The sequence below is a fragment of the Clytia hemisphaerica genome, unplaced genomic scaffold (genome assembly GCF_902728285.1).
Source record: "Clytia hemisphaerica strain Z4C2 unplaced genomic scaffold, Clytia hemisphaerica genome assembly, whole genome shotgun sequence".
NCBI classification, from domain to species: Eukaryota; Metazoa; Cnidaria; class Hydrozoa; order Leptothecata; family Clytiidae; genus Clytia; species Clytia hemisphaerica.
The window spans coordinates 128,229-200,317 of NW_027103684.1; the positions used below are offsets into that span (position 1 = coordinate 128,229).

At 35.9% G+C, this 72,089-nt stretch overlaps 2 protein-coding genes across 2 annotated transcripts; one reads left to right on the top strand and one right to left on the bottom strand.

The window, feature by feature from the left end:
• Nucleotides 1-3,468: 3,468 nt before the first annotated feature.
• Nucleotides 3,469-56,394, bottom strand: LOC136803825 (hemicentin-1-like). Its single transcript, XM_067060551.1, has 42 exons — nucleotides 56,075-56,394; nucleotides 52,051-52,169; nucleotides 51,488-51,823; nucleotides 49,787-50,113; nucleotides 49,267-49,440; nucleotides 48,583-48,750; nucleotides 47,714-48,040; nucleotides 46,720-47,049; nucleotides 45,084-45,413; nucleotides 43,864-44,028; nucleotides 43,107-43,292; nucleotides 41,121-41,450; nucleotides 40,174-40,503; nucleotides 39,333-39,487; nucleotides 38,016-38,184; nucleotides 37,322-37,493; nucleotides 23,992-24,152; nucleotides 23,413-23,610; nucleotides 22,921-23,055; nucleotides 21,924-22,057; nucleotides 21,575-21,806; nucleotides 20,928-21,069; nucleotides 19,970-20,031; nucleotides 19,515-19,661; nucleotides 18,297-18,638; nucleotides 17,724-17,838; nucleotides 16,373-16,593; nucleotides 15,641-15,795; nucleotides 14,826-14,991; nucleotides 14,030-14,176; nucleotides 12,844-13,038; nucleotides 12,008-12,337; nucleotides 11,451-11,599; nucleotides 10,635-11,012; nucleotides 10,183-10,303; nucleotides 9,428-9,523; nucleotides 8,836-9,000; nucleotides 8,253-8,477; nucleotides 7,530-7,744; nucleotides 7,093-7,243; nucleotides 4,559-4,900; nucleotides 3,469-3,724 (listed from the first exon to the last, which is right to left on the bottom strand). The coding sequence occupies exons 1-41, from the start codon at nucleotides 56,077-56,079 to the stop codon at nucleotides 4,773-4,775; spliced, it is 8,133 nt and encodes a 2,710-aa protein (XP_066916652.1). The 5' UTR covers nucleotides 56,080-56,394; the 3' UTR covers nucleotides 3,469-3,724; nucleotides 4,559-4,772.
• Nucleotides 28,584-31,906, top strand: LOC136803824 (uncharacterized). The gene is made up of 3 exons (XM_067060550.1): nucleotides 28,584-29,060; nucleotides 29,715-29,832; nucleotides 30,885-31,906. The coding sequence occupies exons 1-3, from the start codon at nucleotides 28,716-28,718 to the stop codon at nucleotides 31,385-31,387; spliced, it is 966 nt and encodes a 321-aa protein (XP_066916651.1). The 5' UTR covers nucleotides 28,584-28,715; the 3' UTR covers nucleotides 31,388-31,906.
• Nucleotides 56,395-72,089: the final 15,695 nt, after the last annotated feature.

The following is a 72,089-nucleotide window of genomic DNA, read 5'->3' on the forward strand; positions in this document are numbered from 1 at the left end:
ACAAGTTGAATATTGAATTTTGATAACAGTATTTGGTAAAGTTGGGATTTTAAGGTTTTGAAAAAGAGGGGAAGTCTCAGCATTAAAATCTGAAAAAGTTAGAATACGCAAACATCTTTTTTGTAATTTTCCTATTCGAGAGTTTTGAGTAAGGCCTTGTCCCCAGATAATTGTTGCGTAAGACATATGAGAGTGGAACATAGCATAGTATAAAGTTTTGAGAACTAGTTGTGGAACAAAGTGGCGTAGTTTGGACAAAATACCATTAGATCTTCTAAGCTTTGTGGATAAATGATCAAAGTGAAAATTCCAGGCTAGAAATTCATCTAGAATGAGACCAAGATATTTGACATGCTTTGTGAATTTTAAGGCGTGTCCTTCAAGGTAAAGATTCATAGAGTAAGGTACAGATTTATGTTTGCTTCTGAACAAAATGACCTCTGTTTTCGCAGTGTTAAGAGAAATTTTATTCGCACGAAGCCAAGAAGAAAGTTTAACTAGAGATGTCGATCTTGAATAACGCACCAAGTTGGATGCTCGACCAACCAATAAAAAACGGTGCACGAACAGCTACAGTTATGAAAATAGTGACACAACAATATTTGAAAATACGACTCCGTGTGACCAGCTTCTTATATTTGAATGGTTTAAAGAATGCAATGAACCTATCCGTGGTCATTGCTACTAAGCTAAATACAAACATTTGATAAAGTCCTGTACACACGATAAATAAAAGTCGATTAATTTGTCGCCGTGTGTGTGGGTCTTCAAACATGTAATAATTTCCCCACAGGAAAATGAAACAGAGATTCTCCACAAAACAAATGGTAACCAAAATAGTGATAATCAGATTCTTTTTTGCATTATGACCAGTTCGTATTATCACCAAGACAACGGTACATAGTACTAAACCAAAAAATGATACCGAGCTAGCAACTATACTAAAAATTAAAGCATCCATTGTTGGTGTATTTTGGTTTATAGGTAACACATGAGTTGGATATACAGACGCTTTCATTAGTTTGACTAACGGTTGTGTATGGTTCGAATTTAACCCCATCTTTTCAGCTCTTATTTGTTTGTGTCTATATATGAAAAAAAAACGTGAATTTTCGCGTTTTCAAGATTTTACTGTTAATTCCTTTTGGTATGTTTGGATTTCATCTAAGATTTTTCTTCTGTTGCATTTGTTCTTTTGGATTAGATTGTCAGCCTGAATTATTTCAGCTCTTGTTAGAATGACGTAATGCTTAAGAAGTAAATTCGTTTGGTAATTGAACAGGTGTGGCGTATTACGTTCCGGTGTAAATCACAAGGATACTATACGCATCGGTTCTGCTCTGATTTTCAATGGTGTGAAGAATCTAAAAAGTGAAGATTTAAAGAAATCAAATTTTTATTGGAAAGAGAAAGTGTGACAAAATCTTTTACTTGGTGAAACAAAAAGGGTGTGTGTTTCTTTAGACAGCGTGCCTACCTCAATAATTCGCATGTAGGGTCATAGGAACAGTCTGTGGGTGGTATGTAATTTTTTAGGATATTTCGAAATAAGGAGTAAGTATTACAACAGGGTCACTTTAATTCGAACCTTTTAAACTCAATATCACTTTAACTCGAACAAATATGTGTTCCTCGTGAGTGTTCGAGTTATGGAAACTCCACCAGCATTGACCACATATAATTGATGGATTTGTTGGAACCTGATATCCGCTTACTTTCCCCACCATTTTTACTCAATATACAAAAATAATGTACACTTACCAGTTAGAACTCGTCAGATCTTCTTGTAGCTCTGGTTGTTTTGGTTAGCTTCTTCCGTCAGATTTAGACAGAAAATTGTTTTGCTTCATCAGCTTAAAAACTTTTGCTTTTGAATTTCTTCAAACAAACTTTGGCCTTAACAATGATTTCCACATTGGGTAATTCCAATTTGTTCAAACTTGCTCGATCAATCTTTGCAATACACTACTATATGTCACTAGTATCCAATGTCCAACGGAAGAATTTCTTGCAAATATTCTTACAATCTTATCATTTTAATCTTGTTGCATGCAATAGATACTTTGTCCTGCGAAAGTAAGTATTTTGAATCATATAAATGGTCTTCTGTTGACTTTAAGATTGTCAACTTTTTTCTCTTTGCTGACCAAAATCCTGCTTATCTTTTAATTGTGTTGACTTAGGGTAAGAAACACTTTTCAGTTGAAATATTTCGTCTCCGATTTTGGAATTTGATCCTGTTTTTTAAAAACAGAAGGTTTTTTAGAGATATGATCTGCTCAAGCAAAATAATGTTAAAGCAAACAACTTTTGTGGCTTTCTGAAAAAAAAGTTCGTGAATTTCTTTATCTTTGACTTTTTTGCCCTAGCTTCGTTTATCCTGTCTTCTTAAGCAAACCATTACGTGAACTGGACAAAAAAAGTGGTCTCAGGTGAGTTAAGGCAAGTTCCAAACATATTTTGCGTGACGCGCACCGCTTCCCATTGTTCCTTAACTTTCGTATATAGCTCAAAAGAAGCGTATTAAGGAGAGGATTTCGGAAAGTGCTGGGCCAAAAATTTAAATTAAGCCATTCTCAAGATATCGGCTAAAAACTGATTTTTACGTTAGGAAATACGTCGAAAAAACACGTCAAAAAGACAAGTTAAATGACGTCATATTTAAAAACAGTGATAACTTCGATTACATTACTACAATTTACACTAAATTTTAACTGGAGACGTTGATTGTTAATTCTGAAATATTGCATGAAAAAAATTTGAAAATTTTTGATGACATCATCATTATTTGACGTATTTTAATTTTTACCGACAGTAAATGACGTCATCTAAAAATTTTGAAAATTTCTCTACAAATATTTTAGAATCGTTAATCTACGTCTCCAGTCAAAATTTGGTGTTATTTGTAGCAATGTAATCGAAGTTATCGCTGTTTTTAAACATGACGTCATTTAACTTGTCTTTTTGACGTGTTTTTTCGACATATTTCCTAACGTAAAAATCAGTTTTTGGCCGATATCTTAAGATTGACTTAATTTAAATTTTCGGCCCAGCACTTTCCGAAATCCTCTCCTTAATACGCTTCTTTTGAGCTATATACGAAAGTTAAGGAACAATGGGAAGCGGTGTGCGACACGCAAAATATGTTTGGAACTTGCCTTCACTCACCTAAGGTTTCAACCCATGTGGATTTCTAACCTGGACTTGAGGAGAGAAATGAGAATTTCCAAATTTAAGTTCAAGGGATATAACTAGGTTTTTGAGGTGATAAAATTGGGTGAAATTGTGACAGTTAGAGAGACTTTGGGAAAACTAAACTGAAACTGTTTTCAAAATTTAAGGCACTCGAGCCCCGGCAGAAGTTTTCCCACTTATGGACAAAAGACTCAGCGAACATTTAGGAGGTTACCTTTAAGGGAATAAACTGCAAATTTCTTCTCTTAAGGTATAATTCAACACGCAGAGAAGTTTAGTTATAAAAATTGCATATTTTCAAAAAATTATTCTCACAAAAAATAATTGATTTATCATTCATATTTATATCTCTAATTTTCTATAAAAACAAAATAAATATTTCTTTGGTAAACCTGAATGCTTTTCGTCAAAGTTTTTCAAATTGCACAGGTAACAGTCTGTATATTGTCAGCGTTCTTTTAAGGGTCTGCTTTTCGGGGAAATGAGAACACATTAACTCACTCCTAAACGCCAAAGACAGATCTAAAGTCTATTCATGATAAGTGTGCACTCTTTTTTCTTTTACCTATAACTTTTGAAGGAATTCTTCAATCTTTATAAATTTGGTATCATTGGAAAGATATTAGTGAGTGGAACAATTTGAACTAAAAAAATCTTTAAAGAAACTTTAAAAATGAAGATGAAAATGAAGAAGAAAAAAATGAAGATCTTGTAGAAAAGTGCTATAACTATCATTTTCACTGAGGTGAATCCTTGAGCATCGAACACTGTGAAAAAAATTCTCAAAAATAATCATTCAGTCAAAAGATATTAAACAAAGTTATAAGCTGATTGACGTCTAAAAACGATGTTTTCTGCAGTTTTTTGCTGTTTTTTGGGGTCAATCACTTATTAACTTTGTATCATAACTTTATATTTAATAAATATTTTAATGAAATTTCTTCACAGTGATGATCTCCTAAGATCAAAGAATCTCTCCAGTGAAAATGAAAGTTATAGCACTTTTCTAGAAGATCTTTTTTTTTTTCTTCTTCATTTTCATCTTCATTTTTAGAATTTTTTAAAGATTTTTTTATTTCAAATTGTTCCACTCGCTAATATCTTTCCAATGATACCAAATTTATAAAGATTGAAGAATTCCTTCAAAAGTTATAGGTAAATGAAAAAAGAGTGCACACTTATCGTGAATAGACTTTAAAAAGGTTTAATGAATTGACAATAGACGATTTCGGCTTAACGTGAAAACTCAGATTTGATCCCCGAATATTGCCCACAATGCTTTGCGCGGAAAAAAGTTCACGGTGAAATTTTTTCCGCACAAAGCATTGTGGGCAATATTCGGGGATCAAATCTGAGTTTTCACGTTAAGCCGATATCGTCTATTCTTCAACAGTATTCGCTGTTTTGGCAAAAAGATTCCAATCCTCAGCTGACACACGACGTTGTTTCAACGTCCATTTAATGTTCACAACGTCCATGTAACGTCCATATGCCAGCTGGATTACATGTCGAAAATCATTTTCCCCAAAAACAATGTATTTTAATTCTGAAAAGTATATCACCATGGCAATGTTTGATTAATGTTTACCCCATCTCCCTCTGTCACGAACACAACTTTGACAACAATGTGATTTGTACATCTCTACTTCGCAAAAACCCATCCCAGAAACCAATTTACAGTATTGATACTTATCCACGCATTGAACTGAAAATAAAAAAAAAGGTTTTCGTAAAATATTGCTCCACATCCGTGTCAATCCAATGTAAACAAGTAATACTTTAATGGACCTACCTATTTATAAAACGAATAATTAGAATTTAATGGAAGTAATGTATAATTTTAAATTTCGATTTATATATCTATTGGAACGGAGAAAGCAATTAAGAAACGCATCGATGTTTAACGGTGAAAGAAAAATAATATCGACACTTTAATCAATCATTCAGAGAAAATTAAAACTGAAGTAAAAAAAACATTTAGTTTTCAGTTTTCATTATTTCATCACAGATTGATTATATTTCCGCCCGGAAAATTCCGTTTTAAAGGAATCAGACTCGGCTCCGTCACATTTTGGGCATTGCCATTTTACATCATTGTGCGAAAAATCATGAAAATTTGTCGAGTATAAGTTGAAAAAATTAAGGAAACCGTTTTACGCCGGTTTTCGCCTATTCCGGCGATTTTTAAGGAGTTCCGGATTCAAAGGATGATTTTTTTGGAAATCAAACAATGCTAAGTTTTGGGCATCATCATAAAGAACATTTTTCTGTAAAGAAACAATTAAATAACTTGAAAAATGTGACGGAAATGTGAAAAAAACGACGATTTCCGGCACATTTCCGGTTCTACAGACCGGAAAAAAATTTTTTTCGGCAAACGGTTTTCGACACCTTTTCGGCAGTACTAATGTGCATCTATGTGCAAAAAATCGCAAAAAACTAATGATAAAATCTCGAGAAAATCTCAAAAAACCGCTTTTTTCGGGACATTTCCGGTTCTAGCGGCCGGAAAAATTTCTTTTTCGAAAATTGGGCTCTGTCACATTTTGGGCATTGCCATTTTACATCATCGTGCAAAAAATCATGAAAATCTGTCGAGTATAAGTTGTAAAAATGAAGGAAAACCGTTTTACGCCGGTTTTCGGCTGTTCCGGCGATTTTTAAGGAGTTCCGGATTTAAAGGATGATTTTTTTGGAAATCAAACGATGCTAAGTTTTGGCATCATCATAAAAGAACATTTTCTGTAAAGAAACAATTAAATAAGTTGAAAAAATGTGACGGAAATGTGAAAAAACGACGATTTCCGGCACATTTCCGGTTCTACAGACCGGAAAAAAATTTTTTTCGGCAAACGGTTTTCGACACCTTTTCGGCAGTACTAATGTGCATCTATGTGCAAAAAATCGCAAAAAACTAATGATAAAATCTCGAGAAAATCTCAAAAAACCGCTTTTTTCGGGACATTTCCGGTTCTACCGGCCGGAAAATTTTTTTTTTCGAAAATCGGGCTCCGTCACATTCGAGGGTTTATAGTAATGCACCTTTGTGCAAAAAATCAGAAAAATTGAATGAGCCAATCTCGAGAAAAGTTGGTAACTAACGAACGAACGAACGAACTAACTAACTAACGAACACGGGTTAATTTATAGGACCTCCACCCCACCGGGGTAGGTCCAAAAAGCTTGTAAATTAAAATTGATGAGTAAGCAAAGGCCGGTAAATGGGAGTAAGCCCGAGGCGAGGTTTTATTAACCCCTTGACGTGGGTGTAAAATAGTTGGAAAAATAGACCCTATTGTTGAAACCTCTCTCAGAGAAAGATTGTCCTTGACATAATTGGTCCCTCTTAAGGTACACGCTTTCTTTTATTTCCAACCCCCTTTATTTGGAACCTACTCTTGTCTCCCGAATAGACGGGGGGGGGGGGGGTCCGAATAAGCAGGGGGGTAGGAAAATTTTCCAAATACTAATATCCGGGGGGGATGGAATAAGAAGGGGGTAATTTGTAGACAGAATTTTTTTTAACTGATATCAATTTCAACAACAAAAAAGAAACTTTAACAAATAAACACGTAAAATAAGAACCAATACTAACAAAAAAGACAATTTTAACGAGTTTAAGGTCCATCTACACTGTAATGAAATATTGAATTATTCGAATTTGATTAGCGGGGGGGGGGGTCTTTTAAAAGAGCGGGGGGGGACGGATTTTTTCTCTCTTAGCAATTAGCGGGGGGACGTCTATTCGGGAGACAAGAGTAAGAGTAGATGCGTGTAATTTTTCAAAATTTATTGAATTTGCGACCTTTTTTCAGAAATTTCCAGAGTTCTTTTGGGGTTTATGGAAATCTCTCTGGGACCAAAAGTAAGGACTTTGAAATATAAACGTTAACATACTTTCATTGCATGGGAAGTTATTGCATTCTCTTCTCGATTCAGGTTTCGTTTCATGTGGACAATTCTGTGAAGACACTGTCTTGCCTGTCTTACTGTATATACATCGTGGTGATCGGTACTGTTTCCCATTGTGTCCGCACGTCCTCGAACACTTAAAGAAGTGGAAAGTGAATTTTTGACTTTACATTTATTTGGACAAGACTACGATTATCTTAGACTCATAACGCATCCCTGGAAAGCAAAGTTTATCCTAAATAAACAAACACTTAAAGGACTAGAAAAACATTGGTCGCAACAAGATTTATGTTTCAAATTTCGAATAGTCGAATATGTAACACAACCGCGAAACTCTACCATACCAAAATAGAGTAAAAAAAAGCCAGCAACGTTGTTTGGCACTTTTGGTAAAACCAACACTAGAAATGAAATTAACTGACCTCGGACCACGGTTCAATTGCCCATTCAGTGATGCATTCTTTCGATGAGCATTCTTTTGTCAACGGAGGTTTTTTCTCAGGATTGCATTTTATATTACTAATCACGTGACCACCGGGCGACATACAATACACGTTACGCCCTTGTGTGGCGTAATTAGCACGTGCACACGGCCCTTTGCATTCTCCGTAATTGAGCGCCACCCAAACTCCACCGACTAAAGTGAGAAAGTGAAAATCAAAATATTGATTGAAATTGAGTTACAGTCTAAACATACTAATTTTAGCGTTTTAGCGTTTATCATAATTTTTCAGAATATTCTTGACAGTCGTTTGAATCTTCGTAACAGATTCACAGCTGGGGAGTGAGGGAAATACGTTTGATAACGCCCGGAATGATCGAAGATCTTTAACAAGAGAAATACGGCGAGTCTATACATCTTTTCGACTGTAGTCGTGCGGTCAGGCGCGTTCCACTTTATTATTATTATCATCTCCCTAAACTCGATCTAATCCTTTTTACACCTTTTTCTATTGTCTATAGGTGAGAAAAAAAGGCTGGGACGGTTTTAAGGTGGTAAAACGGACAAACAAATTTCCGCGCGGCATTTGGCGGCTACGGTCAAAAAGGTGTATTCTATCTCCGCAATTGACCTGTTAGAGATGTTCACTGAATTTCAGAAAAACAAATAAGGGAATCAATAAAAGAATTATTAAAAGAATTACATCTGCGCTCTTGTTTTGGGTGCACATAAAGATGCATGCTTTTCGATGCTGATCCAGCTTTGTTTTTGCTTCGACACGTGTACAAACCGCTACTTTGAACTTCGATCTTTGAAGCGAAAAGTTGACCCACCGTCACAAGTCGTTGTTGCTGTCCGTGGACGCGTATTTTGAGAAGACGTCGCATTTGTCGGAAATTGTCGCCGACCGGAATAACACCTTCAGTAGCTTATAAAAGAAATTTAAGTCGATTATTATTATTATTAACTTAAACTACATGTTTTTTTATAAGCAAGTGCCTGCCCCTATGGTTTTCCAAGGCTTTCCAAGCGTCCAAACCCATGTTTATTACATGCTTATGAAAGGGTTATTTTGCTATGTGGTATATGCTTCTATGCTCAATTACTGTATAACTTAATCGTGCTTAGGAAATCTATAAGTCTGAGCATTCATATGGGCCATGCATATATGATAAATATAAGAGAGGGTTCATCATGACATATGTACATTATGTTGGATTTTTTCCCGGACACACCGTCTGAGTATATGTATATGTTGATTTTCGATCAATAAACAATTCACATACCATTCTTTTGTATGAGTTCAAATTCTTTCCTCAACACTTCTCGATTGAAAGGAGCAAGTTGTTCTACGAAGTCTTCATAGTCAGTCAGGCTCTGTGGCGCCCGATAAAAACTGACAGACGGCGTCGGGTAGCCGATACCAGCACAAACCAATCGAACAGCCTCACCTGTAAAGAAGAAAAAGTATATAAAAAGTAGAAAATTTCATTTCCTCTGCCTGGAAAAGTTCTTCAATTCTTAGATCTCTCCAAAAAATATGAAAACAGGCTTAAATGGCCAAAATCATAAAAACATGTTAAGAATATCTTAAAACAAACCATTTGCAAAGTCACACAAAATGGTGAAAATACGAACATCTTAAGAAAATTTTAGGCCAAAATCTCAAAAAGCTAAGAACATCCGTATGATTCGAAAAATCCGGATGTTCTTATAAAAAGCATATGGATATGTGTATTTGCTTTCTGGTGAGAATGACCAGACCCCTATATAAATATATCCCATGTTTATAAGAAACTTTTCTGTTGGAGGATTAGCAAAAAGCATGAAATTTTAGGCCAAAATCTTAGATTAGCAAAAAGCATGAAATTTTCTTACCCTCAATGACGTGACCTTTGTTCGTATCACTAAACATGAACAAACGTTCGTTTTGCCATCTCTTCAATGCAATGTATTTTGTGATGCTGGCAGCGTCTGAAAAATTGTAATATAAATGGTAGCCACTATATGCTTTTCATTAAAAAAAAAACAAAAAACTAAAATCCCATAAAGAGACAGTTGTATTAACGAAAGTTTCGTATTCATTCATATTCACCCATTCAACAATTTGCGTATAACAACACCCATCTCTATACTTTGAAACTTTCTACATGAGAAATGAAATACATATCAGAAGTTAAGTTTTAGCTATTTGTCACCTTAGATTCACCTTGATTACTTTGTTTTAGAATCAAAGCCGAGGTAACCATGCCTGTAGATCAAACAAAGGCTACACGTACCCTGGTCGTCATCGCGACGAGTTAGCCTTTGGACACTAAGGTGTTAAGAACCCCCGGAAAAGGAAATCTTGCTGTAAAAAGGGATGGAAAAAGGATTTGCCAGTTTAAGTAGGGAGAACCCTTTATTTCTGATGGTTACCATCTGTATACGAGAGATAAAATTATCCCAACCTCGTTCCCTGTGTATTATCAGCTTTTTTATGCTTACTGACAGCCCCTACATCAGAAAATTCTTTTGCGTCTATCAGTAACGTGAAGAAAGCCTGGGATACACGGAGACGAGGTTGAAAGTATCCATCAGGTGTTATGTTTGGCTTTTTGTCGCCAGCGATGTCATTGATGTACGTCACTTACCAAGCAATGCGAGCGTGGATCGAGCACGATCATTACCGATATAATTTCTCACTTGACATTCGTATGTTCCTTCATCTCGTTTTGAGAAATCTCGGATGGTGATAATGTCTGGAAGGTCGCTCTAAATGAATATGTGAAATAAGTTTGTAGTAGGGGGATTCAAAATCCATGTTTAAAAGATTAATTTAAAAGAGATTTTCTAGTATTTCACTTCTTCAGGGGAAATGATATTTTCAAGAATAATTGCTTACTAAATAAAGGGCTGTAGCCCTATATGTATGACAATGAATCTCTGATGTTAATTAATTGAGTCGATGCGAATATTACGATTTATCCATTTTAAATCAAATATCTACGTCATTTTTGTCCATAGGGCTCCATAACATTCGGATTGTTCAAATTGTTAGATATTTATTATAGGCTGTTAAATCTAATGAACTATAAAATCTTACCTGAATTCTAGTTCTTGTTTTCTTTCTTCCACCACCTTTCTCTGATATCCATGAAATGCTTGGCTTCGGAAGTCCCGTTGAATTGCAATAAATACGGACAGTCGCACCGACCGGGATAGTTCGAGATGTACCGATATTGAACGACACATGTTTACGCCCATCCACCACTGTTGAGTTGCGCCGGGTTGTCCGATCGATCCTGGGCGGTATTCCGATAGTGATTTCTGTAAATGCGGTCGTAGCGCCCATTACGTTTTCCGCCATACATAAGTACGCCCCAACGTCTTCGACTTTAGCACCCTTGATTTCGAGTTGTTTTCCAACTACTTTATGGCGATCCGATTCCCGGATTATATCGTGTCCTTTCAGCCACGTTACCTAGAAACCGAATGGAAACATATCTAATGATGCTATAAAGTAAAACGTTTACGATGACTCGATGAAGAAGTCGAAATTATTCAGAATTCAACATTTGTCTTTTTTTCCTCTAATGTCGACATCGGAAAGATGGGCTGCGCATTTAAGAAAGTGAAGTTCATTTTTTTCACTTTCTTGAACGAATTTTGAAAAACTGGAAAAATATGCGCATTTAAAAAATATCTTTCCAACGATAGCAGACTTTTTTATTATACGACAAATGCTTAGAAAGTTATGAAAAAAGTAAAAAGTAAAAACACTGCTCATACTTCAATCGGGGAATCGTTTCGGGGTAGTGGCTAAAATCCTCTCAAACAATTTTACTTATCCTTAAGGTCCGCTGATGACAGAATTTATGGGTCAGCAATGACCAACAAATGATTTTTCAAATATGGATACCTTTGGTTCTGGACTGCCTGTCACGTGACATTTCAATCGAATGAGTTTTCCCGTTGGAATGACCAAATTTTGACGTGCAATTGAAACTAATGACGTTCGCCCGTCTTTATCGTTTCGGAAATCTGGATATACGACAGCAGTCGGTTTGTCTGTAAAAAAATGAAAATAAAAGTTCATGAACACTACGAATGTGGCAGAGGTTAACTAATATAATATAATAGCGGAAACGAAACGCAAGATGTTATAGGCTAGTGAAAATACACAAGACGTGTTTGGCGGAAACTCGCAACCTTACTAAATTTTCAGTCGGTGTAGTGTTTATTTTACCGTACCACGTCACTACTGGAAGCATTGATTTTTTTAGATCCGAAACTGCTGGATGGGAAATGAAGCCACTTATTTCCCATCCAAAACACGTGACCCGCCTGTTTTTCAAACATAACTTCTAAATGCGGGGCAAACTTTAAGGCTTCACTTTTTCTTGGTTTTGATTCCTCTCTAGCCCCCTCTAGCCGGTTCGGGGTTTCGAACTCAATGACTGGAAGTCCACTGTTTACCTGCTACAGCGATGACTGACTGGCCAAGCGCTTCTCCAACTTTGTTCTTGGCACGACACTGCCATACACCGCTATCGGACACGCGGCCGCTCGTAATCATCAAATCGTTATCGTGTGTGACGTAAATACGTGAATCTAACGGTGTCGTCCGGTTTACTTTATTCCACGTGATTTTGGGTTCGGGTATACCTATCGCCGGACACCTGATAATGATGTTCATTCCTTTCATCACGATAAGCGAACCGCCGATTGTGATACGGACACGCTTTCGTACGGTTGCAGCGTCGGTGATGGAAATATTGGTGCGGTCGTAGGAAATGCTTGGTGGTTCTACAAAGAAAGTATTGGAAATATTCCGATCGATATTAATGAAAAACTAATCATTCGTAAGACACTTCATGAAGAAATATTGTCAGCTCTTTGTGCAAATCCCATTGTTATGAAAAAAAGAACGTAATAATAAAAAAATGAAAATCATATTATTTTCTAAAATCCTAGTATTCATCATATTGTGAAATGATATGCTGCATGACATTGTATTTTATTAAGAACAACCATGAAGGTAACATTTTAAGGTTTTGCAGACCCTAAAACACTCAATCGTTTAAAAATACTCACGAAATAGTGAAAATGGGAACTGGTTATGATGACTTTAGGCTTCAAAATATTAAGGCTTTAAAAAATTTGAATGTTCTAATAAAAAAACGTATATCTAGCATACATCAATGTACTACTATGTGTTGTGTGATTTACAAAGTTTCATTCGATATATCAGTAATATCGATTAGGTACCACTTGTCCCCCCCCTGAGGCGTATTGATTAAGAAATGCCTTACCCATAGCTGCGAGTTTCGATTCTCTCCAATACCATCCATAAATATTGCGTACTTCACACCGATAAACACCTTGATCTTCCGCTGACACTTTTTTGACCGAAAGAACGGAAGGAATGAGAGATTCGTATCTCTCCGTTTCAACAATGTTGATTGGTTCTTTGTTGAGTTTCCATATGATGTTAGCTGTTGGGAAAGCTGTGGAAAAGAGAATGTGATGTTAGCTGTTGGGAAAGCTGTGGAAAACAGAATGTGATGTTCTTCAGGGTGGCCAGCGATTTCGGGAATCCAATTTCCAGTATAATCAAGTACATTTTTACACATTTTTTCCATTTTTCAAGTATATTTTCAAAATTTTCAAGTATCTTGGACTAAGAAAAATAAGTATATTTAAGTACATACTCGACTAAAATTTCACAAACAATATAAAGAAAAAGGGTGGTGAGCTATCCGCGCTGGACACCAATCCAGGATTTGACCTCAGCGGCATCATGAATGATAAAATCAAGTATATTCCAGTACTAGAGATTTTCATTTCCAGTATATACTTGAAAAATATCACTTTTATCAAAATTTCAAGTATAATCAAGTATCAATTCTTTTTTCCAGTATATTCAAGTATTTCCAGTATCGCTGGCCACCCTGTCTTTAAGAGGAGACCAAGGCCATTTCTTCCCGGTATACAGGACGGTTGTGAAAGAAGACAAAAACGAACGTTATGTAATTGCTTGTGGACGGTAGAGTGAATGAAACGACTTGGAATAGCACGCAGTTTTGACCCGCAAAATCCAGTAAAAGTGCTAATCTACCGTCGCCGTCAATCATGATCTACAGGTTAGAAATTAACCGTATCCGTCGCAAAAAAACACTGATACATAAACTTGGTAAGAGTCTTCCCATTGCGAAAAAGGAGGGACAGAAAAGATGCATGTAAAAGTGAGAGGTCGCAGGCGTAGGCGTAGTGGTATAGTGGTTATCATCCTTGAATCCCGCCTGGAGGCCCGAGTTCGATACCCATCGTGTCTCTGCTACGATTCACTTGGCAAGTGAACACGTCTTCGTCCGGATGAACCCATGCCATGTGAAAGGAATTGGGTACCACTATTCTGATACAAGAGTGTGGGTAGATTAGACAACAAAAAGATAAGAAATGAAACGTATAAATTCTTAAAAAGGCATGACAACTTACAGTCGATATTGCAATGGAATGTAGCAGTGCTTCCTAACCGAATGTAGATCTCTTTGACTCCGATCGGTATTTTCACCTCCGAGTGGGCGGCCGATGAAATGATGGGCGAAAGACCGGCTTTCGGGCGGTAAATGTACGGTGAATAGCCTAAAGCAGGAAAGAAGACATTCAAACGTTAATAGACCCGTTTTTGTCATTTTTAGCCTACTTTGGAGAGCTGTATATTTTGATCCAAGATAGATCTGAAAAATATAAATTCAAGATTTTTGGTCCAAAGATGTATTTCCAAAATCGCAAATATTTGGATAAGTGCTGCAGTACAGCCACTTTTTGTCATCTTAGCTCGTTTTAATGTTAAGGGATTGTAAGTACGGTTCTTTTTGGACTGGAGTCGTTTATAATGCGTTTAATACAGTAGTATAGGCGTTATATGATAGTACGATTATTGTTACGGGATTTAGTTTGTATAAAATTGCTCCCTCGATTACTTTGTGCTTTATTTCTACTATGTCTGAATTAGTCGTCTAGCTTACTAGACTAGGTTCTTTTCGAATAAAATGGTTTTAAAAAGTACAGACTGTTAATTTTTAGGAACATATCTTACTGATCATTTAAAGTGAGGCCGCTGCAAATACAGATTAATATGGATGAATTCTTTCTTCCATAATTTCCCCTACCATAATTTTCGAACTTTAGACTTTTCAACTTTTCAACGTTTTAAAAAAATGGCCAAAAAGAACTAAATTCCTCGGGGGAGTATGAAATCATTGATAAAAAAATGAAAATATTGTCTTACCAACAGAAATTTTACTTTCAGCGGATACGGTATTCAAGAAGTTCTCGGCTTGACATCGGAAGACGCCTTTGTTACGTAACCGGACCTTCTTAATGCGTAAACGGTGCGTTCGTGCGTCGTAGTCGACGTTCTTTATAAGAGGTTCTTCGTCCTTGAACCATTTCACCTGGTTGGTTGAGATGAAATATACAATTTCTTATATTATGGACAAACGTCGAGTCTCCACAAGTCAGACAATAAGGGGTGACAAAATGGAGACAACTACATACTCGAGTAGAGATTTTGAAGTTTACGTAATTTTCAAATAATTATTATTATTAGGGGTTTTTGCCAGTCAGCTTACATAGTTGAGTTCACGTCAAGAAACCAGTTCCCGAAAACCGAGGTGGAGTAAAGTATGGTTCTACTTATTGAGAGTTCGATTTGCAGACATACAATAGCAAAATATTTGCCAAAGTCTCTAACAAAACTGTTCCAATTAATATGGGATTTGAACAGTAGAGGTTCAAGTTGAAAAGTCGTTTATAATAATTTTATACGAAATTTTGACTGTACAAGTCAAGTTGTTCGAATTTAAAAGACATTCGATTTTTAGAATTCCGAGTTGGACGTCCGATCAATGGTAAAAATGAAACTTTTGTTTGTCTGTGGACGAACAATCCAGTACCTTAGGTGGAGGGTAACCTTTAACAAGGCAATCAATGACGACTTTTGTATGTCTGTGAACGAAAAAACTCGTACCTTAGGTGGAGGATAGCCTTTAACAGGGCAATCAATGACGACTTTTGTATGTCTGTGAATGAAAAAACCCGTACCTTAGGTGGAGGATAACCTTTGACAGGGCAATCAATGACGACTTTTGTATGTCTGTGAACGAACAGTTGACCACCAACAGTGACAGTGAGTCGTTGAGTTCCTCTTCTACTGACCACAGTCCTGTTGTTCGCCATGATTTCAGGAGCGAAAGAATCTAGATCAAAGTAACGAAAATGTATATATAAGCCTTTTTCGTTGTTAGAACCCTTAGAAGGGTCCAAGCTTCATGGGAAAGAACCAATCTGGGATTAAATCTCCAAAATTAAGGCCAATTACTGTAAAAAGTTAGTTTTCACAGACATATTTGGAGATTGGGCTTTTGTGCCTCCTTTACACATTACCTAACCCTACCTGTTGGTGCATATTATTTTTCTGCAAAGTTTTGTAAAATTGAGGAGATTCCAATGTATCAACATTTCTCATGATACTCGAGCACACTAACCACACTGGACAAAATGTCTTGGTATTTTTGCAACCATAAATCGGTGCCAAATTATAACACTGGTAAAAACTCTCGAAAGATTTTGACAGCCAAACGTCCCAAGATTCTGAATTTTGGCAAAGTGCTAGAAGTTATATGTATAGCTCTTTGTGACTGAACTGGGCATCTTTATAGTATTCGAGACGTTCGAGACGGATACACTTCCTAAAACAAATTGCATAGACGACGTAATAATAACGAAAAAGAAAATTAGTAAAATGAATTTTCATTAATCAGGACAAATTCTCACCTGCAACTTTGACAATACTTTTCTTCACGTCCGCACCAAACGCGTTATCCGCGGTGCATTTATAAACACCAGCTAGACTGCTCGGAATGTTCCGAATGGTCATCTCCAAACCGCCGGCACCGAAAGACACCAATGGATTCGTTTCCAGATCACCTGGTTGGCTTCCTTTACGTGACCACGTGACCTTCGCTTTCGGTTCACCCAGTGTTGGGCATAATATCCTAACATAAATAGTTGTTAAGCTTTAGAGCACACGTTCTTGTCTCAATATTGAAAACGAATCAATTATTATAGAAATGAAATATGTCGAACCTTATGTATCTAGGCCATTCACGGACGAACGGGATCATGGATAATCAGGACCACTGTGCTTCGAAAACGACTTTCTGTTGGTCCAAAGTTTTGAACCTTTTTTAACCACAGGTATCATATCCTTTTACACACTACATAGGCTAACTGCCTATAGATTTCTAATAAAAGTGTGTCCAGTTTTGCGGTCCAGTAGTCTGCCATGTTGTTTTTAGGCTTCTGCTCATCCTTTAGCGAAAAGAGTTTCTTATAACTTCAATCTATAGAGGTCCGCGATGTTGTTTTCTATTTTACCTTTAGATTTTCAAAACATTCGAATCGCGCTGTTGACGACCAGAGTTGAAAACAAAATGGCGGACTAGTCAGCTCTAAAAAACTGGACACGCTTCGAGTACCTTATTGGTATATATTTTCGCGTGTTACAAATTTTCGCGAATCGCGAAATTTTTTCGAAAAAGCGTGTTTCGCGTGTATTAAATTTCGCGATTGCCGACTTCTGGAAAATTTTCGCGTGTATTAAATTTCGCGATTCACTAAACTAGGTATTTTCAGAAAGTGGGAATATAAAGCAAGAATAAGACTAATTTTGCTTGAAACAAAACGTTTTTGATGTAAAAATACTAACAAAATACTAAGAAAACATTTTTCGCGTGTATTTAATTTCAATTCAGCATTGCGGACGAAGTAAAACTCAGAATAAAAACATACTGGTTTAAAATATTTCGCTCTCTCTTAGAGCATCTTCAGTTTTTTTGAATGACAAAGACGTGTATTTAATTTCGCGATTTTGTAATTTTGAAAAATTTAAACAGTATTAAATTTCGCGAAAATTGACCAAAAAACTCGCGAAATTAAGTACCCGCGAAAATTTGCAACACGCGAAAATATATACCAATAAGGTAGTTAAAGATCAGTGGTTTCACGTCTAGCCGATGGGAAGCCATTATAGAGGAATCGAAATTTTTAACAAAATACCGAACGCTTGAGTACTAGAACATTGATGAGTAGGCGAACAGACAGTTCCCGAGCATCAAAAACAAACCTAAGAGTTGAATCTGCCATGATATTTGCATTTTGGCCAATGGTTATGTTTGCTTCCAAGTTCCACGCTGTAACGACATTCGGTTTGGTAGTCAAAATGCGCGCTGCTAATGGCTCTGAAAGAAAAAAAAGATACAGAAGTAGAGTCACCGTAACTCGAACCTCGATAACTCAAATGTCTCCTAATGACGAGAACAAGTCCCTTCAACTCAGATTTTCCTTTACGAAATAGATACCGTGGAATATTCATAACTCGAACTTCTATAACTATGACCAAACTATGTATTTTCAGCGTAAAAATGACTTAAAATCTCCCCATAAATGATCATAAGCATAAAAGGTCCTAAATTAAACATATTACACTTTACCCTTCTTTATAAGAACGAGTAAAACTTGGCTCAGCCTCATCGACTATATTCCTTAATTTTATTGAAATTGTAGTTTCTATACTTAAGGCCTAAAATCAGAATCTTAACGAGTCTCAGATTGTTCTTAAGTTGTTCTTATGTTATGAAATATTTTACTTTGTATCAAAAAAAGTAAAGCAGTACTTTTCAGTAAAGTATCCACATACCTGCAATATTGACGATGGATTCTTTGCGTACAGTTCCAGCGCTGTTAGCCGCTACACATACAAAAACACCATAATCATCCAGGCTAGACAATCGATACGCGAGTGTCGTTGCATTGTCTTTCAATACTGCAATATCACCAGAAGTCACCGCTTTTCCGTCTTTCTCCCAAATGACGACCGGAAAAGGGAATCCTGCTACCGGGCAACTGATGACCAGGATAGTGTCCGGGTATGCCCGGGTGTTTTGACCAACGGTCATGTAGAGAATGCCTTCTTTCTTTTGACGGTCATACCGGAATCGTGGCTTGGTGACCGGACGTAGGAATTCAGGTTTGGCAGGCTCTACAAGGAAGAAATAGAAGTATATTGATGATCTGACGGTGATAGAATGATGTTACAATTATTTAAGTGTACATTGTGTCCCAAAAAAAAAACGGGCAAATTCTTACATAAAGTAGCATCTTCAAATGGGCCAAGAATAATTGAAATAAGAATACAATTCTCTAATTAATCCATCGGCCAGGGGGGGCATGCCCCCCCAATATTATGCAAAGTAATTTATATAAATTTAAATATTTTATATACCGTTTAGAGGTAAGGGGTGAAATAAGGGTGAAAAGTCAAAAATTTTCTTTGTCGCCCAACCATGGTGGGCGACATATTTTTTTGACCCCTCAATTCGATTAGCACGCCGGGGGCTATGTAATCAATAGATATTTAATTCCCAAAATGATTGAATAGGTTTTTTTGTTATTGAGATATTTGGTATAGAAGTCATAAAATTTGGAACAAAGTTTCAGGATTTTAATGTGTCCGTTTTTTTCGGGACACACTGTGGAACATACAATAACAATGTCTTTAAAATACAAACCGGTCATTTTCTTTAGCAGAATCAGCTCATAACGAGATAAACAAAGCATTATCTTCAAATTAAAAATGGGCATCTCCAGAAAAAAACCGTACACCCTCTGTTGAGGAGCTCCAACCTTTTATGAAAGTCCAGGCAATTTTAGGATCATAACCCTCTGGAATTCCGAATTTTTACAGATTTTCAAGCATTACCCCCATGGAATTCCACTTACTTTTGACGGGTTTTTGTCTACTGATATGGAATTCCACTGCATTTCAAACCATACCCCCTTGGAATAGAAATGGACTCCTCAACAGGGGGTGCACGGTTTTTTTCTGGAAAAGCCCAATGTTGACAAATGTTCTTACCGTACAGCTTGAGTGTTGTGTTCAATTCATGCGATCCACCGTTATTTTCCGCGCGACAAGTGTAAACACCATCGGAAGAAAGAGTCTTGGATGCAGGTGAGAGAAGTAGAGATCCCAAGTTGTCAATCATAATGTTTTGGGAGATTCCTAGGGAATAAAAAGTATAAAATTATGTATGCATTGTTATAAAAAACGTTAAAATCTAATCTAATATTTTGTAAATATTTTAGGGTTATTTATAGTCAACGAATCAAATGTTCTACAGAACATAAAGCCTTAAACTAAAGAGTAATTCTTTTGTAAAATAGCCCATGTGAAGTGTAATAATAATTTTCGTTGTCGTCCCCATCCATTTTCGTCAGTTCTCCCAATTTCTTTTCCCGATAGGCGATGTGGTGTGATAATTTTCCATTATTGAAATACAGGGTTGGTTGTTATGGGAACAAAGTACCTACCTAGCAACTGGCCATCTTTGTAGAAGGTAATGGTGGGTCTTGGGATACCAATGGCTGGACATCTATGAAAAAAAGAATAGTTGCATGGAGAAAAAGAAGTGTTCCAGAGAAGAAATCATCATACTACTGCTTTGAATGGAACTTTTGCTAGTTAGGATGCCATCTTGAATAATTAAAAACTCCAGCATCAAAACCATAACACATTAATGCATGATTATTTTAAGTGTGCTTTAATTTTTTCTTATCATTGTTTTGAACACTGGAGTTTTTAATTATTCAACATGACATCCTAACTAGCAAAAGTTCCATTCTTTTTTAACCTATCTAAAAATCCACATTGTATGTTTGTATATCTAAACACGCTTAATAACATAAATTACATGGAAAGTGTTAACGTGTGATCTGGCTGCCCCACGCTTTTAGAATCTAGAAGAAAAGCGGGTCAAAGTGAGGTCCTAGCTAAAAGCGACCATAGTGCAGTGGCAGAGCACCCGGCTACGGTTCGCAAGGTTGTTCGTTCAACCCCCAGACGGGTTATACCAAAGATTTCCGAAATGGTATTGATGCCTCTCTGCTTGATGCTCAGCAATAAGAGAAGGATAAAGGGTAAGTGGAGCAATCTAGGGAAAAAGAGTGACGCCCTTCCCTACCTTCGGGTCTCCTCTAACTGCATTCACTACCCGAAGACAATAATAGCAATAAGAGAAGGATAAAGGGTAAGTGGAGCAATCTAGGGAAAAAGAGTGACGCCCTTCCCTACCTTCGGGTCTCCTCTAACTGCATTCACTACCCGAAGACAATAATAGCAATAAGAGAAGGATAAAGGGTAAGTGGAGCAATCCAGGGAAAAAGAGTGACGCCCTTCCCTACCTTCGGGTCTCCTCTAACTGCAGTCACTACCCGAAGACGTGGCTTATTGAATAATTGGCTTATTTTCTAGATCCAACACCTGACCTACCTAATATAGACGTTGGTTTCAGTGAGTGTTTTCAAATCATCACCGATGAGCACTTCCACACGTGTTTGGCCGCTCGTTTCGCTCAACACTTCTGTTCTGTTCACGTGATTTGGATCGCGCTGTATGATTGGTTTACTCGGTGCTGAATGGAAAAGATTCGAAGAGAGATTAATTGATGTCATTTTGTTTAGTGAGCAAATTAACGCAGAAGGTGCTCAATACAATGAAAAAAATATTGAAATATTAACTGATTTCAAATGGGTCCTATTTCGATATTCATGGTTGTAAAAAATTGTAGGGAGTAATCATGTACAGTCCGTCTATTTTTGAAAAACAGGAATAACATAACAAGTAACATTATTCACTGTTCACTAATTACTGTTTTTAACCATAACCTAGATCTAATAGTGTATTTTTACCAAGATTAACTATAAGGAGCGTTGACCAAGATGTCCAAGACGTAAGGGGTATCGCGGTTCGAGTTCCTGCTTCTTCTAATGTTTCGTTCAGTTCATAGATATCTGAAACGACTGGCCGTTGACCCCATGTTATCAGTCGGATGACTGTCTAAAAGTCTTAAGTTACTGGGCTATCCACTTAAGATATCGACTCAACAGGTTTGTACAACAAAAAATAGATTAATTCACCTAAAATATCCACATTGGAGCTACTGGTCAAAGAACCAAAGGCGTTTGCTGCAACGCAGGTATAATAACCACTGCCATTGATGTCCTTTGTATCAATTTTATAGACCGTGGACCGTGCATTGGGGATCAGTTTCCCGTCACGACGCCACTTGATGACTGGCCTCGGCTCTCCGTCCACGTCGCAAGTGAGACTGAAGACGGGTCCAGTCAATATTTTATAGTCTTGACCAATCTAATGAAAAAATAATGCCATTATATTATTTGCAGAAAGAAAATTTCATACATTTCTCCATGGTTCTTACAACAAATTCTTTTTTGACCGTCTAAGATATTAAAAATCTTTGCTCACCTTGTCAGCGTATGTTTCCTTAGCTGTATAAATGAAGCGTTCAGTTTGCCATCCGCTCTCATCGCCGATGTGTATGGTATTGGGCCCTCCTACTGGACCCTCGATTTTTGACCGAAATCGTGGTCGCCTTGGTACTTGAAAAGAAAAGAAAACAGATTATATTAGACAATAACAAGTGATACTTTTATGGACCTACCTGGTTATGCATTTAACACATTTATAATTGATATCTACGTGACGTGACCATTAAACAATCATTAAGAACACAAATAGTGACGATCTATTAAAATTAGTCGTTTGTTTCTTATAAAAAAAACGTTGAGAAACCAAAATTTCATGCTCTTGAAATATTCTTTCATATTAAAGACTTTGTGAGCAAAAAAAAACATCTATCTCATAAAAGAAATTGAGTTATTTGACTAAGAACATTGATGTATGCTTATTAATTGATTCTTATAGATAAACATGTGTTTTTTTTTCGAAAATCGGGCTCCGTCACATTTTGGCCACTACCATTTTGCACCTTTGTACCAAAAATCAAAAAATTCCTATTATCTAATCCCGAGAATAGTTGGTAACAGACGAACGAACGAACACCAGGTTAATTTATAGGACCTCCACCCCACCGGGGTAGGTCCAAAAATGACGAATATTCACTCCATACTTCTTTACCAGACCAAATCTGACTCAATAAAGCTTGATTTGCGCTGATTGCTTTTACGTAAACACTACACATTTTTTCCACGCGAAAAATTTGAATTCATGATTTTTCCTAAAACCCAGAGGGAAATAGGCTGCTTGCATCCTCTAACGAATTCGTGCTTTTTTTAGATCTGCCGTTTTGTCTGGTCTGCAATTCAGACTAAGAGGGGAATTAATGAAATTAGATGAAAAAGAGGATGTTCGGAAAAATCTAGTCCGCACGAAATTTATCCACCCTAATGCAAAAATGATGTTAATGAATAAGATCCAAGTGAGCTGGTCTTCTCTAACTTACCATAAACGCTGACTTGAAGGGATGCCTTGACTTCTCCTCCAAATTGATTGGTTGCTACGCATGTATAGATACCAGCACTTCGGCGCCGTACAAACGGAATGGTGAGTGTAGTTCCCATCTTCTTCATGTACGCTCCTGAAAGAGAAACGCGAGAAAAATTTTGACAGCCGATGAAATTTTGACAGTTTAGTTTAGTTTAGTGTAAGACATTTTGTCTAATACTTGAGCGTATTCAATAGTGGAAAGTATCACTAATTCAATAAACGCGTGGTAATTATCGAATTATAGAGCTGTGGTAGAAAGCTTTACGTGAGACCCAAGGAATCTAATTTCGAAGTTCTAATGTGAACGCTTAAAATTCGAGGATTAGAATCACAAATGCCGTTCCACAGACCCGTGGACCTCTTCAAGGACACTTTTTAAATCAAGTCTGGAAAAACCGACGAAGGTTTTCTGATGTAATAACACCACTAAACGGAAATTTCTCCTAACCTGAATCCGTTCCTTCGTCCAGTTCCGCTTTATTGCGTTGCCACCGGATGGTTGGTGGTGGAATGGATGATACCGGACACGTCATCTCAATGCTGCTCCCGTCCAAAACATGAACCTTCCCTCCAACATCCACTTTCGTTTTCGATTTGGTAGAAACAATGTCTTGGTTGACTTCAAGTAAATTGATTGGTGTAGGTGCTGTAAAGAGAGAATGTTTTGTCCAAATCCAACTTTTGATTGATACGAACCGTATACCTTATCGAAAGAAATCTCGTCGGTGAAAAGCCTCGTCACTTATGTCAAGACTTTTGTTAATTTTTACCGACGAATTTTCTAACGTTCAACTTGTCATTTCGCGAATAAGCCTGAAAAAAGTTGAAATATAGTCATTTTTTGCAACAAATGGAGACTTTGGACTGGTTTTTCCGCCGAAATGTGATTTTTAAAATTTTGTGATAGATTTAATTTCGCGAAAATGGTAAAAATTCGCGAAATCGCGAAATTTAATCTCGCGAAAGTTAATCCGATTACAGTATCCATAATTGGAATTACTAAAAATGTTGAAAGAAAATATATTACCAACAACGTAAAGATCAGATGTAACAGTGGTGCTTCCTAGTGGTCCGCTTATACGACAAGTGATTCGGTGTTTTCCAGTTTCTGTGTTCTTGATGGTGAGCGTGCTTCCAATGACTTGGTATTCATCTTTCATCGTTTTGATTGGCTGTTTGTTTTTCATCCTGTAAAGTTTGATAGACGTTTTTTTTATTAGAACATCCAAAATTCTTAAAGCCTTTGGATGTTCTTAAAATTTTGAAATATAAGCCTAAAAATGTTCTCTAACATGTTCTTATTTTCACCTTTTAGTAAGTATTTTTGTCCATTTTCTTAAGAAATTGGCTGTTTTAGAGTCCACAAAGCATTAAGATGTTCTTAATTTGTTCGCTTAACATTTTGGCCATCGAAGCCTTATGTTGTTATATAGTTTGTTCTTATGAAAAACATGTAATACAGTAGAACCCTAAACACGAACAACAATCCTTCAAGAAATATTTGAGACAAAGGGGAGTTCCCGGTGTAATTTTGAACACCACAATTGATTTTTAAGCGCTTTAAACTACAGTTGGAAAGTAGAGTTTTAACTCTGAATCTTAGGAGCTTAGGATCTCAGGATTTAAAAGCTCAAATTTGCTCGAATGAGGCTTGGAATATAGCCTAGAAGCCACCAAACCCCTCTAAAATCGAAATATTCAATGGAAGAAAGTGGAAGTGCTAAAATAGCAATTCTCGCCCGAACTTTAAATTCTGAAAAACGTTAAAATACACTAAAATCTCAATATATTTCGAGGGAGATTGAAGTTTTCAGTTAACTCGATTAATATGTAAAAAGGTCTGGAGCGAGTTGATCAGGGTGTAAGATGTCAACAATAATTATTTAGTAACTGCAGGTAAACCATTCAATTTGGGCTATAACGCTAACAGTAAACACACCCTGTGAGATACGTTTCAAAATTGACAGTTGAAATTCCTTATAAACAGCAGGGGACTTGACACAAATTCAGATTCATACAAATGTCAGGAAAAAATGAAAACGTTGATTGTGTGACGAAGGGAAGTTAGGCGATTTGGGCTCACCCTTTAGTTATTGAGGGGACCTCTCAGATCACTTATCTGCTCCTTCGATCAGGGTATCCCTTATTGGGGATAAGTCAATAGACACGTAGTAAAGGTACGCTAATAGATTTCAATCAACATCAATTCTGTTTCTCCAATTAAACAATAAATATCAAATAAGCGTAACATAAATAATATCAAATAAATTAGTAGACTAGCAAACTAGTCTGTAAATTAATCATGTCAGAGGGCGGGAACATAAAGGCGGCGGGCGTTTGCTAGAATAGGAGCTGCGTAGGAGAGCGAGCAAAAGTTGGTGAGAGGCTGCTGATATACAGACTAGAACATTCTGCCACGGCTTCATTTTGGAGGTTGTGAGAACGGAGGAGTGCTTTCCTAAATTTTTGAGGGAGAAAAGCCGACAGACCACTTTGTTTTGAATTTTGGGTGGTGAAGGAGCCACCTTTCAAGTTTTGAAACTTTTACATCTTTAGTTGTTTTTGTTATTCATACATTCTTAGAAAGGTAAGTATTTGCAATTTAGCTTCAGTTTTCTACAATCATCAAAAGTGTACAAGGATTATTCAGTTTCCCTTATGTAGGTTTGTGGTATTACGTGCTTTTGGGGCTTTTTGCTAGCCTCTTTCATTCAAGGTAAGAAATATTTTTTCTAACAGTCTAATTTGGTTCCACCTAAATACTTTTTGCTTTTTATTTTAGTACTTACAGACTACTTGTTAAGGAACTTGATTACTCTAGTCTCATTGTGGCTAAGTGAACCCCTCCGACACTCTTTTCTATGGGAATACAACAGTAACACTAACCAGGCAGGAACTCTGCTCAAAAGTACCCAACAAAATAACCTTTTTGAAAAAATTTTGACACTATTTTAAGAATAATAACATATATCATAATAATCAATAATTCTGACACTTTTAATATCTCACGATAACCTAACACAGGTTTTCAAGCCGTACCAAAAGTTTTTTTGGTACAGTTTGAAAACTATTTTTAGGTTATCGTGAGAATAAACAGCGTTTCCTGGTTAGTTTAAAGAAACTCCAAAGATTATCCCTCTCGTCACTCTCAATGTCATTACTGCCAGGCTGCTGTCTGACAGTCCGACCCTCTTCAACAGACTCACTGCTACAAAAAACAACCTGTCCTGACTGTCAGCATGTAACGTACCAGCCATACATATAGAAAATTAAATGGAAAACTTACAGAAAAGTGCTTACTTTTAATAGTTAAGATGTCATATGTTGAATAACTAAAACTCCAATCTCAAAACAATGACAAATTGGTGCATAATTATTATTATAACTGTATTATTATAATTAAGTGTACAAATTCATTCATGTACAAATTTAATTTGTGAAAAATTGGAATTTTCAGAATTTAGTGCTGTGATAGATAGCTCTGATAGAAAATCCAGAGTTTATATGGTGACAGAAAAGTTTTTGGGTACACGTATTCATGATTTTAGAAAAATGCAGTAATTTTGTCATGAGAAGAGAATTATTGTAAATTCTGACCTTTTTCTATAGACTGTGGCTATGTGCTGAAGAATTTTCTTGTCACACCAAAAATGCTGAAAAATTAACCTTACACTTTAAGATTTATGGCTAAATTTTTTTGGGAGTTTTCTTGCCACACTAATTTTACAATTTAATATAATTATTTAAATTAAAGTTACCTATTTGAGAAATTTTTGTTGTCAAACTGAGAATTCTGAATTTTCACCGTAATATAAATTCTGACAAATTTTCATCTACGTACAACTATAATTTTGGGGAAATCCCACTTGTTCGACAGTATACTTGTCCGACGGTACATTTGTTAGACCGGTTGTTTGACAGTTATTAGTTCGACACCCATTTGCTCGACTGCATGGTTGTTCGACGACCACTTGTTCGACACTCTTCTCTCAAACAACTGGTCTGTTGAACAACTATATAGATTGTCGAACAAGTGGATTGTCAATCAACTGGTTGTCGATCATTTGGGCACCCATTTGTTCCACAACCCACTTTCGACATTCAATTTGACAAGAATTTGTTGAACAAGTAAGCTGTGGAAAAAATGGGTTGTTGAACATGTGACATATACTTATCACCCATTTTTCTGTAAATTGTAAGTATGTGTACTATAAAATTAACTTCATACTTGAAGGTTTATGGCTGAATGAAAAAAATGAGTTTTCTTGCAACACTAATCTGGCAATTTAAAAATATGTAAATGTTTAAAGTTATAGTAGGTACTATGTGTACAGTACGTTTGAGAAATTTTTGTTGCCAAACTGAGAATTCTTAATTTTCTCCATAAATTCTGCTAAATTTCCCTCTACGTAAGTATATATAAGTTTTGGAAAAAATACTAGAATTGAGTAAAACATAAGCATGGCGAAAAATTTAATCATTTTTAGATGTAAGAAGACTTTTTAATATTTCATAATTTGAAAGAAAATATTTTTTGGAGAAATTTGTCAGTGCCGCTTTACCATAACTTTATTTCTACTCAAAACTGTGTAATTTTATCATAGGGATAGATACATTACGTATTAAACTCAAAACAAAGGGATAACCAGGTAGATATTCACAAAAGTTTGTAGCACTTCCAATACACACGACATTGTGTCAGTGTGGTGTAGTAGTCTCTGGTAGTCCAACAACCATATATTTTTGATAAAGAACTTTTGACTTGTGAGTCCTGGAAAATTAAAACGTCTTATGTGTTTGAATGTCAGTAAATAATTGTTAGCTACTGTACCTGGGTTATCCCTTTGATTACCACCTGCAAACCTAGGAAAAAGAAAGCTGAAATGAAAAAAAAAACTCACAGTCCATAGTGTTTGCAATCTGAATACTCCATTCCTAAAATTGAATGAGTTATGAATAGGAAAAGATAACAATTAAGTCAACAAGTTCTGATAACTGATGTTACAAGATTTTCCATCTTCTCTTGCCTCTCAAATCAAAACAAAAAACAATCAAAAATGAGCCAAAGAATTTTGCATGCAGAGAACCATGAAGAAAAGCCACATATACACAAGGAAGAGACTCGTCAATAAGAAACAAGAAAAAAAACAAAATCTTTTGAAATAAAAATTTCCACTAGAAGTCAGCCATTATTTTTTCCAATCACTCCCTCCTCAAAAATCAAAACAACACGATCTGCGACTTTGACGGAAGTTTTCATTTCTCATTTCACGAATTTCTCAAAGTTCATTCATTTCTACAACGCCGAAATCTGGCGTTGTAAGATTGGGGCTTCAGCTTAGCCGTTTTTTCCTTCCTGGGGTTTCGCTCCAGTCGGGCTTTCAGCCCTCACCGCCGACAAAATTTCTTCCTACGCTTACCTAACTCCTACGCTCACTTTTCCCGCGTGATACCGTTCCAGCCCGACTGGCGTGCCAGTCTAATAAATTAGTAACTCTGGCATGTAATTAACGATAGTTCTTTTTTAAAGTCCTTCTCCTTCAAGTTCTTTTTCTCAATCATAATCTCTCACCCTATTCAGAGGTCTGAGCTCGAGGACCTGAGCCCCACTCTATTGATGCCAATTCACCTTTCAGTCCATTAACATCGTGTTGGCTCAGTCCCAACCTCCTTTGCATTATTCATTATTGATTACTATTTATCATTATCAACCTCACAATTGAATAGAAGAGGAAAAAACTTTTTACTCGAATGTTTATCGATTTGTATTTCTTGACGATAGATTTACAATTTTGCAATATGGCGAACTTTGAAATCTGCATCATATTAATTTCGACACGTCTATTTTTTGTTTATTCTCAATGGTATTTGGGCGAAGAAAAACAACAAATAACCACAAATCTTGATACAGAAAATGCTTCAAGGCCGATTCCGGCAAAATCACCTACCGAGTGTATTTTGAAATGTCAGAGAAAGTTGAGAAAAAGTTATTTTGTTAAAGATAAGGAGCAATGTTTTTGTTTAAAGGAAGAAAATGATTCGATATTTTCGAATGAAATTTTGGATGGAATTTTGTTTGAAGAGGAAGAAAATCAAGTAAAAATATTCTTTAATTCTTATCAAAGAATTAAGCATTAGGTTTTTTTCCCAAAGAACTTGTGTTCATTACAAATACTTTAAAAACAGTGACCAAGCTCTCCTTGAGCTTTCAAAATAAGAAATAGCGTATGGTGTTGTTTTTGTATATTTCTTAAAAATCTAGTTGTTGTTTGTCGATGTTGTTGGCTGATTTTGTGTTGCTTTCAATTTTTAAGTGATTGATATGTATTTTCATATCTTGCACATGTTTTCTGTATGTTAGAATGTAAAGAAGTCACCTGGTGAATTTGTGACTTCAATGAATGAAATGAGGACCAGGGAAAGCTTAGACGAAGTTATCGTCCGTTACAGTGATAGTAAAGGCGGGGAAATATGGCGGTATGGCGTTATGGCGGTATACGGAAAAAAATGGGCGGGAGAGTTTCGAAGACTAGCAACTCTACCGACTGTAAACTCTTTTCGGCAAAAAAACCCGTTTGCAAATTTTCTTCGGCTTTGGGTTTTTTTCTTAGATAGTGATTCGTCTTAGACTGTTATAGCATAGTCTAGGGAAAGCTGTATTCTAGATAAGTTATCGAAGTGTCTTAATTGAATGTAACACGCTAAAAATGACAGATTTTTAAAAACATTAGTATATCATCATTTTTCTAGAAATGTCTCAGGTCTTGCAAAGATGTCAAAACCGCATGTGATGATTGCAAGTCAGGGTTTTATTTGCTTGAATTCGATGAGCCTACCAAAGTGTTTTGCGATCTCACAACCGATGGAGGTAGGTTGCGTGCAAAACTCGTAAAGTTTCAGAAATGAACAAGAGAACAACCTCTTAAGGCCTGTCTCCACTTGCGCGCGCTTCGATCGCACTTTTTCGAGCAAAGCTTCCACGCTATTGGTCAAATAGCGAGCACCTCACTAAAAACCGGTGTTTTTCATTTCACACTTTGACGATTTTCGAAAAATAGAAGTCTTTCAAGTGTTTTGACGCAAATTCGATTATTTTTGCTACTGCAAGGGCTTCGAAAGTTAAAAGTGACGTCAAAAAATCGAATGTTTAGAGCCCGAAAACGTGAGCTCAAAACATTCGAAAAAGTCGCAAATTGGAATAGCCGTTAATTGCGTAAAAAAACGCGGTTGACGTCTAGTATAGGCTATTGGTCAAAAGAAAAATGAAGCAACTTCATTGGTGCGATCTGACGTAACGGTTGAAAAAAGTTGAAATGTAGTCAACTTTTTTTTCAAGCGTGAGCTACATTTTTATGACGTAATCTTTTTTCCAAACAAAAAGGATTGAAGCGAAAAGGTGCGATCGCAGCGCGTGCAAGTGGAGACCGGCCTTTACAATTTCAAAGAAAAATTCTGGTTTCACTCAAGTATCTAAAGTCAGTAATGGGTATTTGCCGGATCTAATACACCTTTTCGACCGTAGTCGCACGGTCTCCTTCTAAACTTAATACAACCTTTTTTACACCTTTTTCTATTGTCGAAAGGTGCAAAAAAAGACTGGTACGGTTTTAGGGTGGTAAAACGGACAAAAAATGCCCGTGTGGCAATTTGTGGCTACGGTCGAAAAGATGTATTTAAAGATCCTGTAAAGAAAGAAAGTGTATTCCAAAGGTGGACAGATTATTTATTCAATTTTAGTACTCTCGCTGATTCGAACTCTTATTCGAATCTTATTTGTTCGAATCACAGAGAGATTCGAATTATAGAATGTATTTTGAGAGGATTTTCCTTGACAGGGACTGGAAACGAGTTCGAATTATAGAAGTTCAAATAAGCGAGAGTCTTACTTTTCCACACTTTTTATCTCGATTCACTTAACAGGAGGCTGGTTAGCCATAGCAAACATTACATTCGGCGACTGGAACATGAAAAACGAAATCCTAAACAACCATATTCTAAACCCAGCTCCTATCTCGCGTCTCCAAGAGATCAGCAGTGGTCGCTTTACCTTAAACCCTGATATAGCTACCATCGAAACCCTTCATAATTACACCAAGTTCAATGAGTTGCGCGTCCAATGCTTCAAACCATCCCACCAACGTACATTGAATGTCATCATCAGTGGGTCTCCACTTATGACCTATCTCTTCCAAATGACACCGACGATTGGTTTATGCGGACATGTACGATTCCTACCAGGCGATAATTCGAATTTATCCACGCAACAATGCGTTAATTATCGAATTGGTACAGCCGGCAAATTTGAATATTACTCATTACCGATCTGGATCTGGGGTTATCGTCACGTTTATCTGGAGAACTTCGAATGCGATGATGCATCAATGGATAGTGATATTGGCTCATGGCTTTTCTTCGTACGATAAAGCGGAACTGATATACACCACTGACCTATATATACCCTGGACCAAGTTTCTCAATCCCGGCTAAGCAAATGCTTTGATCGGAGTTTTTTGAAAATTGGTACCCTAATGGCGGCACTACTCAATAGCGGTGCAAATGCATAGAGAGCGCTAGGTCTACTTTCCCTCAAATTCTTTTGATGATGTAACGCCGTTAGACGTTAATTTTTAACACTGCAATTGCTTCTTTTCGGGTACCAATTCCAAAAAAACTCAGATCAAAGATGGTGGACATAGCTTGGCCCAGGGATATATAAAGGTCAGTGATATACATTCTTTTTTTTACCAGGCATAACGTTTACAAGCATACTTAGGCTCAAGCTCGGTAAAAAACAAGCATAATGCTAAGCAGAGTGCAATTCTGAGCTTCCTTTCACCTGCGGCGCCAAATTTAGTTCCGACTAAAAAATTCGAAATTTTCATGTACCCAAAGAAAAGCAACAAATCTAAGTCTAAGCATATAAATAAGCATAAAGTAATGCTGAAAATGAGATTTTGCTAAGCATTTTGAGCCTCGACCAGATTTTACCATATGCTTATAAAAAAGTGTAGATAAAATTGTCCCTCTAAAAATTGAAGAAGCTAAATTAATTGCCGCGAAAATCCTATTTCTATCAATCAAACGAACAAAAAGTTTTGACAAAGCCGTTTCAGAAGAGGCTGAAAACATCGTCTGCTTTGCGTATCGAAGTATCGCATGAAGTATCGTTGCTTTAAAGCTATTTTTCTGTAAGTATGGCTACTATTTCCCGCTCTTCATAGCGGCCACGATTTAGAATACCTTATCGGTCCTTTTTAAGCCGGCCCTAATTTAACGCTGGACCCCTTTTACGCCGGCCCTTATTACGCCGGCCCTTATTACGCCGCAACCTAATTTTGGGCTTACGCCAATTAGAGCGATTAATAACGCCAAAATTTGTAAAAATGGCCGATAAGGTACTGTTTTTTGTACTACGGCAGTAAGTGAATGTAGATTTTGAAAAGATAGGTCAATTTAAATTTTAAATTTATGGTGTGTTTACACGTCTCTTTTTATAAGGACATCCAAACTTTTGAAAACTTCGGATGTTCTTAACTTTTCGAGTTTTAAATCATAAAATTGTTGTTAGCATGTTCTTATTTTCACCATTTTGTGAGTATTCTTGTGTAATTTCATAAGGAATTGGGTGTTTTAGAGACCGCAAAGCCTTAAATTTTTTTTAATATTTTGCCCATCGAAGACTGATTTTGTCATATAGTTTGCTCTTGTATAAAACGTGTATGTGGGTGTTATAGAGTTTTAAAGGTTCTATAACAAAGTAGCACAGTCAGTGCAACTTTTGTAATCTAGACAATTTAAAAATTCCCCCAACCTTCATAACCCTCCGAGCATCTTGGAAAAACGAGTTTGTTTGATAGCTTTTGAAATATTTATCCAATCGACTTGAAATTTTGCAAGTGTGTACCAAACATGAATTGGCATCTTTGGTCAAAATTTCGGCATCATGACGTCATCATTCTTCGAAAATACCGAGAATGGGACCCCCCTCTAACTCTTGTGAGGCAACTCCACGTGACATGTATATTTGGGGTAGAGGGTAATTTTTTTGCCACCTGTTGGTATCATGTATTTTTCAGACCGCCCTGAAATTACCCTTTTTTGCCTAAACTGCCCTAGGATACTTTTATCTAGTGATTGGAAAATGCTATTGACAGTCAAATTGAACGAGTCAATCAGTCAATACATGATTTTGGCCTAGCTTACATTCTAGTCTGTAAAATACCAACCAGACAGGTAGCCGAACCAAAGTTTTGTAAATCATCTTCAATTATCCATATCTAACCACTGGTGAAAGTTTCAAGCACTAATCAATCTAGAGGTTTTAAGGGGGGCCTCGAGACCCCCTCCTCCTAAGATGCTTCACCTAATAAAAAAATAGGAAGATGCTCGAAGGGTTAAAGTGTAGGAAAAGTAATCTTTTTCGAATTTTCCCTGCGCACGTTACGCTTATTTTTTGAATATTTTCAATTATTTTTTGTTCAATATTTGCATTATAGTATTTGTAACTATTCTCCTATGTGAAAAAGCACGAATCTCAATAAATATATCATTTAATAAATGTTAGATGCTTGAGAACATTACTGGTCATTCATTCGCTTGCAAGTGGAGCCAGAATATCGAGTTACATTCACTTCAACAAAGCTTTCTTAACATTTAGGCGAAAGCAGCCGGCGAAGCGACCTTTTTTCCGATGTGTTCTGAGAGCATATTTCAGCTAGAAATTTTAATTTGTTCCGATCAGAACTTAATCAGCTAGAAATAATGATGTGTTTTGGCGAGACAGGGGTATAATCAAGTTCATCTAACGTGTTCTTGTTGTCTAGGTAACCCTAGAAAGCTTCAGAACACATTTTTGCCCCCGCAGGAGCGTAGCGACGTGGGGGCACTCATAGTTTCACGCATAGATATTGGACTGGAATCTCAAAATTTTGCGAATTGTTTTGTTGTTGTTGTTGTTGTCGCGTAAGCATATCCGTAGTTAGTCTCTTCCGTAAATGTTCGGTTTTTTTCCGGGACGGCAGTATACATATTTTCATATTACGTTATATGGTATTATCATTATTACATATTACAATTTTAGTTTTGATTTAGCTTTGAAAAGCTGAAGCGAGTGTTATAAATGCAAATCAAAACAGTGTATGATATAACACGAATTACAATATTACTTGTGCAAATCAAAACAAACAAAATGGCAGACTGGTTATGATGATGATGAGCTGATTCATTGACTATAAAAAGTGTTTTGTATGTCAAATTTTGTTTCTTGTCTTTGAAACTGAATACTAACTACTGTAATTTAGTCAGAAGTTCACTTCAGCAATGATTTCAATTCTTTTTCCAGAATCTTTAAAGAAATTTGCTTAAGTTTTCAAATGTACATTTTTGATATTTTTGTTCAAACTCTAATTTATTTTTGTCTGTCATTTCATTGAGAACTACCTTTATTGTTTATAGGGCTTCTTGAGCTTTAAATACCATCATATGGTCGTAACTCGAGAAAGTCCATCTTAACTTAGTAAAACAACTGGCAAAGTACAAAAAAGATGAATGTACGCATATGTAAAGTTGAATCCAAACGTGGTTGACTTTTTCTTTTGGTCTTCAAAATAATTTACCTCACTTAGAGTGTTTTTACGTCTTTTCAGTGTGGTAAATCTTTTTCAAAAACCTGAAAAAAGTTTGTTTACTCGTTAAACTTTACATGCGCACGTTAAACTTTTTCATGCAGTTGTGATAGCCTAAATAACTTCTGCTCCAGTGGTTTGGTGAAATGGCTCCAAATTCTGGCTTTCTAAGTTAGGAGAGACCTTCCCGAAGGCATTTAACGGTGGTTAGACTAGGTACACAGACAGTCATACAGAAACACCATAAAGGGAAAGTATATCGCTAGCTATAAACTCAAAAAGTCTAGCTTCCTGAAGGCACGTCTCTTCATTGTCTGCGCTGCGATCAGCTTGGAGAAAAGATTGCATCATGAAAAAGGACTATGCACTTGAAAAGAAATTTAGGCACATTTTAACTTTTCTCGACTGTACGTCTGAATGAACCACAATGGCATTCCTTTACTTTTCTTTTGACCAACAACATAGAAGATTTTGCTTGAGAAGTGCAATCACAGCGTACGCTAGTGGAGCCCGGGCCTTAACTAGGATAAGTGAGTTTCTATTTCACCCAACTTAAGATGGCGCAGAACTTTTTGATAAATTTTATACGCAGTATCCTCTTGACTATAGACCTTTTTTCAAAGAGGCCACCCTGTTGAATAATGCAGAAAAACAATGATAAAACCATGCATAATTATTACAATATACATGATACAGTAATTATGCATGGCTATATCATTGTTTTTATGGCTGGACTACATAATTATTCAACAGGACGTCCTCCTTGAAAAAAGGTCTATTGTTTATTAGGCAAAGTAGCAATAGAGAAATGTTGAAATATAGCAGCCAATGAAAAAAAACAAGCTATTTCTGATTGGTTACCTTGTGGATTTATTCACTGCGTATGTCCATATATTTTGCCTACAATCTAAGATGTCTGCGACATTATTAGAAAAGGTCTATTTAGTGAATAATAATCATGACTAGGAGAAAAAAGAAACAAACAGGAGATGTGAAAATCAGTAAGATAATGATACCATAACTTTTTAAATATATTTTTGAGAGGCTTTTCCAGCTTTTCCTTAAATTTTATTAAGTTATCAAGCTGCATGAATTCTTCAAGTATGTATTGTTTTATAATGGAATATAATTTTTTTTTTCAAGGAAACGCCTCAATCAATCGATCAATCGATCAATCAATCAATCAATCAATCAATCAATCAATCAATCAATCAATCAATCAATCAATCAATCAATCAATCAATCAATCAATCAATCAATCAATCAATCAATCAATCAATAATTAAATCAATCAATTATTCCTGATTATTTTTTAATGTTTAATCTTTAAAGCATTAAAGCTTTATAAGTGCATGACATCTTTATGTGGGGGCATTTAGTGAAAGCTATGACTAGTTTAAGGAGACAGGAGTATAATCAAGAGAAAATTGACGTAATCTTGTTACCTAGTAACCCTCAGAAATTTTAAGAACACATCATTCGCGAAGAAAAACAAATATCTTATAAGTTTATCTTGGCAAACTGTTTTTCCTAGATTTTAGAACACATCTAACCATAAAGTAGTGATAAGTTTAGGGAGACAAATAGTGCGATAAAGGTTTCCTAAAAATCACAACACATCATTTGTATAATAAATTGAAAGCTAATAATATTTGGTCTCCTAGATGATAAGAACACATATTTCTTAAAAAATCTCTCCACCGGCTGCTTCTGATTTAGGTATGAACCTTATTTTTAAACTATGTTAGGTTCAGTCTAGCTCGAAGACTACATCTTTGTTTGAAGAAAAAGAACAGTAAAATTTGATTGCTAGAAAAGCTGTTAAAAATAATTATAAAAACAGATTAAGTCAAGATAACGTCGTTTACCGGTAACATCCACAACAGCCAAAAATAAATGAAACAGTCAAATCCGGCTCTTTCACGTGCTGTTAAGTCTCAGGAAAAATGACGTCATCTTGACAAAGGCATATCGGGAATCGATTTATATGACTTCCAGTGTTCAAGGGTTACGATTACATTTACAACTACCTCAACTAATAAAACTCTGGGCTGTGATTTTTGAAAGGGGTATAGAGAAGAACCCAATACAAAGCTTACAACTAAGCCTGACGTCAAACGGTGTTACGTCATAAGTATGTAATAATGTAGGTGTTGCTCTCACAGATATCTTACATAAAACACAATGTTTTAAATAAGATATATGTGACCGCTCTGAGTCCATTTACACCTATATTCATGATATGCACCATTGCAATGTCTTTCACGGACCCAATAGCTGATTGGTTGTAAGTGACGTACTGATTGATTTTACGTCACTTACAACCAATCAGCTATTGGGTCCATGATGTAATCTCAGAAGACATTGCAATGGTGCATATCATGAATTCATGATTAGATATTCACTACTGGAGATACACAATAGACAGCTCCAGGCTTTTAGGCCTTACTCCCGAAGAGTAGGAGTTTTACGCTCGAAATGAAGGAAGATATGACGTAGCCTATAATGGAGAGTCTTCTGAGAACTATTCACATTTTCCACCCGTCACTTTTTCTATTTTTTAAGTGACGTATTGGGAAGAAAATTTTAAAAGTTCTCAGAAGACTCTCCAGTGGTGCATATCATGAATTGAGTTGTACCGCTGCTATCAATAATACTCTGATCAAAAGATTTTGGTTGACCGGGATGAAGAAACATCCTCCAGGGTTTCATAAAAAGCAAATCGGATCTTACCACGTCACTGTGACTTCCGTATCGTCATTGACAACCGGACACATAAACCGGACGATGTTTCCACTTAAAATGGACACTTTGCTACCAAGAGCAACATCCAGAGCCGTTTTCTGTGGAAAATAAAACTCCACCTCCTCTGGCTTTGTGCTTTCCACGAGATCGTCAATTGGTGCTAAAACGTGGAAAAGAAAGAATCGTAAAAGTTTTAAAGTAGGTTCACCGAATATTCTAATAATTGGAACGGTACCTCGTGTTTACGACTATCGCTTTATTAAAAATGGCTCACTGGGTACGTCACACTCATACATAAATGGAAATAAGCAGAATTCATCCAGGTGTTATCTAGCCAAATCAACTTTGAGAAGAGGCCTGTGTTCCGCTATCAAAGATAACCATATTCATTATAAAAACACTGTTCTGAAAGGCTTTTGTCTCTTTTTATTGTTGAAAGATGGAGCTTGCGTACCGAAATTGATTTATTTTGCAAACTTTTTGATCATGTGATTAGAAAATAGACCAATCCCAAGAGGATAATCAGCTTCGGAAAGTTAGGCACTCAGGTGAGTTAAGAAAAGTCCAAAACCTATTTCCCGATTTTTCCGGAAAATCAGGGGAATCTTGGTGCGAAAATCTTACGCAAAACGTCGGTAAACAACGCAAGAAATTCAGTTAACATTTAAACTTTTGTACTTACCAATGACTTTTAATTTGACGGCGCCGAACAATAACCTTGCTTCATCTTTACTGTAACACTCGTAATCTCCAGAATCCTGAAGTTTGACTCTCCGTATGAAAACACTTCCATCATCATGAACGCGCGAACCTTTGAATATCTTCTCATCCTTCACCCAATATATGTTCACCTGATGTGACGGAAAGGATAAGTATTGACTACAGGAAGTTTCCGTTAAAATAAAACTTTCTTTAAACAAATTCCACTATTGTTATTATATCAAAAGAAAATTATGCCTCTCTAAAGGCGTAGCGAAATACCCTGCAAAATTTATGAGGGAGTGCAGACGTTTATAAACGTAAATGACATAAATGACATTTTCATTATCTTTTGATAAAACAAAGACAATAATTACAGTGTCGTAAAAACCGCTCTCATCCATAAATTTTGCAGGGTATCTCGATACGCCTATGCTTCTCTCCCCAGGAATGTGATAGCGAGTTTATGTGTTTGTATGCTTTTAAGCGATGGGAACGGGTAGCTTTTGGTTTGCCTAAATCCTGACGATCAACAAGCACTATTACCGTCTCGATATTCCGTCATCAAAAGTGGAAACGCGCTAATAAAGGAATCCAGGAGAATTAGGGGAAATACCAAAGCATCAAAATGGGCTTTTCCAGAAATAGTCTGTGCCCCCCCCCCTGTTGAGAATATTGGATATCCAGGGGTTAACAATTTTTGTTCAAAAGTGGATATTCAGGGGGTTAAATATCTACGAGGGAGCGGATATCCGGGTAAAGTGTCTTTTCAAGTAAAAAATACGATATCCAGGGGTAAGCATCTTTATAAGAGAGGATATCCAGGGGGTTGAGCGTAATTTTAAGAGTGGATATCCAGGGGGTCTTTACTAATAAAGTAGGATATCCAGAGGGTTCGATTCTTCGAAAAAATCAGCGGGGGTAAAAGTTTTTTCTGGAAAAGCCCAATTTAAACCACCCAAAATATTTTGAATGTTAATTTAACATTCACTCGAATCCTGGAACGCGCCTCTTTTGAAGATTCAAATGTGAGTTAATTTGACATCGTGCAGTAGCGTAGACAGGAGGGGCGCAAAATTTGTGTAGAAGAGCAGATTTTTATGACACTGCAATTATCTATTCATAGTGTAAAAAGATAATTACAGTGTCATAAAAATCTGCTCTCCTACACAAATTTTGCACCCCTCTTGGCTACGCTACTGTCGTGAAAGAGTTCGTTCCACGTAAAATGTCACTATTGTAACAATCATTTAGGAGAAGACCTACAACAATAACATAATTTGAGCAAATTATAACTCACCCCTCCATACACGCTGACAGGACATTTAATGATCATGTTATTCCCTGCACGTAAACTAATCGTTGTTCCGATATCCACAGAGGTAGTTTTAGTGGATCGCTTTAAGACTTGTACGTGTTTGATGACAGGGCGGAAACGCGTTGGTGTGTAAGGTCCTAAGATAATTGGAAATAAACAAAAAATAAAGAAAAAAGAAATTTTCGCTAACAAGCTACCTAAAGGGAACTGATTTTGGTGAGAATTCGTTTTGGCGAGTTTTGCGAATTTAGAAAAAATTCGCCAAAATTAGTACTCCCTGAAATTAAATAATTTGTTGCCTCACCAAAATTTGTTCTCCTAATACTTTAGTCTTAACTACAGCATCCTATCCATACTTGAAATTATGATCGTCTCGTCAAATTAACTTCTCGCCAAAATTAACTTTTTTTAAAATTAACTCCTAACCTCGCATCCGGGGGGGTGTACTTAAGCAAAAATTGGTGCTGGGTATTTGCGGACGGTAAGGGTCGGTTTTTCTTCACCTTTCAAAATCTCTCTAAGGGTCGGAAAAATCAGAAAGTTTTAAATTAGTCTCTCTAAGGGTCGGAAAATTCATAATTTTTAAGAATTTTTGATTTCGAGAGAAAAGGATTGTAAAAAAGTCTCTCTAAGGGTAGGATTTTTTTCTAAAATTAAAGAAAAATTTTCAAAAAAGTCTCTCTAAGGGTCACCTTTTACACAAAAATCAGTTTCTCTAAGGGTCAGTTTTCGGAGGTCCCGTCCCGTCCCCTCATCTGCCAACTCTAGTAACCTACCACCCCCCCCCCCCGGCCTCGCACTTTATATAAAACCAAGCTCTTACCAACAACTTTAATTTTGGTGGATACAGAATCTACTCCTTGGCTGTTGACAGCAAAACAAATAAATTGTCCTTCATGGTTCCATGTAACACGCTGCACCAAAATACTTCCATTTTTTAAATCAACGATATATTTGTGTTCAGCTAAGGACTCGTCGTTGAATTTCCAGATGTATTTGGGTACAGGTAGCCCTGAAGCTTCGCAATCAATTTGTATTCGTTTACCAAGATTGACTACTATGCTATCTCCAACACGAATGTAGGAGAGATCGTTGTACAAGGGGTTACTGAAGTGTTCTCGTTTTGAAGGGTTGATCTTTGATGGACTCATAGCTGAAAGAAAAAGATAAAGCTCAACAATAGCATTACTCGATAATAAACCTTAAAATTCTTCAAAAGATAGCCACATAGTCATACAGGGAAAGTAATGGTGCGGGGTTATCGATGAATTTTTGTAGTGAGAGAAGTTGACAATTGTTAATTTCTAATGTTAAAATTGATTTTTCAGAGTTTTTGAATCTCGTATAAATTGTCCTCATATAAAAAGGAAGTATTGGAACGAGGTGTATTCACTTTGTGGCACAAACTAAAAAAAAACCCATTTCTCTCGCCTCTCGGGTAACTTAATGTATGTCCCAGAATATCTCAAGAGCTAATACTCGAAACTTTATGAAATTTGGACCAATGATAGAACTCATCAAGAGGAGGAGAATTTCTTTTAAAAAAATTGAAAATTTGCTGATGTCAGCATTTTATCGCAAAAAAATTCGAATTCTTGCAATTTCTGCTGACGTCATTAATTTTGGGAAATACTTTCAAAAATTTTTGAAACATCTCAATGTACTTCATCACTGGTCCAAATTTCATAAAGTTTTGAATCATGTTTCTAGAGATATTCAACTTTTTGTATTTATGACGTCATCATTCGAAATAAGAATTTTCACACTTACAAAGCAATCGAATGGTTGAGGTAGCTTCATCTTTCTTTTCACCCTGAGTTCCAACGCACTTATAAACTCCAACATCTTTCTCAGTCAGTTTGGAAATAATCAACGCATCCGTCAATTTATCTTGGCTGAATCGGTCATTATTATTTATCATCTTGTTGTTAAAGAACCAGGAGATCTTAGCTTCAGGGAGAGCGGTGATTGGACAAAGAATTTTAATGTTCACTCCTGCCACGGCATATACCGTGGTACCAATCTTGGCAACGACGCTCTGTTTGGAATCGATAGCTCGAACCCGTCCTGGTGTGTGGTTGATCTTTACTGGTTTGTATTCTTAAAAAGAGATTGAAATACAGTGGAGTCTCCATAACTCGAATACGAACGGGCAACGTAATCTTTTTCGAGTTGAGGAAGTTTCAAGTTACGGAGTAAGGTTTATAAGGAATTGAGAAAACTTGTCCAAGGAGACTTTGAGTTATAGAGGTTTGAATAAAAAAACTCCACTATATCTTCATAGATCTGAGAACTATGAGTGTATTAGAGCAGGGACCAAAACACAGTTGGCAAATAAAGAGTAAGGAACCTCGAACCCCAGAAAACTGCAGAGTGGGGGTCTAAACCCCCCATTTTCATTTCATCCCCCTATATGTGTATCCCCCCTATTCAAAAAAATTTCGAACCCGTGCTATTGACAGCAGCAGTCCACCAGTCATTCAAAACCCAAAACATTGAAATTTGTATTAAAAATTATATGAAAAAAGAGTTTAACATGGCGCCGCAGGCAAAAATTTAGCTATCTACACTTGTTTTTTAGTTGTCCCACACCAAATATCTAAATCAATATAAATATCCCCTATTTTTTACTTGAGCCCCCCATTTTTTTCGGAAAAATCTCCTATCCCACCCATATAAAGCATTTTTGGAAAAGTTGGATCCCCCCACTTAAAGTAAGGGGGTTCACACTATGAAACTAGACTACAATCATGGACAAAAATGTTTGAGACAAACACAGGAATTTGCATTAATGAAAACAGACTCCTCATTCCCAATTTTCAATGTTCAGTGTGCACGGCCGTCCCGTGCCGTTTTATTAAATTATCAAGCTGCATGAATTCTTCAAGTATTTTGTTAATAGAATATAATTTTTTTGTCAATCAAATGCCTCAATCAATCAATCAATCAATAATTAAATCAATCAATTATTCCTGATTATTTTTAATGCTATAATTTTTAAAGCATTAAAAGCTTTATAAGTGCATGACATGATCTTTCTGTGGGGGCATTTAGTGAAAGCTATGCCTAGTATAAGGATTCTTCATTGAAACTTTTGTATTCGGTATTTACATGTTTTTTAGCATTAAAATGTTCTTAACTTATTCTTAACATTTTGGCTACCGAAGCCTTATGTTCTTATATAGTTTGTTCTTATAAAAAATGTGTAATACGCTAGTAAGCTTACTAGCAATGAAAACTTTCTAAACACAAATTGACTTTAGAAGAGATTAAAATAAAATCATGAATAAAGTTTTTTTTTTCGATTGAGTTTAGGAAATTATCAGCCTGGAATCGTAGCCACTCTACAATCATGGTCGAAATATTTGAGAAAAAAGAGAAATTCCCACGAAATCTTATAGCCATAAACGATTTGGAAGCGCTCTAACTTAGGTTGGAAGGGTAGAGTTTTAACCCTGAGTTATAAGCCTAGACTTTGATTACATTGTACAGATAGCCAAAAAGCGACTTTCTCGCCCAAAGTTCAAATTTCGAAAAACGAGGAAATAACTAAAATTCTCAATATACACGCTTTTTTATAAGAATAGTGTACTTTGGCTGACGGTGAGCATTATTCTTATTTTTCTATTGTTCTAAACAATAAGCTTATTGTTTTAACTCTGAAATCTCACCCTGATATTCTTATAGATATTACTCTAATAAAAAAAGCGTGTACTTCGACGCAGATTACAGATAGAAATGATCACTTTGACATACCTAAAACTTTGATGTTCGATTCTGTTGTTTTCGTACCCAGCTCAGTGGTCACTCGACACGTGTAAAGACCAGTATCTGAAACACCAAGTTCTTTGAGCATCAAAGTACCACCTCTCGGTGTCATACGGTGACTAGGGTTGATGGGAATGTTGTCTTTGAACCATTGAAGAGTAGGGCGGAGGGCTCCTGAGAAAAAAGAGTCTATTTATCCTAATCTTTAGTATATACCGATTGTCAAAGGTGTCCTTTGCAAACGAGCGAAATATTTGGCACAAATAATTGTAATACCTTATTATCTAACCTTTTTAAGCAGCCGGTTCTGAGTAAAAACCGACCGCTTCTACGCCCTGAAGGTCATAAATAACGCCAATAAGGGCGGATATAAGGTGGAAAATACTACCATGACACGAAAGATAGCTTTAAAGGGATAGGCTGGGTCGATTTACAAGGGTTAAATTTGGTTTAAGCAAATAAGGTTGTTATAATAGATTAACCACACTATAAAACTGATAAAATAAACTATTTATTGGAATTGGTACAAATGTGAGTTGTATTATATAGGGACACCCGATGGCTCGAATCAATGAAAAGGGTGAGTATCATCCTTTCGATATCAATGGCCAGGGCGTTTGTTTAAATTCAAAAATAGTAGCAAACACGCCGTCTTTTTTTTCGTGTAAAGTATTACGTCATGAATTCTTTATCTAAAAGATTTGAGAAAAAATATCCAATAACAAAATTACAAACATAGACGTACCTCTATTGAGACATTTGATTTGTACATCTTGACCAGAAATGATGGTGATATCGGTACCACTATTGATTCTGATGGTTCCTTTAACTTGTAACAAGTTATTTCCATTGTTATTACTCATAGTAGTAATAGTTGTTTCTTCGGTCTTTCCACCGTCCTTCAGATCGCCTGTGAACGAGAAGCACACAAAATTTTATGAAACGAGAAGAAGAGGTATTAGCGAGCTTTTAGAGGTATTAGCGAACTTTTGAGGACGGTAAAGTGACTGAATTTGATTTGAAATAACCCGCAGTGTTCTGACCCGCAAAACCGAGGACGGTAAAAGTGCTTGTTTACCGTCCTCCTCAGTTGATTAGGGTTTAGACAAACCAAAAGCTAACCGTCTCAATCGCAAAGAAATTACACATACCTCAACTCGCTAGTGAGCGTTTTTAATGAAGTATTGAAACGAAAAGGCTTTTATACAGAGCTGAAACCTAGCTGGCACAAAATGTTGTTTCAAGCTTTCAACGTTCATCTAACGTTATATGGACGTTAACTTTGTATGGACGGTGTGAATGTTAGATGAACGTTGGAAAAACGTTGGGTGCCGGCCGGGAAATTGTAGAAATCCATTTTCCTGAATCAGGGTCTTTCCTATCACGTGCGAAACAAAAAGTGAATATTTTGCAATAATTTTAGCCCTATTCTCATCTCACTGGAGGACAGCAACACTGAATGCTTTTACCATTTTTTCATCCCACTGAATAAGGCTTTATAGCTGGATGGACGTTAGTTAACAAAAATAGAAATCCCCTGCTAATAGACCTTATCTGATGTATTGTGAGATTGTTTCGAGTGCATTACAATAGAAATCTCTTAGGAATTCATCGAGGGAATTCTATTGTAATACACTCGAAACAATCCCACAATGCATCGCTTTTTAGAAAAATTAAAAACTCCGATAAGGTTTATTGGTAAAGGTTGATCACGAAGACGAACTAATGCAAAGAAGTAGACTAGAGGATATTGCCATCTTGATTTTTTTCACTTTCGTTTAAAAAAATTCTAAGAAAACACCAAAATAATAAAACATATTCTATAATCCCATCAAAGTTTACGAAACGATAATAAAGCACAAAAATCACCATCCAGTCTGCCAAAAAACTACAAATGCCCCCCAGGCTAGGTTTATCGCATAATTTAACGTTAACGAAGAAACAACATAGCCTGTAGAGACTTACCTAACACTCTGATTTGTGATGCCATCGTATCAAAACCATACTGGCTGTAAACACGACATTTGTATATACCCTCATCGAAGAACTGAAGGTCATTAATAATCAACTCATTTCCATTGCTCAAAACAATCCTTGTGTCGTAATGTAAATTCTTATCATTGATAGTCCATTCAACGTTTGCATTATCGTAACCTAGCGACGGGCAAACAATACGAAGGCTTTTACCAGTGGTCGTTGTGAGGTTTGTACCGATACTGATACCAACGAATGATTTGGTTGGGTCAAGAACTTTTAAGACTTTCTCTTGGCTTGTGATGACAGGTGAACCACGCGCTAGAATGGGAAATACAAAGTATTTAAATCAAAGTTAATTTTATTAATTTTTTGACGTTTCGGTGTCTTCTGTGTACCATGATCCCAAGTATAGTAAAAACAAGTGATACTTTTATGGACCTACCTGGGTTATGCATTTAACACATTTATAATTGATATCTACGTGACGTGACCATTAAACAATCATTCAGAACACAAATAGTGACGATCTATTTAAATTAGTCGTTTGTTTGTTATAAAAAAAACATTTAGAAACCAAAATTTCATGCTCTTGAAATATTCTTTCATATTCAAGACTTTCTGAGCAAAAACAAACATCTATCTCATCAAAAAATTAAGTAATTTGGCTAAGAACATTGATGTATGCTTATTACAAGTGATTCTTATAGATAAACATGCGTTTTTTGAGTCAACAAAATTTTTTTGCAAAAATCTGCTTGAACCATCTTTTACCTACTTCCATGCAAAAAATCAGAAAAAATAAATGATTCAATTTTTCACAAAGTCCAAAAAAGCTGTTTTTTAGCCGTTTTTTGGCCCAAATTTGCCCCAAAATTTTTTTTTCGAAAATAATGCTCCGTCACATTTTGCCCACTACTATTTTGCACCTTTGTACCAAAACCCAAAAGATTCCTATGATTCAATCCTGAGAAAAGTTTGACGGACAGACGGACGGACGAACACAGGTTAATTTATAGGACCTCCAGGTAGGTCCAAAAACTAAAAACATGACAATTGTTAAAAAACAACATGAAAATTGTAAAAAAATTGCTACCAGTGTGTATGAATTCTGGTTATTCGAGTAAGTTCGAAAAGACCGATTTTTGAGTTGTTAAAATAAGAGAGAATCTAGAATATTCCAATGTGTTTAAGACAACAGGATAATTACAGCCACAATTACGTGTGTGTGAATTGTGATTGTTCGAGTAAGTTCAAAAAGACCGATTTTTGAGTTGTTAATGTAGAAGAGCCTAGTTTCAGAGATGAGAAGAAAGGTTTTATAATTTACAATTCCATATTCAGTTGCAGAGAGATGGTAAAGAATCTGCACATTTGATTCCAAATGAAAGCTGCGGAAATCGATTAACGTAGAGATGGTTAATATCAGTTAAGCTAAGCCAACAATTCATATCATTTTATTTTGACTAGATATATTTCGGACTAAATTGTCCATCTCCAGGATTAAAACAAAATAAAATGTAAAACAGTTGAGATACATATCTCCACTCAAATCACTATCATAAACACCCATGCGCATAATGAAATGAATAATATAGAACAACAACAAAACCGTTTTGTTACTTACGCAAGATTTTTAGTTTAGAAGTTACCACGGCAACGCCAGCGAAATTGGTTGCAAAACAAGAGTAAGTTCCAGATTGCCATTCATCTACACTCTTCAATAACAAGGTTTGCTCTTCGCCATTAATGACTGTATTTTCGTGCGGTTTTAACATGGAATCACCATGCTTCCATATCGGTTCCGGCAAAGGATACCCGGTTATCGGACATTTGATTTCGATATCTCGGCCGCCGGACGTTTTTAGTGTATCTCCAATCACAAGTTTGACTAGATTTGAGCGGTCAGCAATTTTGAGGTAAGCATCGCTAGGTTTGATGGCTGGAGCGGTCGGTTCTATGAAGAATGGTGTTTAAAGTGAGAGATAGAGAATCTTAGATCATTTGTTTATACCTTACATTTATATTTCGAAACTCTAAGGGAACTTATTTTGGCGAGAACCAATCCATGCGAGCAGGAAAAAGCCTAAAAACGGCGAGGAACTTATTTTACCGAAGCAACAATTTCTCTATTTTGGCCAGAACTAATTTTAGCGAAAATTAATTGTCACTAAAAAAAGGTTGTAAAAACAGACTGGTTAGCATTTTCACAGAGTGAAAATGGAAAACACAATAATCAAAGGTGTCTATCAACTTCTTATTTTATGTTCATAAACTGAATAAAAGCCTTTTTTTACGATCAGGGATTTCATTTTGGAGATAAACTGACCAATTGGGGTTAAAACCATTTCAAAGCCCCAAAATGGCTAGATTTGGATGTGAAACGAAACCACTTATTTCCCATCCAAAATACATGATCCGCGTGGTTCTCACACAAACGCCAAGTTGAAAGTAAAATCCATCAACAGATTTCGAAAAATAAACCGCTTAAAAACAAAGAAGGGCTGTAAAGCTAAAGCTTCACTTTTTCTTGCTTAAGAAAGGTTGAAGTTTCTTCTCTAGCTAGCCTCTTTGGGGCTTTAAGCTCAACGACTTCATAGGAAGAAATAATTCTTGCTTACCGACAATCCTAATATCAGACCATGCTCTCGATTGACCAATAATATTTTTCGCAACACATTTATAATCTCCCGCATATCCCTTCTTAAAATTCAAAATCAACAACTCATTCTTCGATTCGATAAATTGATCGTTATCGATCGGCTTCCGGTTGATTGTCCAAATGATTCTCGGTTCTGGCAATCCGGTACTTTGACATTTCAGTTTTAGCGAGGCACCTTCGACAATACGAACTGTTTCCCCGATAGTGACTGTAGTCAATTTCTTAGGTGAATCAATATTAATGACATTTCGGTGACTGCCTTCGATTACTTTCGGTTGCGATGATACTAAATGAGAAAGAAAAAATATTTTACACTATATGTCTACCATTTAGCATCGCCATTCTATGAGCAAAGCCTCACCCTAAAAAGTTATAGACTTGTCTAGTAGCGTTGACCTTTTATTAGCCTTTATTGCTACCGTTTCGTCAACATGAAACAAACTACTACATACATTATTAACCACAAATTAACGTTTCGAAAACTTTAATCCTATCGAACTTCTCATAAGGAAAGTAAAGCTGTATGAGTTATAAAGCTTTAAAGAGTCAATGCCATTGTGATTGAAAAGTGGGTACAAACCAAGAATATTGCATTCAAATTTTGTACATACAGATGTTTGAAATTCAAAGCCCCGTGGTGCTTTACTTAAAAAAATTCTTTCTTATTCAACTTATGGGTCATATTACAGCAAGCATTTTTTACCCTTCAAGGCATCGTTTTGCAACATAATAAAGCTCGTCTATTGCTTTTAGTAATGGCATTTAGTAAAATTCCTAGCGTGTGAACATGAGTCAGGTATTACAACAACAGAAGATGACACTACTTACAACTCGGAATAACGGTAATGTTCGAAGAAGCAATTTCTTTTCCAAGAACATTTGATACAGCACATGAATAAATATCGGAATGTTTCATCTCTATCTTCTCTATAACCAATGTGTTCGTTCTGTCTTTTACCAAATATAAATTGCTTGATGGTAAAGCTAATGCCATTCCTGAGAAAAAGAAACAAAAAAAACACTTACAGCCAGCATTTTTTCCAAATAATTTCTGACTTACTATCTTACGGTCTCGCTCCTGTTAGAGGCTCGGACACATTTCATACATAAATAAGTAATGGGCTACGACCTTCAAAGGAGGGTAACGCCCATAAGTTAACATCAATCACATTTGTTGCCTCGCTCCATTTTAGTAAGTAAGTTTGCAACCACAGTCGATGTCGAGCCAAAGGCTCCATTTTCTTTGGCTGTCTACCCAAAGGTAGGGGAGAAAGCCACTCTTTTCGCTTAATTTCACCACTAACTCTTGATTCACTTTAACTGCTAAGCATCAAGCAGTGAGGCACCAGATACTATTTTGGAAATCTTTGGGATGACCCAAATGGGGTACGAACGCAGATCTTTCCGCACCGTAGCCGAAAACTCTTCCTTCGCACGACGGAAGTGCTTCTTTGTAAGCGTGAAACGACAAGACCTTACTTTGACTTAAAATATCTGGACAAAAGAACTTACCATTACGTAACCAAGATATTTTGCCAACTGGTACTGCACTGAAAGGACATGATATTTTGACAGTAAAACCTTCTTTAATGATTGCCGTGTCACCAATCTGCATGTAGGCTTCACCAGAACCTCGTATGTAACGTACAAAATCGTTACGCGATTGAATGGACGGCTTGATTTTACCTGGAGTTATTAAACTTTCAGTTAATTAGCTGCAGATCACAAGAGATGTAAAAAAGCCCAACCAAAAACAGTACAAGTGAAAAGAATGGGACAACAGTAAAGTGACAGCTTCAAAAAGTCGGACTATCTCGAAAACCTTTACTTTGAAATTTTCAAGGATTGTAGACAAGCACGGTTTCGTAACACTCTGTCTGGAATTGTTTGGGATTCGAACACAGTCCTTTCCGCCGCAAATTTATGATCGAAACCTTTACACTACCAATCTGCACACAAACCAACGGATCACAGATAGTATAGTTTTTTTCAAAATGGTTGGTAAGTTATAAAGAATACTATAAAAACATACGTATCACGCGAACAGAACTTCTTTGTTGATCAGCTGGTCCATTTTGATTGCTGACGCTGCAATAGTAGTACCCATTCTCCCTGTAAGAAGCGTTCGGAATCTCCAGTGATCCTTCGCTACGTATAACATGCGTAAGAGGGTTTGACGTCGACGGCGTAATCCAACGAATGCTGTAACTGCTACCTTTAGGTCTGACGTCACACCAAAACACCAGATTGGTCCCTTGGAAGACGGTCAAATCTGTACCGATACTGATGTTGGCGACTTTCTCAGTGACGGAAAGTTGACGGACTCCACGCTTAGAGAAGATGGTTGGTTGGCCCGGTACTAAAGAAAATGAGGGAAATATTTGATAGAGATTTGGCACTTCAAATGTGTAAATTTACTAGCAAAGGAAGAAGGATTTTTCTCGTTCCATTCTTAAGGGCTCGCTCTGACCATAGTCAAAAGATCGAGATTTGAAGATAAAACTTGTGTTTTGTTTTGAGTACCTTCACACTTTTAACAAAATTGTTTTTAAAATTTTATAAATTGTTTGTGAATTTATTCCATCGAGAGTAATTAGCAATTTAATTACAAAAATGACGTTACAAACCTTAAAAAAGACGTTAATAAAATACTATTTTACCCTCTTTTACAAAAAGTGCTTAGTTTTAATAGGTAATGAACCTTTTTGTTTCAATTGTTTATTAAATTGTCTGCAAAAGATTGAACTACCTAAAAATTTTCGGAAAAATGTTCTAAATTGATATATAAAAAATTATGACTTTCTACGAAAAATTGGGATGAAAAATTGGTCAAAAAACTTTTTTTGTGATTTTTGTGATTTTGTGACAAAGAAGCTTTTCCGAAATTCTATTGTTAGTTTGGTTAAAGATACACCATCTAGTGGAAAAGACTTTTTGAAAATGTTTTTTCTTCGCCGAAAATAAGGTCCTCAAAGTTGAAACACATGTCTTCATTTTCTTCTTCATCAAATTTGTTCAATACAATTTTTGAATTTTCAGATTCAGGAATAGTTGGCCTAACAGAAAATATAACATGCCATAGTTTTGTTGGTTACGTCATTCAGAAAAATACATTTTATACACGGCAATTACGAATAATTCACTATGGTCACAGGCCTTAATGCAAATAGGATTCGTTTCGAATTATAGAAAGATTCGAATATTTGAGAGTATTTTAGGCGACTTTTCAGCAGCTGTGAAGACCAATGTTTTAGCTCGAACTTGACTGTAGTATAATTCATTTGAGTTAATGATCCCACAAATATACACCTTTTCGACCGTAGTCGCGCGGTCAGGCGCCTGCCACCTAATTATTTAACTATCCCACTAAACTCGATCCAATCCTTTTTTGACACATTTTTCTATTGTCTATAGGTGCGAAAAAAGGACGGGACGGTTTTAGTGTTGTAAAGCGGACAAAAAAATGCCCGCGCGGCAATTGGTGACTATGGTCGAAAAGGTGTATAAGAGACTTAAGCCAACAATTTCTTCTGCTTCACATACTTCTGAAGAAATTTTCACAAGGTCTCACTTCAAAAGCGTAGCCAAGAGGGGCGCAAAATTTATGTAGGGGAGCAGATTTGTATGACACTGTGATTATCTATTCATAATGTAAAAAGATAATTACTGTGTCATAAAAGTCTGCTCTCCTACACAAATCTTGCGCCCCTCCTGTCTACGCTGCTGCACTTACCGATCTGGCGAACACGTGAATTGCTGGACCTCGTGCCTTGTCTATTATACACCGCACACTTATAGTCTCCAACATGGTACGGATCTAATTTCAAAATGGTTAACACGGAAACACCGTTCGGTTCCGTAATATCTAGATTCGGATATTTCACGTGATCAATCACGTGACCTTTGAAATACCACATGGCCCGTGGATGAGGCTGTCCGTAAAACGGACATCGTATATGAATACGGACACCACCGACTGATGATAAACGATCTCCGATGTTGATAGTGACCGTTTTGTTGTTCAAGATTTCAACAATGTTCTTTGTACTGTATTGTATAGAGATGAGGCCTGAAATGCAAAGTTAAGAAGTTAATTAATTAATTTTAAAGTTTTACATTACCTAAAAAGTCAGCAACTCTTTCAGCAAAAATGATTGAAGATGGCTTCTCAGTTTTAAGTTACTGAAGAAGTTCAAATCACAGAAACCGTCCTTTAAAAGTGAGAAAGAGTCCCGAATGCACGTTTGTCACCATGAATTAAAAAAGACTATTTATGATTAAGAATAAGGCACTTACTACTCGGCACTCCGGTCTGGCGTCGTACTCTTTCGGCGTCATGGCGCCTTCCTTTCAAGAGAAGAGCTTGATCACAGATACACAGGAGGAGGATGAGAGATAAACCATTCTTGAAATACCTGAAATTAGATGAGCGCGTTGTTTGAACATAGAAAGTGAACCGTCGTCACACTCGGTGTGTCTTCAACGGAAATATCAATAAAGCAACCCTGGAAATACTCTGAAATTTCATCCACACTCTGAGCACTAAAGTATGCTAAGTGTTTAAAATTGTCACCCGGTGAAACAAACTAGGAATTTCTACTTCGAAACCTAGACCGTTTTATGTGCTCGATTCAAAGATGATCCAGGATTTTCCGAAATGTTGGTTATGAGCCTTCGTGAAAAGAAACGAAAGATTAGCATCTGAAGGTCATCGATTACCCACGGTATTCCTCAGCCAAATACTTTCGGGTACCGGGTTCGGAATAAGCGGGGTGGGTGGAAAGTTTTCCAAACTTAATAAGTCCCCCGCCCCGGAAAAAAATGTCCTTGAGGAAGCTAATACAGCAGAATTAGAGAACTTTCAAAAACATTTTCCCAAAAATTAAAAAGCGAGGGGGGTTAGTTGGAATAAGAATATCCTGGGTGGAGAATTTTCAAAATATTAATTAGCGGAGGACGCTTATTAGGTACCCGAGAGTACGAACTCTATTTGACCAAAAAAAGTAAAGAAAAATGAACATTCGCAAGAAACATTCGTTAAAATATTCAAGGTTCAAAAAAAAAACATACGTACATTTTTAATAGAACTCAATTTCCACTTCATGCATTGAAGCTTATAATCCGTTCAATTTGCTAACGAAAAACTTTACATTGTCATTTCCATTTTAGGGGAGCCTGCATGGTTTATACAAACACACTTCAAAATGTTTGACGATTACCAAAGATACTTAACTACAAATGACTCTTAAATCTCTAGATTAAATCAAGTTGGTTACAGAGAAAATCTTGATAGTTTTTTAAGTCTGTAGGGTTTTACACATTGAAAGAGGAGGGTTTACACCTAATAAATATTTGCTTTATTCAGAGACAGAAACTCTGCACAAGTTGACATTCAAAGAAGTTACAAATGCTTTAGATTAGAATAGTTATAATGAGGGATGCATGAATACACGCCTGTGTCACGGACCCGATGGAACCCCCACTTCATTGGAAAATTTGGCCAAAATTTCATCCCATATGGGAAAAAAATCCCACAATAGACATGGTTATTATTCTCATTTGAGTTTTCAATTGCAAAAAAACTCCAAACAATAATTCCAATTAGCTTTAAAACCACTCGGGAATTGCTCAAACTTGCTTCTCTTTAATTCAATTCTTGAATATTCTACACGCTCACAGGATTTTGCTTATGAGTGAAGATGAAATCATTGACTTACGTTGAAAGAGCTTGGCGGTTATCCTCCTGAGACAATCCCAGCAATACAGACCAAGCTCCAAAATCATCCCATTCGGAGTGTGATGAAAGTTTTCATCCCCACTGTGGGAAGAAGGTTCTACAGGGGCTGTGAGACAGGGGTGTATGAATGTTAACAGGCTACTCTCGGATGACTCGGTGAAACTCTTTCTAATTCGACCTTCAATCGAATCAAAAGAACAGTTTTGAATTACAAAGAGTTTTTTACGAATAGCCAGCTAAGGAGACCAATATTTTAGTTCGAATTATGTACTTATTGCAAAGAGTATCATTACTATAAGATTTACAATCCGGTAAATTCATTCTGTATTTGGTTATGCTAAACAAAGATGTTTAAAATTCTTTATTTTGGCGCCGTGCAGCTTGAAACTGGATTCCCGTATGTATGTGTAAGTAAGTAAGTTTGCGACCGCAGTTGAGGGCGACCCGAAGGCTCCCTTTTCGTATAGCTGTCTACCCGAAAGTAGGGGAGGGCGCCACTCCTTTCCCTGGGTTTCTCCGCTTACCCTAGATCCGTCTCTTTAGTTGCTGAGCATTAAGCAGAGAGGCATCAAGTACCATTTTCGGAATCTTTGGTATGACCCGGCTGGGGATCGGACCCCCAACCTTGCACACCGTAGCTGGATGCTCTACCTTCATGCTACGGTCGCTCTATGTATGTATGTATGTGTAATGCTGTCTATGATTAATTGGAATCGAATAACCTTGCTCGTGGTCTTACATTGCATAATCTCAGTAACGTAGCCAAAAAGGGGGCAAGATTTGTGTGATTTTTATGACTTTGTAATTATTTTATGGTATTAAAAGATGATTATAATGACATAAAAATCTGCTCTCCTACAAAACTTTGCGCCCCTCTTGGCTACGCTACTGTAAGCTTAGATACTTTTTATCGCGATTTATCATTCTTGGATGATAATTAAATTGTAATTGGGATTTGAAGTGAATTAACAGTTATTAAACCATCATAACAAACGAGTTTAACATGTACTTAACATGTACTTGAAAATGTTTTCATTATTGCTAGGTGCGGAAAACGTTATTTTTAAGCAGTTTTCAAGATATTTTGAAGTACTTCTGTAAAAGTATGTTAGTTGTCAGCTTAAAGATATCCTTTTTTAAGATAGCGCCTCTATGCTGACAATGCATAAGAAACAAAAGAAGTTCTCCAACATTTTGTGCTCGCGCAGCATCTCAACATTTGTGCTCGCGCAACGTGGAAGAAAGAAAAAATTTCTTTTGTTTAAAAATGCTGTATAAGCAAATGGTAGGGGATACCTTAAATGATGTCTTTTAATCGTAGTTTAATTTTACTTAAAATGAATTTTCAATTGAAATTTTTTCAATTCGGATATTTCTATAATTTGAATTAATTTGAAATTTGCCGTAACCAGACAAATAGGTGTTCCGTTAGTGTGAGTCTTTCAAAATTCTAATGTAGTCTTTTTGAGCATCTACACTTATTGGCTACAGTAGACCTTAAACACTTAAAAAATAGAATCGTCGGTAGAAAGAAAAACCCCTTATTCCCTACAGAAGAACACTGCCAAAGTATATCATGGCGAGTCGGTTCCCTCAAATCTCTGTCAGGCATGACATAAATGGTAGAGGGAGTAAGTGTTTTAAGTCCCCTCGCCAATTACATGATCATTTAGTATGTTTTCTTAAGAGCGAATTTCACTGACAGTACACAGCCACTAAACAGTTACTATGTTGACTTCTCAACACTTTTTTTTAAGTCAAGTTTTATCAAAGAAGTATTTCAAAGGACTTCGTACTCAAGAATTCTCATTCATACAAATGAACCATAATTCAATAACCTCCACTAATTTTTAATTTAAAAAGTTTACTTTTGCTAATGTACTTATATGATACAGCCCTGGTTAGCAATCCCTGGTAAACTGTTACCAAAATGGCCAGGTTTAAAGATTTCCGATCTCGATGAAGATCTAATCTTTCCCATCCTTATTTTACAATCACATCATTCGAAAAGTCCCGGCTATATCGAAGGCCGAGTTAAAGCAACTCCAAATCCCGAAAAACAATAATTGTGTTTAGACGAAACAAATAATAGCGTCACTTCCTATAGATTAACTTCAAATTGAAATGACATAATCAAAAAAGGTACCAATGTGGTAAAATTGAACCCTTAGAGAGAGTTTTTATTGAAATTCTCTTCGATAAAAACAAAAACAAAGAGACTTACTTTTTTGTTCCTTAGTATCCTCAGAGAACATCAAAGGTATGAAATATTGACCCTTGCCGCCTATACATACCTAGCACCCGTATTTAACCCAGTGCCCCTTAGTTTAGATAAACAGAGAATATTGAAATTACAACTAGTGTAGCATTTAATTCTTGTTGAAGACCACGAATTATTAATAATACCCCTTCAACATCCCCGGTGAAACTGTCAGTTTTATTGTCCTTTCAGTTAACAATGCCTTTTTAAACCTTATAGAGTATTTCCTTAACTTGAACAAACTTGTGTTCCTGGGTGTGTTCCCGTGCGGGTTCAAGTTATAGAGAATACACTGTACTATTAATTTGTGAAAATTATCATACCGCATGTCAAAACAATGTAAATATCAACAATATACCAGCACCAAATATAAAACGAGGAGGTGACAAAACCAAAAATCAACAATAAATCCAGTCCATTCAACCAAATACAAAATATCTCTCTAACTCAAAGTATGTAAAAGCTACAAAAAATAAATATTTCCCAGTATTGCTTCTTTTAGTAAATGAAGTGACTTTTGATGCAAGTGAGAGTGAATAATGAACTTGATATGTAGTAATTTACTTTTCCCTTTGAAGATATCAAATATCACCCTTGTTTGTCAGGTAGGGTGTTGTATGCTGTTATACCTTCGTTAAATGCTAAAACAACAAAGTTATACATAGGAGATGTCAATATCAGAACAAGTTACCATTTAAGTATACTGATCAGAAGAATAAAAAAGGTCCTTGAAATAAAAGAAATTGTGAATTTTGATTTCCAAATATATTTCAGCCTTGCAAGATTTGTTTCTGTTTTATTACAGTCGTATGACGCAGTCGAATAAATGCACCCAGATATTTGACAACAAACTCGAATCCTGCTCTCTCATTGGATTCGTCTTTTATAGTTAAGTACAACACACCAAACAAAAAATGTTTTCTAACAGAAAGACTTTTTCTTTGGGGATTTCAAAAGTTGTCATTTTTTATTGTTCAGGCTTTTCAAATTTAGGTCCGATGCCAATGAGTTTGCTTATACACTTTTTTTATACAAGAACAATTCAATAAGAACAACGAGGCTCAAAATTGCCAAAAAATAAGAACAATTTAAGAACAATGCTGAGCCTGAAATCACTCATTTTCAAGCAATTTAGGGGTCAAAGTAGTAAAACTTGGGTATAACGCCTAAAATACCTAAATTACACCCTATAAATAAGAACAGGATAAGAACAATTTGAGGCTCAAAGTGCCAAAAAATAAGAACAGCCGAGCCTCAGAAAAATTTTACTGGTTCTTATAAAAAAAGTGTAGTTTTTTTTATTCCCCATCAAACAATGTATTTCTAACTCAGGTGAAGTGTTCTATCATTGTAAATGCAAATTAAGTACTTAGCTGTAACATTCGCAATCAAACCCTTCCAATTGCATCCAGACCATTAAAGTACAAGAAGTTTGAAAATGAACTTAAGTTAAGTATAACATTTTATTATTAACCCTTAGAAATTGATGCCAAAACATATTTTTTGATTTCTTTATATTTTGAAAGACGTTGTCATCTGAGGTGACTTCCTGTAACAAGATATATCAACCACAAAGATATCGTTTACCAAAATACAAAAAAGATTTGCTCTTCGAACAAATGTAAACAACAGTAGACAGACAGAATTTCTTTGTCCCTTAGACCTGACAGAATAGACATTCATGGTCACACAATCGTCTAATTATCACTTTCTTAAGAACCCACAAAAATGTTGACTATCCATCGGTACGTCACACTGTAAACGTTTTAGGTGTAGCTTCAGTTGTTCTTAACCAGTTTTAGAGTCCATAAAGACATAAAATGTTCTTAACTTATTCTTATAATATTTGGTTATCGAAGCCTTGTGTTCTTATATAGATTGTTCTTATAAAAAAGCGTGTATCAACACTACATAGTACAAATGATTACTTAGAACTCTTTTCATTTTGACCAATGACACTCAACAAGAAGTCTACCCGGGAAAGAGGAGTCTTACACTATCTTAAGTTTTCTTTATCAAAAGGAAAGGACCATCCAGTCCCTGATCATTAGAAAATTGTTTTGATATTACACGTACTTTTATGAGAACAAAGTAAAACACAAAACATATAGGTTCCAGGGCAAAAACTTTGAGAACAACTTTAAAAATATTTTAAGGCTTTACATACCCTAAAAACCTGAAATTACGCTAAAATACTCACAAAATGTTAAAAACACTATAAGCTTACAAGTTAAGAACACTCAAAGGCCATATAATATAGTAGCAAAACTTTTTAACAGCTATTTCCCTGAGAACAAAAACTATTCAATTGAATCTCCACTCTAAAACCCAACCAAATCAAAAAATTCGATAACTTCCCTAAAACTCGACTCAAAAATGACAACTAACACTCAATCAATCATCTTAAAAGATTTTTTAACACTTTTAAAAAACACACATCCGTCTGATGACAAAAATAATTATTTGATTTAATTGATTACAAAAACTAACACAGTAACCCATCCGGATGACAACAAGTTTTACTTTCCCCTAACACCCTGTAATCTAATGAGTAGACAAGCCAAGTCACCTGAAAATATTTTGAAAATTATTCTAGATAATCTGAGGGAGTCAGTTTGCAAGATACACGCTTTTTTTTATAAGAGCATCCAAAATTTTTTGAAGCCTTCGGATGTTCTTAGCTTTTTGACTTTCAAGCCTAAAAATGTCTCTAACATGTTCTTATTGTCACAATTTTCTGAGTATTTTTGTCCATTTTCCTAAGAAATTGGGTTTTTCAGAGTCCACAAAGCCTTAAAATGTTGTTAACTTGTTCTTAATATTTTGGTCATCGAAGCCTTATGTTCTTATATAGTTTGTTCTTATAAAAAACGTGCATCGTTATTGCCAAGGTGTAGGAGTTATATATAGCCTTGACCCATTAGAAATATAGTGTATAGGATTTCCATGACTGGATCTAGAGATATTTGAGTTTGAAATTCTTCTGATCCAGCAAAAAACTCTGAAAAGTTTCTTAGACGACCTAATGAGACAAATGACCAAATGACCCCTTTTTGGAGATCTACTCGCTTTAGGATGGTGTAATAAGGAACTTCAAATTTGGCTTTTCAAGGGTCTGTAGGCTAAAATGACCTTATCCCATTCAAAACTCTAAAGATTTTCCCTAGCTTTGCCAAGTGAGAAAATGAGAAAATGAGAAAATGAATACTACTTGTAAAGGTTGGAGCAAAAAAGCAAATTCTGCCACCGGATTATTTATTCCCCCTAACCAACTGAATGCATAGGCGTAGCAAAATTTATGAGGGAGTGCAGACGTTTATGACATATTCATTATCTTTTGATAAAACAAAGACAATATATTACAGTGTCGTAAAAACCGCTCTCATCCATAAATTTTGCAGGGTATCGCGCTACGCCTATGGAATGCCAGCTTTATGATATATTGAGTGGATAAACCACTTAACATCAACTTACAACAGGTCGCTTAAAAACCAAATCAAATCCTACAGAAATAATATGACCGAACCATCTAATTATCCCTTTACACAACAAATACTATGGAAAAGTTACATAATTTTTTAAACATCTCTGAAGTCAAAGCTGCATATTCTAAATTTCAAGGGGATGATATCGGGCAAGATGTAAAGTTTGTTTACAAACTTGAAACAATCTTTTGAAAATGTCATAGAGTGAACCGGGTGAACCATTTATCTGTCAGTCTCAAAAAAATGACACCTGAGCTATAATTCAAACTAAATTTGGAAGACTCCAAAGACCTATTTTGTCGATCTTGATAAAGATTCTACAAAGAAGACATTCTTAGACTTTACAAATCACCCAAGAATGTTAAGTATGCAAGATCACCAAAACATAAAAACCTACTAAATAATCATCCATTTACACTTAGACAAAATAATGAATTATCGCTCTTATTAGCAAGATAAACATCGGAGTGGGACAACACTCTTTGATAATAAATATACAAAACTTTTTCATTTAAATCCAACTGAATTTCAACAAAGTTCAAGTAGGCTAAAAAGGTTTATTGCAGAATTCAGTTTGGGGATTAGCATTCAGAAAACTGATTTCGAATAAAAATGATGATGTTAAAAAGTCGATGCATTGACCAGAGGCCGAAAGAGACTTCGAACGTTTGCTGACTTCAGGGGATTGCAAAGATTCTTAGCTAAGCTCAAAGTTATTTTTATTAGAAAGAAGATAGCCAACATTAGACTTTCAGCTTTAAGTTTTGAAATTTGGTTTGTTTTGGTTTGGTAATTTGCAAGGTCAAAAGCTTGGCAACTAAGAAGACCAAACTTGAGAAATCAAACCTTTAAATTTAAGTTAAACTAACTGGGTTAGTTTTTTTTTTAGAAAGTGATTAGTGAAGCTTTAATTTAGACAGTAAAGATGAAAAACTGTTTATAATACACCCAAATAAATCAAAACATTAATCGGGGGGCTGGGGGTACTTAGGCAAGTGAAGGGTACGGGTATCTGCCACCCTTAAGGGTGCCTTTTTTGGGACCTTTAAGTCCTTTTTAGTCCCGTTAAGGGTTCGAGGGTCGAAAATCGGGCAGCACATACCTGTCAGCTCGCAACCCCCTCCAAGACATTAATAAAAATATGAAAAAAAGAAATATACCTTTAACACCACTAACATCAACCAACTTGGATTCTGTTGTCTTCTTTATAATCTTGATCATGGCCACACATGATAGGGAGGGGAGCTCACTCAGGCCCATTCTTACAGCAAGGACACAAAAGAGGAGTGTACTGGGGACAATCCAGATCAAGACTCTTCAACATACAAACACGAGATCTTCATTCTCCAATCTTGATCATGGCCACACACAAATGTAAATCAACAATTGTCCTACATGAAAAATAGAGCAATTACAAAACACTAAATTGGGACATTTCGGGGGACATTTATCTAATGAAGAGTTCATCTTGTGATGACTTTATGACACCGCTGTCTCACAGCCCCGGTGGAACTTTTTTATTCAGTGGGGATAAAAATTCCCATTGAAATCTTAATGGGGATAGAAATTTCATTGTTCCAAGGTTAAAAAATCCAGTGGGGATGGTTTTGGAGTGCAATTTTTAAACATTGATTTTCGATTGGGGATGAAATCAAAATAAATTTTCCAGTGGGGCTGAAATTCCAGGGTACTTTACCACCAGGGACCAAATTTTTACCAAATTTTCTGGTGGGGCTGGGGTCCCAGTGGGTTTGTGACATAGAGGTGCTTTATGGGAGATCTTCCACCGAGAAGGTGAACAATAATGGACATACGTTTTAAAGGTTGCTGGACCAGCAAAGACCTATCCTGACCTATTGAGAATGAATTTTTTTTAATTCCGCTACATCAGCACTTTATTGAAAATTTTCTAATATTGCTGATTTCTGCTGATGTCAGGAATTCAAAAAAATTTTTTTGCCGAAACACTCCTCAGATTCGGACCAGATTCCACGCTCTTATCATAACTAAACTAGAGTTATATAAGTTTCTTGACGTCAGCATTTTCCATTTTTGATTCAACATGGGGTGTGTTTCAAATTAAAATAGTAGTTCTTGCTCTTTTAAAGAGTATTTTTTTATATATGTATGTGGAACTTTCAATTTATTTGTTTTTATACTTGTTTTGACTGCAGGTTGGTTCAGGGATTTGGAATCTGGGGGAAGCTGATTGTTGATCAGCCTTAAAGCTGCTGCACATGTTGCAAATCGGGGACTCCAGATTACATTGAATATTTTCTATTGTTTTGGTTAGTTTAGTGTTTATATTTTTGTGACTTACGTTTTTGCTAAGTATTTTCCCTACTTTACATATATTGCCTTGTCGATTCTCCTTTTTTCACATAAAATTCTTATTTCTTGACAAGGCAAGGAAGTATCAACTAGTGAATGGTTTAAAAAGCTATTTCCATTCTCAAATTTTTATTCATTATTATTAAGAAATATGTTAAAATGAAAAGAAGCTATAACCTTAAACCTTCATTATTGTTTGTGTGAATACAAAAGTACTGTTTTTGTTTCGAAAGCATTTATTGAAGGGATTCTTGAAAAACCTGTTTTGGAGGCATTATCTGTTCTCAGAAAATTTGGAGATTTGGTGAAAATGTTGATCTTTTCTCAGACAGAGGGGGGTGAACAGACACAGGGTACTGACCCATAGCCAGGTGGTGGTGTCTATCTTTGCATTTCAAAAAAGTTAGTACCCGGTACTACTTTGGGGGTGGGGGTGTGTATTTTTCACTCTTCAAGCAAGGACAGGATACTATTTGGGTACTTTTTCACAGAATTTTGCTGTTTTTCAATAAAAAAAAGTAGTTTGTTGTAATATTTTGACTTTTTTCAAATATTTTTTTGATTTGAAATTTTTTTAATCGACAAATTTTGTTTACTCTTTTGAGAAATCTTTTGATTTTTTTGAAGACAAAACTTCCAAAATGGTCAAGAAGCATGTGATGAAAATCAAAGGACAAAAGCTTCTGACTCCATCATTGATAGTTTGCTTGAATTGAGTAGTGGTGAACATTATAAAGCTGAAATCTGATTGGATGATATCAATATATACGATATAGATTAAAGACACCTTAAAAATGCGTACTTGTCGTACTTAGCGTTCTCTATACATCAAACCATTACTATCATACTCTCCTTGAAACAGACGTAGAAACGTGGTTGTCTGACATGCCCACTAAACAATGTTTAGTGAATTATCTGTCAATTTTAAGTCTGAGAAACTAACAATAGTACCCCTCTCTTGGTCTAATCTGTAAAATTTAAGATTTTAGGGGTGGTGTCCCTGTTTTTTACAGCAAAAATGAAGTAGTACCCGGTACTAAATATGGGTGGGTGGTACTAAACAAAATTTTAGTAAAAAATCAAGTTATTACCCTACCTCTGTACCCTCCCTGTCTCAGGTGAAAACCTCCTACCTGGAAATTTAGATCTATTCTAATAGACATTCTAGCTTAATCTATTCTGGGGGAATTTCCTCATTTTCTAATATTATCAAGCTGGAAAAACGCTATCTGTTTTTACAAAAAATCTCTGTGTGTTAGGTAGCTGTTTTATATCTCTTAATATGATGAGAGACCGAAGGTGTTTACATGACTTGAATGAATATATTCACATTTGTCCTGAATAAATCCTAATACATAGCCTAGGATCTCTTCTTGTGTTTCTCTGCACAATTAAGAGTGCTCAATACATAAGTAGAGCTTGATACATAAAGATTAAGAAACGTTGTATTTCTTTTCAATACTTAAAGTTTCTTGCTTTCGCATTCATCAGTTGATTAGAAATAACTATCAAAACAAAATTCCACGTTTATTTAAAAAATTCAATACAGCGTCTTCATATAAAAAAATTGACGTCAATCTTTAGAATCGAAGTTTTCAAGTAGGTGTTTGTTTATGTGCCGGCATTTTGAGATAAGTTCAGATCTAGAGTTCAGTAAATTGTCTTTACGCAAAGATATTTCAAATTTTTCATTCAAACAAAGGTCACAATTCAGGCTGCTTCTGTTGAACGGTTTGCACTTTCTTACAATTCGCCACGTAACTTTAGGGTTGGTCTGGTTACGAGAATGCCGCCAATATTCGTTCGAGAGCTCGGTTTCATTTTCGTATTTGGCGTGGTTGAACGATTTCTTGTGGTTCGCATATCGCTTTTTGAAGGTTGTTTCTGCGAGACCGATGTAATGTTTTGGTGGTAAATTCTCGTCGTCTGTTGTCAGTGTGGCTTCGTAAACAGTGTTTTTAGCTAAGCAGTTACCGTTCAACCAACCAAAACATGCAACTGCATTGTCAAAAATCAATGCCCCATGAACGGTAACTGCTTAGCTAAAAACACTGTTTACGAAGCCACACTGACAACAGACGACGAGAATTTACCACCAAAACATTACATCGGTCTCGCAGAAACAACCTTCAAAAAGCGATATGCGAACCACAAGAAATCGTTCAACCACGCCAAATACGAAAATGAAACCGAGCTCTCGAACGAATTTTGGCGGCATTCTCGTAACCAGACCAACCCTAAAGTTACGTGGCGAATTGTAAGAAAGTGCAAACCGTTCAACAGAAGCAGCCTGAATTGTGACCTTTGTTTGAATGAAAAATTTGAAATATCTTTGCGTAAAGACAATTTACTGAACTCTAGATCTGAACTTATCTCAAAATGCCGGCACATAAACAAACACCTACTTGAAAACTTCGATTCTAAAGATTGACGTCAATTTTTTTATATGAAGACGCTGTATTGAATTTTTTAAATAAACGTGGAATTTTGTTTTGATAGTTATTTCTAATCAACTGATGAATGCGAAAGCAAGAAACTTTAAGTATTGATAAGAAATACAACGTTTCTTAATCTTTATGTAGCCTAGGATCTCCATGCTAAAATATCAGTATCATCTTGTCTTGTTGATGGTCAGCTCATCCTTGCAGGAGAGAACAGGCTCTTATGATAAATTAACAAGAGATTTTAAATTCATCCTTGCAACAAATAGCCTCACTAACGTCATCATGAAATTTACCAGAATTACAGCGACGTCAAAGACACTAATTGATCTTGCAATCACTGCTAATCCAGACAAAATCACCAAGAGCGGAACTTATGCTCCCGGGATATCAGATCATGATCTAATATACATTGTTATCGGTCTACGTTGGAAGAGAAAACCTCCAAAAATCATCTTCTTTAAAAACTACAGAAACGTTGACATCATTAAATTGAAGGAGGACCTTGATACTTGTCCATGGGATATAATGTCTCTATTTGATGATGTTGATGACAGATTATGGTGCTGGGAACATCTCTTCAAAGGCATCATAGCTGATCACGTACCTTCAAGGAAGGTTAAAGTAAGAACAGAAAATCAGCCATGGATGAATGGTGAAGTGAGGAAACAGCTAAACCAAAGGTTTAATCTCTTGAACATTGCTAGAACTACCCCAAAACATTCAAAAGAGTGGAAGGAGTACAGGAAAGCAAGGAATAGATGTACCAGTTTAATTCGATCAGAAAAAGCAAAATACTGGGAAAACGAATTCATCCAAAGCGACTCTTCGAAATCGTTCTGGTCACTAGTCAAAAAGTTTAAAGGAAAGTCAAAGGACTCACATATTGGACCACTCAAGAGTAATAAAAAGACTATTACAGAGGAAAATGAAAAAGCAAACATTATGAACAATTTCTTTGCAACTGTTGGGAAAAAGTTATCTACTCCCCCAGAGATCGATTCAGATGGGACCACCAATTCGTATGTTTATCGCATAACCCCAACAATTGACAAAATTGACTATTCAAAAGAACTTTTAACCAAATCGTTTAAATCTGCTGTGAAAATTGGTAAATCCTGTGGACCAGACCAAATATCAGCCAAAGATCTTTGTCTTCATACTGATGGATCAATCAATAGTTTGCATTACGTCATCAAGCAAAGCTTAAACACAGGTACTTTCCCAGAAAAGTGGAAAACATCTAAAGTAACACCTACTACAAAAAAGGTGTCAAGTCAGACTGCTCAAACTATAGACCAATATCGCTATTGTCAATCCCTAGCAAAGTTGTTGAACACCTGGTCTGCTCACAGCTAAACTCACACCTTCAAAAACAAAACCTGCAGACAGAACATCAATGGGGATTTCGCCCCCAACGCTCCACAGAAGATATACTTCTTTATATGACAGAAAAGTGGAGGAAATCTATCGACAAAAATGAGGTAGTCGCAGTCCTGTTTATCGACTTTCGCAAGGCGTTCGATAGCGTGTCACACCCAATCCTATTAAAGAAAATGAGTGCTTCTGGAATATCTGGAGATTTTCTCTCATACCTAACGAGCTACCTTAGTAACAGAAAGCAATTCACATCACTAAATGGAATCGAATCCAACCTTGAAAGAGTCGAATATGGTGTTCCGCAAGGATCTCTAATTGGACCACCAAGTTTTTCCATCAACGTAAACGATATGAGTGATTGTATTGAATGTGATTTAGACCAGCTTGCAGATGATTCAACAACCTATACTACTGGACCAACTGCTGATGATGTTCTTGACAGCCTCCAAAACAGTGCTTGTCAATTAGAGAGTTATGCCAAACGAAACTTCTTAACGATTCACCCTGATAAATGCAAAATCTTGGTCATGTCAAGAAATCGTTTCATTGGTCCATTCAAAAATATCACTCTGTGTGGAGCAAGTGTTGAGATTTTTAGCTCCACCAAATGTCTAGGAGTTACTATTGATGACAAGTTGGAATGGGAGGAGCATGTTCGAAAAATTACCAAATCTTTTAGTATTAAACTGAAGAAACTTTATCAAATGAGAAACATGCCATACCCTACCTTATCAACAATATATTTTCAAGGCATATTACCCTCTGTTATCTACGGTATACTCATTTGGGGAAATTGTTCTGAGAATCTTATGTCGTATGTCGAGAATGTCCACATAAAGGCTGCACGGTTCATAAATCGAGTCAAAAAGTCTGTTCGTGATAATGCTGTCCTAGCCAGTGTCAAATGGAAACCCATTATCTATTATTACAAGCGAAGTATTGCATGTAAAGTTTACAAGATACATAACAACCTTGGTTCTCCATTACTCTCTGACCTGATTGTTAAAACGAAATCAAGAAAGTCTCGCAATACACTGAAAATCGATATGTCTCCATTCAAATATGTTGCTTTCAAACGTTCATTTCGCTACAGAAATGCTATTGTATGGAACAATATTCCAGACAGAATTAAAAATATGGACAATTTCAAATCCTTCAAGAAGGATCTGAAAAAATCAGACTGCCTTGAAAAAGTTAATTTTAAAATGACAGGAAGAGCTCTTCTTCACGAAGACTTCATTTATTACTAAAGTTATATCATATATCATAACCGAAAACATATTTATTATTTTTATATTTTATATATTTATAAAAACATAACATATACATATTTTAAATTATTTATTTGTAACACATAAGATTTACATATTCTAAATCCTCTTCATTAATTTCTCAGACACACTTTAATTAACCTAGCCTTAGTCTTATTTTGCATAAAACACATTTCGCCTTTGCAGCGGTTTTACTTTTTGTTTCTTAGCCTGCAGGTCCACATCAGTTTTTACTGCCAATATATATAGAATTGTATATAGCTTGTATATATAGTTTTGTATATAGAACCTGACCTGTGTTGACAAATAAATTAATAATAGTAATAATAATAATAATAATAATAATAATAATACCACAATGATGCCACATGATAGGGAGGAGAACTCACTTAGGCTCATTCTTACAGCAAGGACACAAAAGAGGACAATCCAGATCAAGACTTTTCAACATACAAACATGAAAATAATAAAATAATACATGTAACAAGCATATTGTGTACATATAACATCTTCATAGGGGCCGTCCACATAGTACGTACACACTAAAATGTCGAAAATCGAGTACCCCCTCCCCCTGTACGTAAGCGTACGCAAATGGCTATACTCCCTCTGGTAAGTACGTACTTTTTGATTCACCCCCCCCCCACCTTGGTTGAAGAAAATTTCAAATTCAAATCGTTTAGTTCAGACCTTTATTTCATACATGAAACTTTCCTTGATGCGTACGTATATCTAAGTGTAAAAGTTGACAAAAACCAAGCGAAAAATTTTTCTCTGCGTACATACATTTCCCCCTGTACGCAAGCATACGCTTTTGAGAAGGACTCCCCTCTCCCCTTAGTGCGTACGTACTATGTGGACGGCCCCATATTGCATTAATAATATGAAATAATAATATATATACAAAGTAACAACACCATACCCAACATGTGGTTATTTATTCCAAAATCCTGATTGTTTTGGCTGAAGATCAGGCATCTGTTCTGTGTTGAAAATATTTCTTGCTTGTAAGAACAGATGAGAACAGATCTTTTTCAAAAAATCTAAATCCTATTAGCTGTTCGAGAATTGAAAAGATTTCGACAGCTGATGAATAAGAACAGACGTTCTACAGGAAATTTATTATCTGTACTATTTTTACCTCTTTGAATACACGGGTTTCGAATTAAATTTTTGCTTAGCTTTAGCTTTGATCCCATGTAAATTTGCACGAAAAATATCAAGTGAACAGAACGAAAATTGGCCGTGTATCAAGCAATTTTAGCTCATTTTTCCATTTTGACAGACTTTATGGGTCATTATGAAAACAAAAAACATTAAAATAAAAAGTCAATCGTTTAATCATATTTCTTTTATTGAATTTAAAATAGAAAAACATCTTTTGAATGAACACCTGGCTTTCAAAAGAGAAGAAAGGAAATCTATCAACCTTTTATAAGGCATTTCCCCTTATCGCTCCTTTTATTCACTTGATTTTTTCTCTCGCGCCAGATTTAATTCGAAACCCGTGTATTGTAAATCGGTTTTATTAGTTTTCTTTGTGCCTGGTCTGGCATGAAAAACACGAGGTATGTAAAATAGGCTTTCAGCATTGAAAAAAAGGATGTAAACGTCCTTTATCCCATCATATCTCTGTATTATATTAGAAACATTGTTTTCTGCTAAACAAAATAAGAGGATACCTTGGTGAAACTTATAAAAGGCAAACAAAAAAAATTAGACACACACGGCGGGAGCAAAGTACTAAAAAATCATGTTTTTTTTGTGGTTTTGATCAAATTTCCCCTAAAAAAATTAGCTTTTATGTCAGTGTTTTTTTTAGAATGTACCATACCAAACTGTCTTTTCTGGGTATCTCCTGTTTAAGACAACCTTTCTTGATGAAAACTTTTACATGAGTATTTCAATTTATTTTGAGAAAAAGAGATAGATCCATCTGTGCGGATGGATGAAAAATTCCACAGTTAATTACTCCTTATCTATAAAAGATTCTTTTTTGAAATTATACTCTCAAATGGTGTACCATGTAAATTATTAGAAAATGTAAGCAAAATGATGAAAGGAGTAGAAAAGGATGAGATATTCCAAAAATATTGATAAAAAACAGGTTGTCCAAAAGAATGTTTTAAAAACTAAAGGATATTATTTTGAGGATGAAAATTACATGAGTGTAATATAGTAAAGAGTGCATCTTTCATAAAATAGCAATATATTCACCGAAAGAGTGACACAGGATGAAATATTTTACTTTTTATGTCACCCGAAATTGAAAATTGTGGAATTCTTCATCCTTTTCTACTCCTTAAATTTAAATTTGAAAATTTATGGTATCAACATTAGGTTTCCAAAGGGTTCAGATAATGAAATCATTCCAAATTACTCCGAAACCTATATCATTGGAATCCTCGTGGAAAAATACGCCATTTCTGAAAATAAGGTCCAAAAAGTCATAACATTAAAGAAGATATCGCGAAAACGATGATTTTAAAGATCTCTGAAAAGTCATTCAGGTACATTAAAAAAATACTGACTTACGATAAATTTTTTGGGTATCTTTAATTTCAGTATTTCCATCTTTCCATTTAAGAAAGTTTTATTGAAACCATTTATATATGAAAGAAAAGAGTGATTTATGAGCCAGTGAAGAAAAGTGAAAAATCGCAATTCTGTAAAAGAGCAAAACACATTTACTGTCAGCAAACTGAGGAAAAAAGATAAAAATTGCGTAGGTTAATTATATTTAAATAGGTTTGTTCTATTGTTGAAAGTTGGAGAAAATTCTACCAGTTATATAGTGGAAGTACCTCAATTTTAAGCATGTTCAAAGTTCACAATAACGACTTTCTTTTCATTACAGAAACCAAATGAGTGAGAACAAGTCATAAAACTAAAAGTCAGCGCTCCGTGGTTGTGACATACCGTGAGAGGTCCTAAAGCCGACAGCCCAGCCTAATTCCGACCCCCCAAATAACTGTTATGAAAAAAAATTCTATGTTTACAAACATTCCCTCTCCAAGTTGAACGATAAACTATTGCTAGAACTCTCGAAACAAAACATCTAACAAGATAGCTGTAATGTCAAGATGTCAATTAATGTAATTAAAAAGTGCGATTTGTAAAAATAATTACCTTTTATTCTGGATCAGTTGCTCATGTTTAAAACGATAACAGTTTTGTAATAAAAGTGACTTGTGCGGGAAAAATACGAAACAACTTGGACTGGTTTCCATTAAGAAACAAACAGACTAAATTGTAAAAATGGTGCGAAGTTGAAAAAAGGGCGGATGTGATAGCACTAGTTTGAATAACAAACATCGAATCAATGCGGCGGCAACTATCAACGCCCTTTTTACCACCTATAAGTCCGGATGTTTATTTACGGAAGGCCCGCAATCGGACAGCTCTTCATTTAAGTGTACTCTTTGACGACATATATTATCTTTACTAGAATAGGAGCAAGGTATCATGTAATACATAATAATTGTAGTATATGTTGTCTATTTGTATTCTTATCATGTAATATATAATATAATGTAATATACGTCGTCTATATGTATCCTTACACAAAGTCCTAACCCCGCAATCAAGCCAAGTGCCAGTGAAAAGTAATAGAAACCAGGCTTGATTACGTAACGTTTCAAAATGAGCACGCTCGTACACAGACCTCTTTTATATTTTCGTGTGCTTTGGAAAATCAAAACATCTCGTTACTTTTTATGATGCTTGTTACTACTGTTGTCATTTATGATGTTGTGCATATTGCAATAAAAAAATATGTTTTGTTATAAGAAGCAATTATTGTTATTTGGTTCAATTGGTTCAGTGTATCAAATCTCTCAGTTTAGTTGACACTTTGGTATCTTCGTTGCGTCACAGCGAAAGGCAGTATAGACCTAACTCTTCACACAAAAATTACGGGAAACGCATGTTTGGACTTTGTACCCTATGCTGCACTCAAGCACTTAAGCCAAAGTCCCGCAAAGGCGGGACAAAAATCAGTTTTTTGAAGTTTGCAAAAAAACGCCACATAGAAGATCTTTCAAATTCAGTATGTGAATAGAGCAGTAAAAAATACAACTTTTCTATTTTTCCTTTTTTTTGCAAAAGTTCTAGGAATGAAAATAAAGAGATAATGATAATTGAATACTATCCATTGATGATCCGCGGCACTATCGTAAAGCTAGAATCGCTTCGCGTACTCTTCGCTTGAGAAAATGATTGACAGATTGAAGTTTTTCATCCCCGCGGTGCGTGCCGCGCGGGAGCTCGGGCGCTCTGCTCAATCCTCGGACCGCGCTAAAAATGGTAGACTGAGCTGTGATAGATCATTTCGATGGAAGTTGTTGGAATGTTTACAAGGCTCTTGACAGAAAATCGTTTGTTTTATTGTCAATGATGACAGTGCGGTTATTAATTTTGTTAGATCTGACAAATTGATGTTTGTAAGTGCACTTTATAGTTTTGATTCCCATTGAAGAATCATATTCTGGTTTTCATGTTATTAGATGCTGTTTAGAGCTTTAGGTCTACACTGAAAGGTTTGTTTTTATTTTGGTTTGTATCTTTGAAAGACCCCATCGGCTTTAGGCTGGGCTGTCGGCTTTAGGACCTCTCACGGTAGTTTATGAAATTGTTAAGATAAATTGACAAATACTTTTTAAAAACTTTTTTCTGTGTCATTTTTTGAAGCCTCTTTGTAGGAGAGTGAGTCTTTCTATAAGAAATTTCACAACACTTCATGGCAGATTAAAAAGACGATCAGAAAACGAAAGCTTCTTCATTTTTCATTTTTGCATTTTTATGGGGAAGAATGAAATTTTCAGAAGATGCTTTATTCGATATGAGGATGATTCCCATTTCCGTAAAATCATGATTGCCCATGGTTGCAAAATGGTGGCTATTTTTTCTTTTGTTCTATGAAACGTAAAGACACTTCACAAATCGAAGTACTTCCACTTAACTGTCTACCATAGACCTTTTTTCAAAGAGGCCACCCTGTTGAATAATTATGTAGTCCAGCAGAAAAACAATGATAAAACCATGCATAATTATTACAATATGCATGATACAGTAATTATGCATGGCTCTATCATTGTTTTTATGGCTGGACTACATAATTATTCAACAGGACGTCCTCTTTGACCTTTTTTAAAAAAGGTCTAATAGACCCCTTTCATGTGATGTCATATGTTTTGGATTACCTTGTTTAGCCTGAATAAAATATATTACAAATTTGGATGATAGAGGCAATATGCCTCCAACTTTGCCTCCGAATTCTGTCTCTTTTATTCCAGATTTTGTTAAAAAAGACCATACAGAAAAGAAGACTAAGCGAGAAAATCAAAACAAGCTGAAAAATTATGAAAGGGGTCTATAGACCGCAGAAATCTTTTGAAATCTGGCTTTTCCAGTTCAACTTATGTCAGGGCT

Coding starts and splice junctions, on each gene's coding strand:
- LOC136803825 (XM_067060551.1), bottom strand. Junction 18,639..19,514: donor CACAACACTCAAGCTGTACG/GTAAGAACATTT, acceptor TCTTCCTTGTAG/AGCCTGCCAAACCTGAATTC. Junction 17,839..18,296: donor ATCCATCGTCAATATTGCAG/GTATGTGGATAC, acceptor TTTTTCTTTCAG/AGCCATTAGCAGCGCGCATT.
- LOC136803824 (XM_067060550.1), top strand. CDS start 28,716: ATGTTTATCGATTTGTATTTCTTGACGATAGATTTACAATTTTGCAAT. Junction 29,061..29,714: donor TTGAAGAGGAAGAAAATCAA/GTAAAAATATTC, acceptor TCATTTTTCTAG/AAATGTCTCAGGTCTTGCAA. Junction 29,833..30,884: donor CGATCTCACAACCGATGGAG/GTAGGTTGCGTG, acceptor TTCACTTAACAG/GAGGCTGGTTAGCCATAGCA.